Source organism: Leucopleurus acutus, assembly GCF_964270905.1.
Source record: "Leucopleurus acutus genome assembly, chromosome: 11".
NCBI lineage: Eukaryota > Metazoa > Chordata > Mammalia > Artiodactyla > Delphinidae > Leucopleurus > Leucopleurus acutus.
Genome location: NC_139152.1, coordinates 39513974 through 39583883, shown reverse-complemented (window position 1 = coordinate 39583883; position 69910 = coordinate 39513974). Strand labels below are relative to the sequence as shown.

The 69910-nt window shown below is 51.6% G+C and overlaps 2 protein-coding genes across 3 annotated transcripts; one reads left to right on the top strand and one right to left on the bottom strand.

Moving 5' to 3' along the window:
- Positions 1 to 11338: 11338 nt before the first annotated feature.
- On the top strand, positions 11339 to 41468 carry COL2A1 (collagen type II alpha 1 chain; the record flags this gene model as incomplete). 2 transcript variants are annotated; one of them, XM_082849747.1, is made up of 53 exons in its annotated part: positions 11339 to 11423; positions 15314 to 15523; positions 17188 to 17237; positions 17339 to 17371; positions 17470 to 17523; positions 17688 to 17789; positions 18777 to 18854; positions 19488 to 19532; positions 19639 to 19692; positions 20249 to 20302; positions 21083 to 21136; positions 21568 to 21621; positions 21750 to 21803; positions 22088 to 22132; positions 22682 to 22735; positions 25410 to 25454; positions 25924 to 25977; positions 27398 to 27496; positions 27811 to 27855; positions 27948 to 28046; positions 28211 to 28264; positions 28629 to 28736; positions 29133 to 29186; positions 29268 to 29366; positions 29518 to 29571; positions 30012 to 30110; positions 30495 to 30548; positions 30924 to 30977; positions 31318 to 31371; positions 31557 to 31610; positions 31835 to 31879; positions 32039 to 32137; positions 32339 to 32446; positions 32780 to 32833; positions 33136 to 33189; positions 33614 to 33667; positions 34014 to 34067; positions 34354 to 34461; positions 35083 to 35136; positions 35569 to 35622; positions 36272 to 36433; positions 36676 to 36783; positions 36990 to 37097; positions 37384 to 37437; positions 37582 to 37689; positions 37837 to 37890; positions 38030 to 38137; positions 38415 to 38468; positions 38923 to 39030; positions 39405 to 39693; positions 40127 to 40314; positions 40636 to 40878; positions 41322 to 41468. In XM_082849747.1, the coding sequence occupies 53 exons, from the start codon at positions 11339 to 11341 to the stop codon at positions 41466 to 41468; spliced, it is 4467 nt and encodes a 1488-aa protein (XP_082705873.1). The 2 variants fall into 2 exon arrangements, with proteins under 2 accessions (XP_082705873.1, XP_082705874.1); XM_082849748.1 differs by lacking the exon at positions 15314 to 15523 and having other exon boundaries at positions 11339 to 11458; positions 17205 to 17237.
- An 18125-nt stretch (positions 41469 to 59593) lies between these two features.
- Positions 59594 to 66190, bottom strand: TMEM106C (transmembrane protein 106C). The gene is made up of 8 exons (XM_082849801.1): positions 66088 to 66190; positions 65399 to 65613; positions 64403 to 64466; positions 63747 to 63906; positions 63517 to 63657; positions 63024 to 63073; positions 62263 to 62316; positions 59594 to 61382 (listed from the first exon to the last, which is right to left on the bottom strand). The coding sequence occupies exons 2-8, from the start codon at positions 65583 to 65585 to the stop codon at positions 61286 to 61288; spliced, it is 753 nt and encodes a 250-aa protein (XP_082705927.1). The 5' UTR covers positions 65586 to 65613; positions 66088 to 66190; the 3' UTR covers positions 59594 to 61285.
- Between the last annotated feature and the right edge of the window lie 3720 nt (positions 66191 to 69910).

Genomic DNA, 69910 nt, shown 5'->3' with positions numbered 1-69910 from the left:
CCAGCTCTGCTCCCTAGGTCTCATTGCTCCATCTCTAAGTCAAGAGGGTTGGACCATTTGACCTTCCAGTAGCCTGCTGGGCCCTAATGATTTATGGCTCAGTAATGAAGTACCATTGAAGAATTAGGGAGCATTTAGGAAAGTGCTAATTGTGCAGCCTAGATAACAGTACAGGTGGGTGACAGGGAGTCTTTGTCAAGTCAGTGGGACAGCAATAAAGTTAAGACGGTTGGAGGAGATAACATTTAGCCAGCTTTCTTTCTCTGTTCCCACTGGGCATCACCTACCTACGCAGCCACGGAGGGAAGGAAAATCCTCCCACTGCCTCTTTTCCTGATTCTCCCCCTAGAATTAGGTTCACATCCAGTCGGAGCAAAGAGACAGCTTCATTCAGATGTGGCTTGCGTCCAGGGGCCTGCTGGCTAACAAGACCTCCTAAGGATGTCTGGATGTCTGCAGGATGCTTGGTAACCTGCAGGTGGAGCTGGATTTGGAGGAGGCAGCAGCAGATGTCCTTGCTCTGGCTGTCCTAGGACACTCCCAGTGTTGGCCCTTACTCTTCCCTTGCCCCAAATGGGCAAAGCATCATAGCTTGTTCCCTTGTTTCTGAGGTCACCCTTGTCTTAACAGAGTCTTCTAAGGTCGACATGGAGAAGAGTTATGGATAGAAAGCTTAAGAAATTCTATGGACACGTCAAGACAAAGGGGCAAATAATCATATCGTTGTGGATCCCATTTCCACAGTGCGTCACTTGCATCTCCAAATTACCCAAGTCAAGGATGACATTCCTCAGTGAGACTGGAAATTGACGTTCCATACAGGGGCTGCAGCTCCATCCCTTGGGATAGCCATGCTGTTCATGGGACCCAGTTTCCTCAGAGCCTGATTTCAGATATGCTTTTCCCGAGTCTTTGCCAGCTGGAAGACGAAGACTCATCTCCTAAAATGTCATTCATCACTAGAAAGTGACTGGGGCCTTTAAGGTCCTGTTCGAATCAACAGGATGAGAGAGTCCAGCTCTTCAGGAAAATCCACCCTTTCTCTTTGGCTCCAGTGACCCTCGGACATTTGCTGAGCTACAGGGAAAGACAGCTGAAGAGAGTGGCATTGGAAAAACCAGCCGTCTCCACCCTGGATGGGAAGAATATCTCCCTTCATGGGGCTGCTCTGGGATGCCAGTGTGATCCAAGTCCCAGAGTAAGCAAGTGAACGAGCCCTTCCCAGCCCTCCAGTCATCAGGCCTGTTCAGTACCCTCTGGTGGTGTGGCATTTGGATGTGTTTTGTCAAAAACTTATGAACATCTCACTCAGGCGTTGGAAACAAATATAAGCCCCAGCCAGTTCTTTTACTTGCTGAGGATGAATAACTCCCTTTGGCTTCCCGGCCAGCCAGGCCCAACAAGTGAATCTCGAGGCTGAGAGATGAGGCACTGGCCCTCACACACACTCATCCATCAGAGTGTGACCCAGGCTGGCTGCGTGGCCCAGCAGCAGCCATTCTCAACCTTGGGAGCACACTGGAGTCACATGAGAAGGGGGCTTAAAGAGCACTGGTGCCTGAAATTTGGATTTAACTTGTCTGGGGTGCAACCAGAGCTTTGGGAGTATTAAAAGCTCCCCTTATTAGGAATTTGAATACACAGTCAAGTTTGGGAAGCACTGCCCCTGGACTAGTACTTCTCCAACTTCATGTGCAAGCACATGACCCTGGGCTATTGTTAAAATACAGATTCTGACTCAGTAGGTCTGGGGTGGAGCCTGACATTCTGCGTTTCTAACGGTCTCCCAAGCGATATGATGCTGCTGGTTTGTTTGCAGGCCACACTTTGAGTAGCAAGGTTGTGACATGTGGTCCAGGATGGTAGCTACTAGCCTCATGTAGATAATTAATTAAAATTAAACCCAATTAAAACTTAAAAAGTCAGTTTCTCAATTGCATTAGCCACTTTTCAAGTGCTCAGTCATCACATGTGGTTAGTGACTACCATCCTGGACGGCACAGAGGTAGCATGTTTCCATCATCACAGAACTGTTAGGCAGTTCTGTCTCAGAGCATCTCTTTGTCTCTGAAGCTGTATTGGAGCAGCTTGAAATGCGGGCCATCTCTTGAAATGTGGGTCGAAGCTTTCTTGGTGCGAGGACTACAAAACACTTCTTTTGCACTCCTCACATCGCACCTGTGCACTGGGCTGTGGAAGATGCTTGGTTAATGCTTGCTCAGGTTAGCGCACTCAGGCTTTTGTCCACAGGCAAGCATCACATAAACACTGGCTGACTGACTGATGTCTACTTGGGCATCAGTTAGCATTCTCATGGAGTTTTATCCAGGACAGCTCAATGGGCTTGTCAGAGGTTGATGACCAGGTTGCACTGGGAACGCCTCCCCTACCTCTGGCCAGCCGCTAATTCAGGCAAGAAAATGCAGGGCAATGGTGATAGCCTCTCAGAGGTGATGGCCTCTCAGAGCTTCTGCTGTTGTCAGTCCTTATAGCCTGGAAGATGGACCAGGATACACTGGTGCAGCTGATGGGCGCTTCATCTCGCAAGCCCAACTCAGAGGTGACAAATTTAGACATATTCTCTCTTCTCAAGGTATTTTTTTCTGGGTCTTGGGGAAAGGGAAGTACTAGAGGCAGCCTGCCTTCTGTGCCTGAGTAACCGCTCTGCTTCTCCTTGGGTGACTAGCATGGACCCAGGTGGAGCTGGGAGACGGGTGCTGAGCCCAAAGGCAGAGGAAGTTCCATCTGACTTAGTCACGCTGGATGGGAAAATTAAACCCTCCAGCCAGTTGATCCCTTACCTTCACAGTGGTTGATTTTCAGATTCAACTGATGGGTCATTGATAGTGAAACTAGAATTAGGGTGAAGTGATAGAGGAAAAGGAACCGGAGCTGGTGCCTCTCATGGTAAAACCGCACGCAGCTACCTCGTTTCCCAGATGAAGCCTCTGGGGTCACCGAGTAAAGCAATTGGATCAAGATCACGAGGCAAGTTAGACGCACGGGTAGGCGTAAAAATTAGGTTTCCTGACTCCAAGGCCAGCGTTCTTTCCATTGCTCCATGCCCAAGAGATTTGCAAGGATGCATAAGCCATTCAAGAGAAGAAATAAAATATTACATCCATTTTTATCTCTAGTACAATACATATGGAGGTAGGTGTTCGTTCAATGTTTGCTAGTAAGGATGATAATGAAATCGCTGTTTTCTCATCTTCTCACTCCCAGCCACCACATCCTACTGCGGGATTCACCTTGCACACACTGCTTCTGGGATAACTAAACCTCCCCCCCCCAACCCATTACTTTTTCAATAGTAAATATGACAGGACTACACAATGCGCAGTTGTTGAATCCTCAGAGGCAGAACTGTATGTGTGGAGGAACCGTAGATACAGAGGGTCTGGGTAAATTATAGGCCGATTTTCGACTGCCAGAGAGTCGGCGCCCCTAATGCCTCTCCCCGTCAACTGTAGAGCATGGGTGCTACTGTGACCTGAGAAGAACCAGCTCCACTCTCTCCCATCTTTGAGTTAGATCCTCTGGAGCTTCTCATCAAACTGGATCAAAAAGACTTACAGGGTAATTTCCCCCCAAATCTTGGCCTTTCCACAGTTATGTTTTTGTTTAAACTGATAGGTATCGAGAAGGTTAACCACTATCCTACCTTCTTAGGGAGAAGTTGTGCCCAAGTATTGGGTCCATGTATCCCTAGCGCCAAGTTTCCTTTTCAGGTAATACTCAATGTTTGTGAATCCCGAGTTTGTGTTCCTGACTTCAAAACAATGAAAACACTTTCAATCCTATACCTCAAATCCCAGGATCTTCCACAACCAACCTAGATACTATCAGTTGTCATCCAAACTCATGGAAACATAACTGGTAAGACAAAAATGTTAACAGGGCTAAATTAAAAACAGAGAAGTGAGATCGTTTCTTTATGGTATGGTAGGCAAGTGGGGCAAGGTTAAATACATAGGGTGGGGACCACGGAAAGCTGGGATGAAGATAATGAATGTGGCTCTGAACCTCCTCTGTGGAGTGCGCTGCCGGGGCTCCACATCTGTGTTTCATTTATCCTCACAATGAGCCCAGGAGAAAATGGCTATTATCCCTGTTTTATGGATGAAGTTCAGAGAAACCCAGTAACTCGCCCAAGGGGAAAGAGCTGGCAAGTGCAGTTGCCTTGTCTAGCCTGGGCAGTGAAAGGGCGACCGTTAGGGCATGTGCGTTTCTAAGAACTTTTAGGAGAAAACCAGACAGGCATCTTGACGGGCTGGCATAGGAGGGAACTAGGGTGTAAGTGGGATTCTTTACTCTTGTTTCCATGAGAACGGAGCTCCTGTACCACTGGCTGAGGATTCCCGGGCAGGGTCCCCAAGTGACAATGAACAAAGCCACCGTCGGGGCCTTGCTGGTGGTGTCTTAATTAAGCTGCCCGAGGAAGAAACTTACAGTTGGGGATGTGGAGGTGGGGTTGATGGCAGATCTCTGGAGATTCTAACGATTAGGAAGTAACACTTTGGCACAGATACGATGAAGCTGCCTTCGCTACCCAAAGCTATGCGAAGAAGAGCTATTCTCGGTTAAACGCCAGGCCAGAGTGCTTCCACGTACGGCATTGCACCGAGCTGCCTCACATCGCGATACACTATGTTGCAACCTGTTGACCTCGTAGGTTGCCTCTTTATGTGACTATCTCCCCTGAGGTGGTGGTCTCCCTAAGGACAGGATCCATGTCAAACAGCTCTTTCTGGGTTGGTGCTCAACACAATGCAGTGGAAGGAATGCCGGCTGAGGCATGGGAGAGGGAAATGGGCAGGAAGGGGGACAGAGTGAGGGGAGACAGTCAAAGAGAAGTCCCTGGCTTTGAGCCCAGGAGTCTGGGGGGCGGTGTCAGGGGTAGTGGGTGGGTGTCAGCAGAGGGCCTGGCCTGCAGGCTGGAGTGGGGTGCAGGCGTGCAGAGCAGGGGGGTGTCCTGTCGGGCCCTAGACAGGTGCCTCTCTCAGCAGGACAGACGAGGCGCCTTCACCGGGTTTGCGGCTGGGGAAGGGCGCACATATGTTCTCTGCTCCCTCCTGAGGTTGTTTTTGGTAGAGGAACCCACCAGAAGCTTACCACACATTCCCTTGAGCTTTTCAAGGACTTCCTGGAAGGCAGGTCCACCCCACCCACGGGGGTAGAATAAACTCGGTTTCCAGGTGCCTGGTTTTCTTGAGGGGTGAGAGGGGGAGAGGCAGGGGTATGTGCCCTGCTAGGCCCAGGGGCTCCAGTCTAGCTCCTAGCTTTCCATGATAAATTCCCACCCAGGAAGAGTTCACGGGTCACGACCCTGAGTGGCAGGGCTGATGGGAAAGAGGTAAGACATCAGCCTCCACTCCAGCTCGGCCCCGACACTCTCTCCATGGAGTTCCGGGCTCAAGTTCTAGAATGGGTCCATCTCTTCCTGGCACTGACCCCACTTCCTATCAGGGAAATGAAAGAAGAGTGACCTCCCACCTACCACAGAAGGAGATGTTCACATGCTCACACCCCCAGCAGCACACTTTCCAAAGTCCTGCATCTCTCTCCTCCTCGGCAAACCCTCTGTCCATCCCTCTCCCTCAACTCACTTCTCCTTTCTGCCACCCCTTAACTCAGGCCCCCTCCTTGCCATGCCGGCAGACGCAGTGCACGCACGATCGCAGCTGTCTGCAACTGAAGACAACACCCGCTCTACTCGTCAGGGCCGCAAATAACTGTCCTCCAACCAACATTTAGACCAGCGCTTCTCCAGCCTTAATGGGCGCAGGAGTTATCTGGATGCCAGATTTCCATTTGCAAGATGCCAAACCTGATTGAGTGGATTCTGTGGACCACTCTTCCGGTAGCAAGAACTTAGAACACTTACTACACGACAGCACCGTGCTAGATAGACTTTGTGGGAAAAACCGTAAATGTAAAAATTACGGCCCCCGCTCTCAAGATGTGTGAATAGACTCAAGTAGGATTTTTCTACATGGTTGAGGGATAGATGAATGAATGAACGAATGAATGAGGGCACAACGGTATGGTATGGGCTATATATTCATGCAAAGAGTTCAAGGGAAGGAGAGAGATAGGAGATAGAAGCCACCCACTTTCACATGTCTGGCAGGTTGTCGGTCCCTTGAAGGGTGTCCCCTGGAGCCACCATGCTGTGCCATCGCCTGACGAGTGCCCAGAGCAAATGCTCCCTGGCTCTTGCAGACAGATGTGGCTGGACGACCATGACTGCTTCACATGTAACCTCTGCTGAGAGTGCTCCAGCATCTCTGCATCGAGGCAATGATATTTTTCCCTTCACCCCATAACCAGCAAGAGCTGATGAGAGACACACGTGTTCCGTTAAGCCAGAAAGGCACATACTTCAAGAAAATGCAAGATATTGCGTGAAAGGGATTTGTTTTGTTTTTTAAAAAAAAAAAAAAAGTGAAATGGGAAGGTATTTCCGTGTAAAAGTACAGCTATTTCTTCAAAAAGTAAGCCTTTAGAAAACCCAGACATCTTTTTCTTTTGCCCCAGAGGCTCACCTAGTAGGAGATAAGTAGAAAAGGAAAAAATGAGAAGTAAAAAAGACAGGTCTGAGCCAGACCCAGTGACAACTAGTGGCACTCATGGAGTCCTCTGTGTCTGGCCTTTATCTCATCCCTGGTGCTACGTCTTATTCCCACTGGCCCCCATGGCTGACTCCACACTGCTCTGGGCCCCCTACCATGTCTTCTGGGTCATCTACCGTCCTTTGCTTTCTTATAGGTGCCTCCTGTCCTCTCACTATACCTCCACATTTCAAAACCCCACCCACCCTTGGAGACTCACTTCTCCTAGGAAACCTTCCCCAGATTGCTGTATGGCTTCCAGAATGCTGTTCTTTCTGTTTTTGTTTGGTTTGCTTTTTAGGAGGAAGGAGGGTACCTTGCTTGCGGCATTTTTCACAGTCTTTTTTTCTCATTTCCCCTGCAGATTCAAAGACAGCCTCTTAATCCTCACTGTATCTCCATTTCATACAGAAGTGGGTGTCCTGTATGAGTGCTAAACTGAACGCGTATGGCGCTGGGATAGGACCGAAGAGACAGAGTTGGATTCTTAATGCTGTTTGCGCTGAGCCTACATAGTAACACACTTATGCTCCCATGAAATGGAATGTACGCCATGAATCTAGAAACCCTACCCTGGACAGTCCTGATCCTGTTATTCTGCCCCAAAAATGCCAAAGGAAAACATAAACACATCTTGAAAAGGTGTCTGAACTGAGCCCAACCAACAGAAGCTGAATGTCGCTGAGCGAGTTGGCCCGGCTCTCCCTCCACCGTGGCTGGCTGTGTGAAGTGCGTGCATTCACCACCTGCCATATTTGGGGCTTACCTCTTTGGAATGTGAATCCTTCCTCACTTTATCACTATTTTAAAATGGGATTTGTGTAGAGGGAGAGAAAGCGATCTTTTCTTTACAGTTTACCTACAAATATCTTTCCCAATAAGCCTGTGTCCACTATAAGTCTAAATTTAATATCCCTGTAAAAAAGAGAGAAAAATAGTGAAATAGTTATTTTGTTTATGCAACACAAAATGGTTTAATCCACCTGTCTCACTGAGTTGGTCTGATTTGGGGTAGATACACTGATTGTGTCTGTTTAATTGCTAACTGTTCTACCAAGCCTGCCGTACTTAGAGATGTAAGTGAACAATGAAGGCCACGTGGGACCTTCATCCTTAGCCATTGATGCCTTTCTTCCACTAGGTGGGGGGAAATAGCAGCTCTTTGATTCCACTTCTACAGTTCTAGGCATTGCAGTGCTTCACATCTATTTAACACTGCTAGGATATAAGGCTTTCCACATTAAGTGAACAAACATTTACTTTCATTCTGTTTAATGGAAACCTTTCTAAAATGGAATACAAATTTCCCTGTCTCCCCGAAGAGACCATATTCAACTTGAGTTAACATTTTTTTGGACATTGAAGTTCATCATATGAACCACAGGGACAGCAGCAAATGCTATAAACCAGGATACTCCCTGGAACTACTGAGGGCTTTAGGACTATTGACCCCTACCCTACTGGCCCTAGGCAACCGTGTTTTTTTATTGGTTCCTTTTCTATCTCCTGTCTTATTGTCCCTTCTTGCTGTTCTTCCTGTGTTTCATCAACTGCTCTCCTGTCTTACCTCCATTTTTCTGCATCTAATTGGTGAGGTCAGATGACTATCTGTTAATGCAGTATCTAAACTATGAATTAATAGACACGGGATAAGAGGGACTCTGCTACGCATAAAATGCATAAGGTTTAGCACATAACACAAATTCTGGCTGCCCAGAATTCTGAGCACTACTTCTCCCCCCAGATCACAGGTTTCTCTCTCCTTTTTTACAGTTTGTTGGCTATGTTCTGGATAGCGAGATTGCTGGGTAGGTAATCTCCAAATCAGTGAAATTTTTGCCTCCCACATATAGGTTCAGTCCCAGACTGAGTCACAAATTAGGGGTTTTTAAATTGTAGATGTTTGGATTCATGGATGGGTAAAATATTAATACTGGTATTTAGTTGACTTTAGAATTTAAATAATTTCCATAGTTTATTGTGGCTTTGTCAATTTAAATTTTATTTTGCGTTTGTCAATTCTCATCTCTGATGAAAAAACTTCCCCCCCCACCATGGGGAGTAGAGAACTAAATTTTGTATTCACAAATGAACCATTATTACTGGGAAGACTCCAGAGCTCTTACATGTAGACACAGTTCACTGCAAAGATGAATCACAGAGTTAGAGGATGAATCAAGAGCAACTTACCAGCAGAAACAGGTATAATTTTTGTCCACTGATCCAGATCACTTTGAAATAGGCTTCAATTTTTTCATCTATTTTAGGGTTTTCACCCAAACTCTTTTTTTTTTGGTTGAACTTTTAGGGCCACTTGTATTTGAGGTCCGTTGTATAAATACCTAGATTTGCTTGTATTGTATTGCTTGTATCAGAAAATATGTATTGCTTGTATCAGAAAATAAATCATATTTTGCATCTAAATGCAGTAGTCCACACGGGTTTTCTTAAAGCCTCCTATGTCCTAAAATTGTGCCAGGCAACAGTGCTTGTCCCCAAGGAGCTTCTAGGCTCATTAGTAAGATAAGACCAATGAATACGGGGGGAGGAGGGAATGAAAACCACACAGAAAGGTATGTAGCTTAGAATATAGTCGTGGATACAGGCTATAAGTGCCAGAGGGATTCAGAAAGGCAGGGAGACATTGCATTCTAGAGATATCAGAGAAGGCTCTCAGAGGGGCGTAAACATAGGGGGTCTTGAATAATGTGTGAGATTTGGTCATTCTACCTTCCAGGTGGAGAAGATAGGACCCATGGCTCCAAGCAGTGCATGGGACAGACACCTCAGGGGGTGAGACTGGCCTTCTCCCAGCTGGGGCTGGGGAAAGGCTCAGAGCTTAAGGCAAGGTCTTGAACAGGAGGATGGGAAAATAGCCAAGGAAGGCCCATGGCAGGTAGAGGAGAAGTTGGAACCAGTGCTTTAATCCTTCACCCACCTCCATCCAGACTAGACAAAGCGTGGAGGTTATTTCTTTAAACAATGCAAGTTCCTTCACTCTCGAGCCAGCACACTTGCGCTGAAGTTAAACTCTGCACACTTGGAATTCAGCGCTCTACTCTGAGAAGCTTCAAAGCCCAAGGCGGGGTGGAGAGAGGGAGGAAAACCCCAGAGCCTCCTGTGAAGACGGAGGCCTGGGTGGAGAAGCAGCTTCTAAGCTCTTTCAGCTTCAAGGAGGAAAGCGCTGCAGAAACCCCACCACTGGGGAGGGGATTTCTGGTTAAGTCACACTCCAAATTCTGAGTTGCATTAAAGTTTGCCTTTTTGCCTAAAGTTCTTTGGTGGGGGGGGGGGGGGGCGGGCTTACAATCCTCAGGGATAGAAAGCCGTCCAGAGGAAGAAGGCCTGCTTGGGGGCTTTTCCTCCCTGGTATTAATGGAGACACCTGGAGCCAAGAGACGAGCACAGCTGAGCCCTTCTCCAAGGCGGCATTTGGACCAAGGTGCCAGAAGGGCGCTCACCGGGGAAGGTGAGATGAGGTGGGAAGTGAGGGCCAGGGGGCCACCTAGGGAATTCTGGCTTCTCCTCTGGCTCACAGAACTCGGTCCAGCTGGAGCAGCCTCCTCCCTCCCTGGCCAGAGCTGCTCAATCCCGGCCGGCAGGGCCCACTCCCCCCGCCCCGCCCCCCGGGACTCCCGGACCCCGGCCAGGAAGAGCAGACACCGAGTCTGAGCCTGGAACTACACAGTTCCCCACCTCGGCCGCGCGCACGGTTTAGTCTCGCCTCCCTCGGTGCTCTGTGTCTCCTCGAGCCCCCTCCCCAGGATCGGACGCCGCCCTCCACACCTTCACACAGGTCCCCCTCTGTGCTGTAACACACCGGCCCCTTTCCTGGCGCTCGGCTCGGGTCAACGCCTGCTGAGGTTCCAGACGAGGCTCATTCATCGCATAGTTGGATGGGGGAGGGGTTGGGGGGCTGTCCTTCTGAACCTCCAGGTGGGAGCCCAGGGGCCAGGTGCCCCGAGAAGCTGCTAGAAGATAGGTCGGGACGACGCCCCCAAACTTGGCCCTGCTTGCCAGTCTCCAAGATTTAGGGCTCCAGTTACTTCGTGGGCTCCCCCTGCGCCCTTCCCCTCGCCTCCCGCCCAAGGTCCCAACGCGATGCCCCCTCTCTCCCTCCCCCGCTGCTCCTTTCTACGCTTCCCCTCCTCCCTCCCAAGTCTTTTCCGTCCACGGTCTAGGGCTCGCAGCCTGCGCCTCTGCAAACACCCCCCGCCCCTCCAATCCGGGCAGAACTCCGAGGGGAGGGGCCGGAGGCCCCCCTTCCCGCCTGTGGTCGGAGAGGGCAGCGCCGCAGCCCCGGGTGGAGGGGAGTACAGGGGCCGTCTCTGCGCCCCGCCCGATCAGGCCACTCGGCACACTAGGGGTGGGAGGCGGGAAGCAGGGTTAGCGGAGAGGGGGGTCCGGCCCGGGCAGGTGCGGGCTCTGGCTGGGCCCGGGCGGGCTCCGGGGGCGGGGTCTCAGGTTACAACCCCGCGGGGGGCCGGGGGCGGCCCGCGGTTTGGGCGAGTTCTCCAGCCTCGAGTAGAGCCGGGCGCATATAACGGGCGCCGCGGCGCAGAGAAGACGCAGAGCGCTGCTGGGCTGCCGGGTCTCCTGCCTCCTCCTCCTGCTCCGAGGGGCCTCCTGCATGAGGGCGCGGTAGAGACCCGGACCTACGCCGTGCTCCTGCCGCCTCGCTGCGCTCCGCCCGGGCCCGGCTCCGCCAGGCCCCGCGGTGAGCCATGATCCGCCTCGGGGCTCCCCAGACGCTGGTGCTGCTGACGCTGCTCGTCGCCGCTGTCCTTCGGTGTCACGGCCAGGATGTCCGTAAGTTGCCCACAGCCCCTGCCTGCCACCCTTCTGTGCCGTCCCGCCGCATCCTCTTGCCTGGCCCTCTCGCGCTCTGGAGCCTGCGGATGCGCAGAAGCTCATCGAGTGGAGCTCTGCAAGTCAGGGGCTCTGTCCGAGCGTCCTCCGTGCCGGTCGTGGTTGGAGGCATTTGCAGGTCCCTGCGTTGCAAAGGAATACTAAACAAGCAAAGCGTCGGGTCCGAGGTTTGCGCACAGATTTTAAGCGCGCTCTTTCCCACCAGCTTTGATAATTAGGCGCACACGCACACAACCTGGCTTTCCGAAGCACTCAGAGTTCAGCAAAACAGGTTGCGGCCCATCGAGCTTAGGAGAAGTAGGAGAGAAAGAGCGCGAGCAAAGGAGCGAGCGAGCGCCAAGGGCTTGACGGCCCAGTAGTGTCCAGGGGTTGGTGCCGGGGGTTTCAAAGGGAAGTTAGACAAAGGAGATGCTCGGAAACTGGTGGGCTGAAATCCGAGGCCACAAAGAAGGGCTTCGGAGAGACACTCTGCGACCTCATCGCCTCTCGCGGGTTTCCTCCCTCTCACGGCTGGCCCAGGAGCAAAGTGCAGCCCTCTTTGCATCTCGGCTTTCCCCTTGCCTCTGAAGGATACAGAAACTTCCCGTAGGAGAGGCCATCTGAAAGGCGATAACATTCCAACCAGACCGTGCTTTTCAAACGCCCAGGAAAATAGCGCCCCCTCCCCGCCGTCTTCCCCCCTAACATCCCCACCCCCGCCCAGGTACTACAATGAGTTACTTTTCTAAAAGTTTCTGGAAATAACCGAGGCTCTGCCAGGTGTGTGTGTGCGCGTGCGTGTGCGAGTGCGTGTGCGTGTGCGTGTGCGTGTGTGTGTGTGTGTGTAGCAGAGGAAGGAGACACGGTTGGTCGATTGCTATAACAATTTCAACCGAATAGAGTTAGAGACGGCAGTTTTACAGTCTGGTCCAAAGGCGGTTCGAACCGCACCTTTCCATCGCCTCCTTTGGTGAAGTCTCACTGTCTGGGATTATATTTAGGACAAATGAAGCCTGGAAAGTGTATTAGGTAGAGAAGTTATTTTTTTTCCCACGTGTTTGGGCACGTTTCCGACGGCTGGGATTCCAGCCCTGTCTTTGTATGTTACAAATTGTAAATCAATCGCAGGGGAAATTTTTTGGCGGGGTGGGGGGGGGAGTAATGGAAGTCAAAGTCCATCTGCCGACGAGGCTGTCTGCAATCTCGTCTGCCACTAGGCTATCTGCAGACACAGTTTAGAAAGCTGCGGACCCAGAAGGACTTTCCATGCATTAGGGTGGTTGACCGGGACTGGGGCCCGCGGTGCAGCTGCAGGGAGCCCCGGGCAGGAGATTTTGGTCAGGCTGTCGGATGGTGCACTAAGCTGGAGGCCCGCTCCCGGGTACTTGTTGGAATACGGTGCGTCTATAAGTGGCCCCAGCTCGGACTGACTATATATTTGTCCTAAATTTGCATGTACACACTCACAAAACTGTCTTCTTGACTGACCTCTGCCTCAGTTCGCAGTGGAATTAGCTAGGTGACTCTAAAATAACTCCCCAATTCTCCATCTGGTATTAGAGGCTCTCACTTAAGTGGCAGAGCGTCTCAGCGCCGCAGCCTTCCTAGGAGGTAGTGAATTCCACAGTTTCTTGGGCCCAAATCTTCCAGTCGATCCTCCTCCTCCCCAGGGGGAGTGCTTTGGAGCCGCTCACTGTGCACCCTGGCGCATCCCGGCTCCGTACCCCCCTACCCTGGGCCAGCGGACCCAAAGACGTGACGTGGGGAAAGACGCAGTCCGCGTGGACATCAGGAATGTCAGAAACCTAGAACTCTGGCACGACCCTCCTCCCCATCTTTCCACAAGTTTGAGAAACTTATTGGCTGCGGCGTCTTTGACCCACATCTGCATTTCACAGCCCTTTCCTCTGAATGTGCCCCTCGGCTCAGGGGAGAGACCTCAATCCTCCATTGTGAGGCTTGTTTGCGTTGGGAGATTGGCAGCGATGGCTTCCAGATGGGGCTGAAACGCTGCCCGTATTTATTTAAAGTGGTTCCTTGCGGAGACCTGTGAATCGGGCTCTGTGTGCACTCGAGAAAAGCCGCATTCATGAGAGACGAGGTCCGGTGGGTTCCCCAGGACTCCCCGAGCCCCTCTCCCACAATGCTCCCCTGTGCCCGCCCGCGGACACCTCCCGGGCTCCAGCCCTGCGCAAAGCGGCCGCGAAGCAAAACAGTTCCCCGAAAGAGGTAACTTTTTAATTGGCCTGCTACAAAGAATCACTTATGTGGCGCTGCGGTAATGAGGGGAACCCGATCAGGCGCGCCGGGATGCTATCGGCAGCCGTTTCCAACGGCAATTATGGTGGCGCTGGGCTCCTCCGTCCACACCTAGGGGATCCGGTTACGGCGCTGGCTCCTTTCTGGGGCAGTCATTTTATCCCACTTTTCACCCTCCCGGTGTCTGTGGGCGAGCCGTGTCCAGAGCCGCAGCCACAGAGTCACCCGACGGCTCTCACGCCCAGCGCTGCGGCCCCGCCCCTGCGCCCGCTCATCCCCGGCCACTCTTCCGAGGGAAATCTGATACGCCTTCAGGGTGCACCCCGCTCTCCCAGCACTTTACTCTCTTCCCTCACGGCCCCTCTTGGGTTTGGGGGGGGGTTCTTCCAGTCGCTCTCCCGCAGCTCGCTTTCTACAGCTCCACCTATATATAGCGGTGCGTGCGCCCCGGCAACAACTGTATATACCCTAGGCTCCCTCTCCCCCCCTCCCCTCCCCGTGATTATCTCGCCTAAAGGCTGGGTGGAGCGTTTCTAGTGGAAAAAAAAAAAAAGACAGAAAGAAAGATTTATCTTTCCGTCTCCTTAAAGAGCACGGGGAGGGCCGTTTCTCTCTCCGCCCACCTGGTTTGTGGCCCTTTCCTATTATTCAACCCCCGCAGTCGCCAGGGCTTTGGGGATTTTGATGAGAAAAACAGCACTGGGCGCTCCCCGGCACGTGGCGCGGGCTCGGCCGCGCTTGGCGCTCTCCGGAGCGCTCTTGTCAGCGCAGGCTTCGTTTGCAGGGCGAATTCCGGAAGGCAGGCCGCTTGTGGAGAGGGACTAGTGCATGCCGTTCTTGGGCTGCGTTCCTGGAGGAGGCCAGGCCTGGATTGGCTAATCTTAGCCCGGACCAGGCATTCAAAGCCCCCTCCACACACCCCCTTCCTCCAAGCTGGGCTGTTGTCTTCAGATGGAAGCAAGGTCTCTCCAGAGAGGGCTGCAGCTGAGGTCAGCACCGGCGGCGGCAGCGGGCGGGGTTCTTTGGCCCTGCTTGCCCCCAGGGCATTTTGTTATACCCTTGGGTCCCAGGTGTATTGTTTAACTGGGCCTATGCCCCTCCCCAAATTGGTCCTAATCCTGATATGATTTAAAGAATGGAAGAAGATCCTAATTGTCACAGCTCCTCCTCTCACACACACCCCACCCCCATACATCACTTTGGGAGCCTGGCTTTTTGCAGAGTCTGATTTTTGTGGGTAGAATTTTCTGCACACCTTCTAAATTTTAGCTGTCAGTTGTATTTAGCTAGATGCACGAAGACAGTAGGCATAGTCAGTCCCCCTCGCCTTCCCTGCTGGCTCAGGATTTCCACTGGTGAATAGACAGCAGAGTGCAAGGCACGCAACAAATGTTTGTTGACTCCACGGAAGAATGAATGATGTCTTAGAAAAATCATTTTCAAGTTCTCTGTGTTCGAGTGGCCCGAGCCCACCTCCTTCAGCATTTGAATTATGTCGAGTTGACTTGCAACCTCTTTCTCTTTTTCCCTTCTGACTCCTCACCCCCTCCTTCCCTTGGCTGTCTGCTTCCCCTGCCCCACCCCCGGTGCAGAGAAGGCTGGCAGCTGTGTGCAGGACGGGCAGAGGTATAACGATAAGGATGTGTGGAAGCCCGAGCCCTGCCGGATCTGTGTCTGTGACACTGGGACTGTCCTCTGCGACGACATAATCTGTGAAGACATGAAAGACTGCCTCAGCCCCGAGACCCCCTTCGGAGAGTGCTGCCCCATCTGCTCAACTGACCTCACCACTGCCAGTGGTCGTAATTTATTTATTTCCTGTTCCACATAAATAAATTACTTGCGAGGGCAGCAAATGCCCTGCCATGGATGCCGGCCATCTCTGCGAAGCAGAGGGGCTGGTTATCCATGGGACCCCAGCAGCTGAGGCTGAAAGGAAAGGCCATTTCTCGCTTGCAGGTTGACACTGACACACTAGAGGGGTCCTTCCTCACCCAAACACTACGCTTCCGAGACATGGAGGACAGAGGTGATTCCATGCAGGTATCCTCACTGGAATCACCTCTGCAGATCCCTAGCGCCACCGTGGAGATGCAGTGCTCCTTCTGGCCAAACCGCAGACTAACTCCTCCTCCGGTACCCATACCTCGGCTTCTCTGTAGAAGGCCTCAGATGTAAGGTCTTCAGTGTGGGGCGAGCTCTGCTGGCCAGCGGGCAGACAGGGAGGGCAGGCCCCCTTCCTGAAATATGGGCCACGCGTGGCCGTTTCCTTTTGGTTTTCCCTCTGTTGGCGTTGACTGCCAGTTAAGAAGCAAGTTCCTAGGAGAAGGGCGGAGATGGGGCTGGGACAGAGCCCGGCGTGCCTGCGCCCTGGTGTGTTGTTAACGCCCAGCTGGAGCCAGGGCTGGCGGGTGTGCAGGTGACCCCTCCTCAGCTCTGGAACACACGCCCTATCTCCCTGTAGGGTGGCTGGGGACACACACCTAGGCCTCTTGGGTGGCCCTCACTTTTCCCTTCCTGCTCAAGTAGAGGAGACAATTGAGAGGGAAGCGAGCAGTTGCCTTTCCTTAACACTTCACCCACCCTGGAAAGCTGCTTGGGGAAGCTGCTTTGATGGTCCAGATTCCCAGATCCTTTCTGAGGGGACCTGTGTGAGTGAAGCGTTGATCACCTTTACGACTTCGCTGCTGCAGAGGGGGAAGGGGTTATTGACTCGGGGTGGCACTGGCTCCAAGGCCCTCTGTAACTCCTGTGCTCTGCTGTTTTCTGTGCTTGCTTCACGGAGATCCGGCTTGAATGTAAGACCTTTCCAACTACCTAACTCTTCTTCTGGGGTGGAGGAGGTTGGTGGGGGGTGGGGTGGCACTTGGGCTACGGAGGGGCTTCTTACCCTGTGAGGAAGAGAAGAGACTGAACCTCCCAGTTTCGGGTGCTTTCTTTCTAGACGGCTGATTAGATCTTGAATTCTTCCTTTTCTCTTTGTACCACCCCTGCTCCGTTCTTGTGCATGCTGACTGCCTTTTGAATAACAAAGTCTGCGTCATCTCCATTCCTCATGGGACCTCAGCAACTCCAGGACCCCAGTGACCCTAACACCCCAACAGAGGGGTTCAGTGGAGTAACAGGAAGCTGCCTCCTTCCCTGGTTGTGTCCCTTTCTTTGTCTGATCCGTTCAAGAGCGTCTAAGTGACAAGAAGTTGTACGTAACCATCTCATGAATCTTACATTTTCCTTCTCTATTTTTTCCATTTGCAGGGCAACCAGGACCAAAGGTGAGGATTTTGGTTGTGTTTTGCGCTTTCTTTTGCCTTTATGGTTCCTTCTCTAGGAGCAGTGCTATGCTCACTCAGCCTGTGGTCTTTAGACATCAACAGGGATCTGTTTCAGAGGGCATCTCGATGCAAGGGCTCCTGGGCAAGGTTGTGTGCTCGGGGCTTGGTGGGCTTGCTTGGCTCAATCCTGACAGTGTTTCTCGTGTTTCAGGGACAGAAAGGAGAACCTGGAGACATCAAGGATGTAAGTACGCATTATACTCCCACGTTGCATCTGCTGCTCTAACTGGGTCATGTCCTTGAGGTTCCCTCTAACTTGCCGTCCTGTGGGTCTCTCTATCACAGATTGTAGGACCCAAAGGACCTCCTGGGCCTCAGGTAAGAAAGGGAGAAACCCCTTCCTCCGTGTCTTCCTTGAGTTACTGAACTGCAGGCCCCTGGTCTGGCTGTCATCTCAATATTTTCTTCATTTTCAGGGACCTGCAGGTGAACAAGGACCCAGAGGTGATCGTGGTGACAAAGGTGAAAAAGTGAGTAGAGAAACAATGCTGTCTGACCCTTGTGGACTGTCAAGGTTCTCTAAGCTCCCCCTCCCCAAATGACTCACTACCTACCTCCTCAAGGGCAGCCTGTAGACAGATGGTTCTTGCATAAACACTGCTTCTCATTGGGGCCTTTTTCTCTTTCTGCCAAGGGTGCTCCTGGACCTCGTGGCAGAGATGGAGAGCCTGGGACCCCTGGAAACCCTGGCCCCCCTGGCCCTCCTGGCCCCCCTGGCCCCCCTGGTCTTGGTGGAGTAAGTATCCTTATGTCCCCTTCCTTCAGTCTGTCCCTCCAGAAGCGTGGCTTCTAAATTGCTAGTCACACTCACCTGGCTGGCTCCCAGGGCTGCCAGCAGTGTGTACACAGCCTGTCCATGGGCTTCTCCCCCAGGCCTATAATTTAGTGGAATCACATAGTAGGCATGAGACTGCGGCGCTAAGGGATGACTTTTTTCACTCACTGGGTTTCTGCAAAGCAAGTCTTCAGTTACCTGGCTTCCTGGCGTCTGTACTGTGTGGCTGATTCTTGGGAGTGGGTGTGGGGCTTGGGGGAGAGGATGACTGGGCACTTGTAGTTCCCTGGAAGAAGAGTGACCGCTGTCCTTGGAAGACATTGAATCTTCATCTTTGCCAAGTACATTCCAAGCAATTATTTATTCTCATGAAAGAGCCCCACTGAGCGAAGGTGTGTGGCTAAAGTCATTTTTGGAATCAAACCAATCAACAAATTATATTACTGCCCAGTGTTTGCAGGTTTGCCATTTGGTATTTGCTATGATTTAAATTTTTAAACTTGAATGGCTCATAGATGCCTACTACATCCCCTGTTAAAATATTTCAAGACTGTTCATTTTAGTCTTTTGCTGGGCATTAAAGTCTTGGAAAAGAAAAAAAGAAACTTTAAAAGTGATATTTTTAGTTATATTTCTCAATTTATGTTAAATAACGTATTTAATATTTTAGAATTTTTTTAAAAAACTTATAAAATGAAATGCAAGTAATGGATACTCTTCCAAATAACACTTCATCTCCCAGGGAAATGACTCTGCCACTGTCATCTAATAATCCATTTCCAAAACAATTTTTCAGGAATCATTAGTAATTCAGATCAAGGCTAGGTTAGTCTCCAACAATTAGAATTTCTCTAAATAGAGTATTTTCTATCCAGATATAGCTTACCTAGCCAAGTAGGAGAAGCACAGGGCCTCCCAAGCTTTTCATGTTGTTGGGTTTATTTGCAGAACTTTGCTGCTCAGATGGCTGGAGGATTTGATGAGAAGGCTGGTGGCGCCCAGTTGGGAGTAATGCAGGGACCAATGGTAAGAAAAAAACACCAGTTCTTTGCAGCCAAAATGGCAGGAGGTGGCCCTTATTAGAGCCAGGGACTCTGACAACCTCACTTTACAGGTAATTGCTTAGAGCAGCTCTTCCCCAACAGTTACGTAACCTCCCATTTAGCTAGCCCAAAGCATTTGGGTTTTAACGGCGATGGATGCCAGTTTTAATGATGCGCTGGAGTGACTAAGAAGAATGAGGATGGAGAGAGGCATATAGGCTGATCTGTCAGAAGGCCAGTTGCTATTGCTCTTGGAATGAGAACTGAAGAATGCAGACAGCAGCCACTGTTCTCCGGCATCCACAAGACTTCCAGCAGGAACTCTCAGCCCTGCAGCTCCCACTTGGCACAGGCTAAATGAAACTCAGACTTTAGTAAACATGGCTGCCGTCCAGGGGAAAGCAAGGCCAGCTTCTCTGTCCAAATGGTACCTATAAATAAAAATAGATTGTTGCGAGGGGAGTGGGAAATGAGAGGGGGCGGCCACTGCAGGCCCCCCCGCTCACAGAGTAACTCCTTGTCCTTTGTCTGGGCTGTTGGCTGGGAGGAGGTGGCACCCTGGAGGCTGTGGGTGAAGCATTTCCAGTAAAGCTCCTCATTTTCTGTTCCAATGCAGGGCCCCATGGGACCTCGGGGACCTCCAGGCCCTGCTGGTGCTCCCGTAAGTACTGGGCCTTTCCTTTTGGAAGGTGGAGACACAGATGCTTTCAAGCTCTCTGATGTCAGTTTGCGGGGGGCCAACCTGGTGTCCTCACCTTACTTTTTAGGGACCTCAAGGATTTCAAGGCAACCCTGGTGAACCTGGGGAACCCGGCGTTGCTGTGAGTACCTCCGTGGGCCCTGCCCTCCTTGGGGGGAGCTTCCAATGATGTACCACTCCGACCCCGATCCTGTCGCCTCCCGGGCTCTGCCCAGCACTTTCCGTGGTGGAGGGCTCAAAGGAAACCCTCTTAGCTCTGGGGGAACAGAGAGCCAGATGTGGGAAGAACCACCCAGGACTCTGTCATCTCAGTCCTTTATCTGGGTCACCCCTGGCCTGTGCTGTCCACTGCCTCCCACTATGATCTGCTCTCTCTCAGCACAAAGTGGGTTCTTCCGTCTTTTTTTTAATTGGAGTGTGGTTGAATATTTTGGCCAAGCCGTGGGGCCTGCCCACATGCAGGATCTTAGTTCCCTGACCAGGGAGCAAAGCTGCAACCCCTGCATTGGAAGCATGGAGTCTGAACCACTGGACTGCCAGGGAAGTCCCAGGGTTCTTCCATCAGTTTTTCCTTATAGAGGAACTAGCTTCCAAAAGCTACAATCCCCAAATTTTGTCCACTGATTGGGTGTCTTCCCCCTCCAACCATCTCTTAAACTCTCCTATTTCGTTCGTAGGGTCCCATGGGTCCCCGCGGCCCTTCTGGCCCCCCTGGAAAACCTGGTGACGATGTGAGTACACCTGGGGAGTCAAACAAGTGGCCGCCTCACTTGAAAGGGCCCAGAGAGGGGGTGCTGGGCAGTGATACGGAGGCACCCTCGGCTTGACCCAAGGGAGAGGCAACCTGAGGGGCAGAGCTGGTCTGTTGGAGACTCGGACTCCGCCTACTGTCCACATTTCCACTGGCAACTTAGCTTGCAATTGCCTTGGGGACTGCTTTGGACCCACTGGGAAGGGAACTAATTAAAACATCATTAACTCCTGGAAGGGAAATTGAGAAGTGAGAGAAGGGAGAGGGAAAACACAAGGGGAAAGATGTAGAGAAGGAAAAACAAAGAAAGAAACACTCAGCAGCCCGACATTATCTTAATTGTAAATGAGTTAGGAAAAGCTCAGCCTGAGCCAGGATGTCTGCAAGGGATGCAAACGAAGGGAAGAGACAAGAGTTGGCACTCGTGAATCCCATTAGACAGTGAAAGTCTCTGAGGTTAGGGGGCCCTAGGCCAGTCAGCAGTGCCTATGAGAGGAGACAGGGAGCCCACCACGGGAGGCTGGAGGCCGTGGGGTTGGGGACGGAGGAGCTTGCCCAGGGCACAGGCAGCTGTGTGAGAGAAGACACGGTGAGCCAGGGAAGGCATTCGGGGAAGTCTGGGACCTGAAGGAGCGGGGTGGAGATGAGGAAGCAGGTGGGCAAAGGCATGGCGGGCTGGGAGGAGAGACGGGGCTCCGGAGTGTGCCAGCTGTGCTAACGTGTCTTCTGAGGAAGCTGAGGTTCATCTCTCTCCCTTCAGGGTGAAGCTGGAAAGGCTGGAAAACCTGGTGAGAGAGGCCTTCCGGGTCCTCAGGTAAAGCCCCACCTTCCCCGGCCTCCAACATCATTCCCAGAGCCTCCCTCCTTGCAGCCGAGGCAGTGGCCTCCCGCCCAGCCCATCCGGTTCCGTTACCTGGGCCTCCCGCCCAGCTCACCCGGTTCCGTTAGCTGGGCCTCCCGCCCAGCTCACCCGGTTCTGTTAGCTCACTCCTAAAGTTCCAGCAGTCTCCACGTACATCACACCTTCATGCTGATGACCATGTCTCTGATCCTACATGGGAGTTGTTCAGACCCACTTTGCATAAGATGGGGTGAGGCACAGTGAAGGGGATTCTGGGATTGACTGAAAGATGGTCCCAGTACTGGGCTTCCACTGCTCCCTGGCTCTGAGGGCTCTGTAGCAGCCCAGGGCAGTCTTGACCCGGTTCTGCTCGGTGCCCTGAGAATCTCTTCTTTGGATTGCAGGGTGCTCGCGGCTTCCCAGGAACCCCAGGCCTTCCTGGTGTCAAAGGTCACAGAGTAAGTATCATGGGTTGAGGGTGTTGGAAGGAAGGGATTGACCAAGGGAGAAAAAGGCTTTTGAGGACATGAATCTTCCTATTTGGCTTCCCCAGAAGTGCGATTGAATGTCTTCTCTTGTCCCGTAGGGTTACCCAGGTCTAGATGGTGCTAAGGGAGAAGCTGGTGCTCCAGGTGTGAAGGTAAGGACCAAGAAGCACACGGGGATGGGGGACGGACAATGGGGAGATGGTACTGAGCTCAGTGGAGTTAGGACACCTGAACAGCTTGGGTTAGGACAGCCAGTCCTACGTCCTAATGTACGAACGGCAGTTCTGGAAAGCTCTGGGAATTGTCCCTCACAGAACTAAAGTTTGGGGGTGTCAGTGCTAGCTGAGATGACCAGAGCTTTCAGCTTCTTCCAGGGGAGTTGTCTGGGGGCTAGCACTGGGGTCCCAGTCACTGACCCTCTGCCTCTTTTTTCCAGGGTGAGAGTGGTTCCCCAGGAGAGAACGGTTCTCCAGGCCCAATGGTGAGTATATGAGCATTCCCCCCGGGAGGGCCTCTCTAGACACTCTTCAGATACCTTCTACCTTACAGGTGGCTTCACCGTAAATGCCATGGCTCCCTTTATGCAAAGTAGATACTCAGTTTTTTAGGTTGATCTGATTATGAGCAAAAGGCAAAATGTATCAAGTAGATGATTTGGTCAAGGTTTCACCAACATTTCCTTGAAATGGCCCTGTTAGCACACTTGAGGCGTGCTTCAATTTTTACAGATTTCGTTTATTTTCAACATTTTGGGGGAGCACATCTATTGCAAGAAGCAAGATGTGCCTCGAACAGGGCTCCCAGTAGGTAACCACAGGCGCACCTGTGTGCTCTGCCGTGGCAGAAGAACCTTTGGTGTGATAGGAGCGTCCTGAATCAGGAAGGTGAGGTCAGGGGCATCCACACCTTTGCCTCCTGGGCACTGCACGCTCCCTCCCCTCAGGTGTCCAGGAAGGGCCTGCAGGTTAAGTGATGGTGCAGAGTGTCCTTGAGTCAACTCATGCCTGTGCTGTCCTGGTGTGTGTTCCAGGGTCCCCGTGGCCTGCCTGGTGAGAGAGGACGGACTGGCCCTGCTGGCGCTGCGGTGAGCAATTGACAAGACCAAGAGCCACCATTTGTCCAGCACTTTCAAGTTTACGAGGCATTTGCATTTAGGGTTATTCTGCCTGACCCTCAAAACAAGCCTGCGACGTGTAGAGAGTATCATCCTCCCGTGAGGATTCACTCTAGTGTGCCCGTCACAAATTCCCAGGCTGGGTCTGCAGTCGGGGGACTGGGCGTGGGCCATGGGAGGGCTGGGTGGTAAGGGCAGGAGTATCCTTAACCCGCCTCGATTATTCAGGTAATCCCCTCAACAGCCCCACCTGCTCCCCATCAACCCCGTTCCAATTTATGGACAGACTTTAGTTGGCTAGAGTACTGTGCTCCTTTTTGTTCTTTCTGGTTGCTCAGATGCTGCCCTAGAAAAGTCTTAACAGTCCAGGGTCAGCTCACATCCTTGACATTGGTGCACTGCTGGTGCCACTATGACATACCAGCGGCCACCACTTCACGCACACTCCCTCTGTTTAATACCTGAGATGCTTAGTCTCATCCAATCTTCCCTCATATCCTGTGAGGTAGATTCTATTGTCCTCCCCATTTTAGAGGAGAAGAAACTGAGGCACCGAACGGTTAAATAGCTTAAGACAAACTATACTTTGCAGCCTCAGACTCTGGTGGCCTCTTGTGAATGGGGGAAGTTAAGAGCACAGGGATTTGCCATGGTGGAGGGTGCAGGTGTTTCGCTCTGATCCCTTAGCAATCGAGAGCCCTTGTGGGCGCCTGGTCAGGCGAGTGATGCGATGAAAGCTGTGTTTAAGAAAGATTATGCTCTCTTGTTGATTTCACACCCAGCCACCCAAGCCCTGAGGCCCCTCCTCACGGGGTCCTTGCAGGACCGGCCAAAGTAAATCAGCTTCACTGGGTTTTACTGCTTTCCAGATAAAGTATCTGTTTTGGCAGAAATTTCCCTCAAAAGCAAGTCAGTGAAATACCAAGCAGCCTCGACCCCCATTTGTCAGCCAGAGCTGTTGAAGTGGCTTGTCCCCGGGTCGCTTTGTGTGAGGGGATTAGAGAGCGCTGGACCTGCCGAGAAACACTGCGATTTCGGCAGGTTGTCAAGACGTGGCTTGTGGGGGCCGTGGTGGCCACACTCCGTGAGGGGCACAGATGAGCTGCACCCCTGTTTTCCCTCCTTCCCAGGCACCGTAGACCCTGCTTCTCGCTCCTTCTCACTGATTCCTGTCCCCACGGTAGTCAGGCTGGCAGGGTGTGCACAGGATTAGGCATAGAAGATTGGCAATGTCACGTAGTTCCAAGCGCAGGTCAGGGTTCAAGGCCTGGCCAGGGACTGGGCTGGGTTGGCCTCTGCCTGCTGTGGTCACATGCCCCCCACCTTGGGCCAGACGGTGCCCACTCCCCAGCCTTGCTGCAGGAGGAGCCCTGGATGCCCGCTCAGCTCTGGCCTCCCGGGCGGCACTGCAGCTCCCCCTCACTCACGGCCAGCCCAGGCCTCTCCTCTGGCTGACCCCTGGAGGGTGGGTGCTTCTCGAAGCGGCCAGGCTAGTCCAGAAGGGGCTCTGGCCAGTGCTGAGGCTTTATGTTCCCCGTGACACTTTCTTCGGTTAAGTCTTCTCTTCCCTGTTTAATGCCAACGCGGAGAGTCTCCGGAGAAATGGACCATAGCCAGGAGGAAGAGTTGAGTCTTCTTTAAAACAGGAGCTCCCCCTAAAGCATCCTTCTTCAGCTTCCAAGGAGAGGCAGAGGCAGGCAGACGGGGCTCAGCCGAGGTCCTCCAAGGACCAGGTGCCAGGCCCAGCTCCACCTAACCTGACGGTCCGCTGGGCCTTGAGGGGCCTTGAGAGAGGCACGAGGGGTTCTCACCACAAACCCAGGAGAACACCCTCAAAGGGCAAGGCCTGTGGAGGAAATGCCAGCCGCCTTGCCTTCCTGTGAAGGAAGTCCTGGGGCGGATGTGGTCCTCGGGCTCTGCCCGGTGTCCTGTCCCCATCACAGAGCTTCTTCCTGGGCTGCTGGCAGATGTCCTGCAGCTTCTCTGTTTTCCATAGAAGCAGGTGGTTTTATGGGTTGGAGGATGGTGGGGCGCAGATCCTGGGGTTAACCAAGCCGTAACCAGGGAGGTTACCCGAGTCCGGAGAGTGCTTCTTGCTGTGACAGGCAGGAGGCGCTCAGTCAGGGTCTATGCCTGGCTGTTTCGCTCTCCTTTGGCCCAGTTCACCGAACCTTTAAACGATAACTCAGCCTTGAAGTTAGGGATACTTGGGGTCTAAACTGAAGTTTAAGAAATGATGAAACAGGGCTTCCCTGGTGGCGCAGTGGTTGAGAGTCCGCCTGCCGATGCAGGGGACGCGGGTTCGTGCCCCGGTTCGGGAAGATCCCACATGCCGCGGAGCGGCTGGGCCCGTGAGCCATGGGCGCTGAGCCTGCGCGTCTGGAGCTTGTGCTCCGCAGCGGGAGAGGCCACAGCAGTGAGAGGCCCGCGTACCGCAAAAAAAAAAAAAAAGATGAAATAGCTGGAAAATCACCCAGGCTTTGTTAAGCTGAGAACAAGCCCGCTGCCCTCCCGGTTCTCCCAGCCGCCCTGGAGGACCTGCCAGCCTCGTGCTCAGCCCTGGGGTACCATGGGGGTTGGGCTGAGGCAGGGAGGGACTGGACGTGCGCGCCTCTGACGGTGGCTGCTTCCTTCTCGCTCGCAGGGTGCTCGGGGCAACGATGGCCAACCCGGCCCCGCAGGGCCTCCGGTAAGTTCGCTTCAGCCCAGGCAGGTCTGCCTGCGTCCCAGTCAGCAGCCCAGTGAAGTTGCAGTGTTTACTCGGTACGCAAGCCATGCTCTGGCTTCTGCTGGAAAGGAGGAGAAATAAGTTTTCATTACTGCAAGAGCACGTTGAACAAGTTTTGAAGCAGCGGGTCATTTTTCTCAGCCACCCTTTCGGTAGTTTCCTTGAGGAGGGATAGAGAGGGAGGTGAAAATCGCCTGCTTCTCACCATGTATTCAGTCAGAAACCTGCTTTGCCTTGTGAAGCCAGGCTTGGGGACACTGGCAGTGGGGACAGTTTTCACCCAGGGACTATCGGCCACAGGGACGTAGGGCAATATTGGTACAGAGGTGGGACGGCACGTGAGGCGTGGCGGGGGGGGGTCTCACTCTGGAGGCTGGAGAGAGTCTGCCCGGAATCAGCATTCACCTCTCCATCCACTTGCTTCCTCCAGGGTCCCGTGGGTCCTGCTGGCGGTCCTGGCTTCCCCGGTGCTCCTGGTGCCAAGGTGCGTGTCCTGCCCGTTGTGTCAGGAAGCCCGCTCTCCCCGTAGCCCTTGCTGACTGCCCCCTGGATGACCCCCTTCCCCGCCCCCTTCCCTGCGGAGGCGTGTCCCCCACCCCCTCCCCACCTCCACTCTCCACGGAAAACGAGGAAAAAGCCAGGCACTTGGCAGAGTCACCAGCTGGAAGGGAGAGTAAGATGGGATGATAAAATGCTGGAGATACAGTTACAGCTGCAGAGTGGGGCCAGGCCGCAAAAGGTGGGGAGACACCTGAGAGCTGGGAGGGAGCAGAAGACCAGGAACCAAAGGGAAGAAGGCAAAGCTCAGCCGACTTAGACCCGGAAGAGAGTCGGAGGGAAATGGGCTCAGAGACGGTTCCACGCTTCCCTCTCGCCGCTGCCTCATTTGGGGGCCTCGGCTCTCCCAAGCCGTGTTCATAGAGTTCTTCCAAGGATTAACAGAGGCCAGTGGGAGGCCAGCCAGTTCAGGGAAAGGCCCCTGTGGCCCAGGAGGGATTCCAATGCGCGTGTGTCCCTGGGAGTTCTCTCCTGGTGCCCGCCGGGAGATGAATAAGGAACCTCCATGCGGTCACTGGCATCGGGTTGCTTTTTCCCTCCTGGGGTTTCCATGGCAACCAGACAGTGTCTGAGGCCCCAGGAGCCGGGTGAAGGAGACCCATTGTGAAGAGGGACAGCGGAAGGTGAGGGGGCCTGACCTTCAGAAAATAATAATTACAGCAGTAAAGCAAGAATGTTCTGAGAAGAAACCTGAGGAGGCTCTGCCCTCCCTCCAGGTCATCCGTCCTCCCCAGGGGCTCCGCTGTCCAGAGAGCCTAGATCGCAGCCAGTTGTAACTTTCAGGAAAAAATGAAAGTAAAAGCAGAGGCCGTTTTGGGAAGAGTAGTGTTGGGGTGCTGGACCCCGCTCGCTTCTGGCTCCCTTCAAACGGGCTTGGCCCAGAGCCTGGGTCACACATCAGCCAGATACAAGCCCAGTGATGCCCCGAGCTGAGCTGCTTGAGAGCCTCGTAAAAGAGAAAATAGGAAGGGAAGGGGAGGTGGAGGTGCCTGCCCGCCGCAGCCACCTGTCCATCATCCCCACGACACTGGGCTGGCAGGGTCCCCCAGCTTGGGCTTTTCTGAACGGTGCTGACGGGACGAGCATGACGCCCAGGCTGTGGCACGACACTGTGAGCTTGCTATTGGTGGTCACCGTATAGGGGGCAGACGGAGAGTAGAGTGGGTGGGGTAGGAAGTCATCAGGGCAGCGAGCTCAGCCAGGCGGCCCGCGTGGGAACCCAGGTGCTCCGGAGCAGGGCTCAGCTTTTTGGTGCGTGTGTACAGCTTGCCCTGAGCTGTTGCTGGCCCACGAGGTCTCTGTCCCCCTGACTTGCCCTCACTCCACCCCTCCCTATCTCTTCCCAGGGTGAAGCTGGCCCCACCGGTGCTCGAGGTCCTGAAGGCGCCCAGGGTCCTCGCGGTGAAGCTGGTACTCCTGGGTCCCCCGGGCCGGCTGGTGCCTCCGTAAGTGTAGTTTCTCTTTCGCCTGAAGGGTCTGGGGTCTGAGGCCTTGGCACACTTGACTCTGTGCTTAGCTGTGAGGGAAGTGGCGTCTCAATCATGAAACCTTCATTCTGGCTGAATGCCTGCCACCCCCCGCCCATCTCGAGAGACATGTCTCCCTCCATCGCCCATCCTCCCCCTGAAATGTCCAGCAGGGCCATGCCTGGAATGGACAGCTGCTGCTGCAGCCCCTGGCCCTGGGGTCTGGAGGGCTGGGAGATGGCTGGGGTTTACTCTTCGCTGCTTATTTTATAATGACAGTCTCCTTTTTTCAGGGTAACCCTGGATCTGATGGAATTCCTGGAGCTAAAGGATCTGCTGTGAGTGCTGCCCTTGGACTTGGCTCCTCCCGGTGGGGTCAGTCCCTCCTTGCCCCCTCTCCTGATGCCTCTCTCTCTGCTCATGCTGATAGGGTGCCCCTGGCATTGCTGGTGCTCCCGGCTTCCCTGGGCCCCGTGGTCCACCCGGCCCTCAAGGTGCAACTGGTCCTCTGGGCCCGAAAGGTCAAACGGTAAGATCCAGGATGAGGCCAAGCGCCCCAGCGTCAAAACCGCCATCCCTCCTTCCTGCGCTCACACCATGTCCTTTGGTGGGGCGCCTTTAAGGGTTTCGGGAGGTAGGGACAGGGCCGTGGAGAGAACCGAGTGTGAGAACCTGCCTTTCTCCTTTGTTAAGGGTGAGCCTGGTATTGCTGGCTTCAAAGGCGAACAGGGCCCCAAGGGAGAACCGGTGAGTATCTGGCCACCACGCCTGGCCCACTGCCCACCTCTGCAGGAGCTCTGTCCCCTAATCCGGGTCGTCTCAGGCCGTGTCGGAGACGAGATGTGACAAGGTTGAGAAGCTATTGCAGCTTCAGCTCCCATCGTTGGCCTGACCAGCTTGACCAGTTTGAACTTTATACTCTCTATCTTCCCCCTGGGACACTTCTGCTCTCCGCCCCCCGCCCCGCCACGCTGATCCTTCGTGGCCTCACTTCCCCAGGTCCCCCAGCCCTGAAACAATGGTCACAGCCACTTCCTCCACACACCAGGCTGGTGCTCGCCCCAGGGCCTGGCGAAGACTCACCCTGTTTCTCTTTTGTGCTGGTTCTCAGGGCCCTACTGGTCCCCAAGGAGCCCCCGGTCCTGCTGGTGAAGAAGGCAAAAGAGGGGCCCGTGGAGAGCCTGGTGGTGCTGGGCCCGCTGGTCCCCCTGGAGAAAGAGTAAGTGGGCCAGGAGTCCCCACGCTCATTGGGGTGTGACCTGGAGATGCAAGTCCGGTCCCTGTGGCTCTGGGTCTTTGCCGAGTCTGTGGCCTCCTAGACGTCCTACTTCTCTTTTCTCCACCCACCACCATGGGGATAGGAAACCTTCTCCTTCTTTGTGTCTCTCCGCCCCCCTCCCCGGGATGGCATGAAATAGTTGCAGCTCCTTCCCAGAAAGGTGGGACAGGCCCAAGAAGTTAATCGCTCAGAATCTTGCAGGCCGTAGCTACTGCGCCACAGAAGTTATGGTTGGCGGGTTCGTAGGATGGACCCCCTGGGGTCTGGCGAGGCTCTGCAGCCGCGGCTGGGTCAGGGGCCACCCTGACTCAGTCTCTCCTCTCCACTTCTCCCTAGGGTGCTCCTGGCAACCGTGGGTTCCCAGGTCAGGATGGTCTGGCAGGTCCCAAGGTGAGTCGGGGCACAGGGGCTGGGGTCCCCACATCACTGGTCACATGGCTTTCTGCTGACCCCCTGCCTCCTCTTGTGTAGGGAGCCCCTGGAGAGCGAGGGCCCAGTGGTCTTGCTGGTCCCAAGGGAGCCAATGGTGACCCTGGCCGTCCTGGAGAGCCTGGCCTCCCTGGAGCCCGGGTAAGTAGCAGAGCTGCTTTTGTCCTCGGCTTCTGACTTTGAGCAGACCCCTCATGCCCTGCCCCACCTGGTCCCTCCGCCCCTGTGCTGCCAGGTTTGGGCGGTCCTGAGGCTGCCCTGACACCCATCCTCTTCTCTCTCCTACACAAAGGGTCTCACTGGTCGCCCTGGTGATGCTGGTCCTCAAGGCAAAGTTGGTCCTTCTGTAAGTCCATCATCTGGGGTCGTTGGGAAGGGTTGGGGAAATCCTTGGGGAGGCAGATGGGAAAAGAGACAGGAGTTGGGTAGGGGCAGCCCGTGAATTTTGAGAATTGGGGTGGGGGACAGATGGTAGGTACTAGGGCCAGGTGTGGCCTGTGCGGTGGCTGTGAGTTCTGAAAATGCCACCCCCTCGTGCATGTGGGCCTTCTGTTGGAGGAAGACAAAGCATGATGTGCACTTTCGGGGACAAAACTTACAAGCGAAGGAGCGCCTTGTTGCCGCTGGGCCTGTGTGGGCTGCTGTTTGCGAACTCGGTCAATCCCACGTGCTGTCTGTCTGGCCAGTGCCCAGCCCTGAGCCTGCTACGTAGTAGCACTTAGTAGATACTGGATGGACAAATGTGGTCGAGCGTCCGTGTTCTGAGAATGGTGTCCTCTCTTTCAGGGAGCCGCTGGTGAAGATGGTCGCCCTGGACCTCCAGGTCCTCAGGGGACTCGTGGGCAGCCTGGTGTCATGGGTTTCCCTGGCCCCAAAGGTGCCAATGTAAGTAATCACCTGCCCTTCCATATGGTGCTACTACCTCCCTGCCCCTGGGGAAAGGGCTGGCCCTGAATAGAGTTATCCCAAGGGCCGTGATAAGCGGAGTCCATGGTACCCTGGGCAGCTTGGACCTCCACGCCCCGTAGCAGTGAACGTGATTGGGGGAAACCCAGGGCTCTTTAGAGCCCTGGGGACATCTCAGCCATGACGCTGATCCACGGGGCAGCGCTATCAGTTCACACCTCTGAGCATAAGAGAGGTGCTGACACTTGGCTTTGGCCTTTGCTGTCCGTGAGGCAGTGACCTCAAGCCCCAATCTCCCAAGCTGGCCGTACCCCCGCTCCCACCAGAGCCCTCCACCTTATGGCCCTGCACTCTTTCTTCCAGGGTGAGCCTGGCAAAGCTGGTGAGAAAGGACTGCCTGGTGCTCCCGGTCTGAGAGTAAGTACCCTCCCCACTGCCCATGCTTAGCGTTTGCTGGACCCCTGCAAGGAGAGAGCAGCCCTATGGCACGCTTCTGGGGCCCCTAGTTGGCAGCGTGGATTCCCGCGGCTGAGCCCATGCTGCTCTGGGAGTCCGCACGGGGAGACTTCTGATCGCTGACAGCAGCCCAGAGAGATGGAGGAGGCTCCCACGCTGAGAAGGACCGAGGGAACGAAGGGGGCCGGGAAAGGACAGGAAGGGAAGGTGTGGAAATGGAGTTCAGGCAGGGGATCATCTAGAAACTCTGGGCCACATAGTACACCTGCCGGGTCCTGGGGTCTGTAGAACTGAAGAAGAGTGTATCATTACATCACCCCTTTCTCTCCCCTCTAGGGTCTCCCTGGCAAAGATGGTGAGACAGGAGCTGCAGGCCCCCCTGGACCTGCTGTAAGTACCTGCCCAGCCTCTCCAGGTGGCCCGTGGGCAGGAGCTCTGTGGGTAGAGGTGGGGAGTAAGGGAGCTGACAGGTGCGGATCTGGGCTGATCCGGGACACCTGACCCAGCCTGAGCTGAGGCAGGGCGTCCCAGGAGGCAGCCTGGACCCCATTGGGGTTGTCAGGGGCGCGGGTCACTGGTGGGAGGACAGCGAGGCATGCACACCTTGCTTGGGCAGTGAGGCAAGGTGTCGCCTGCCCTCCTGCGGGCTGGCCCCAGGCCCCTGTAGGCCTAGATGAGGCTCCCAGATTCTCTGGGGACTGGCTCAGCTCGCCTTTGTCTTCCTCTGCAGGGACCTGCCGGTGAACGAGGCGAGCAGGGTGCTCCTGGGCCATCTGGGTTCCAGGTAGGCAGCTGGATCCCGTCCACACGCAGGGCTCTGGGGCAGCAGCAGTGCCCCCTTGAGGGGGACCCAGGGATGAGTCTTCCCTGAACCCCCTCCCCTACACCTGCTCTCGCACTGTGCTGGCCTCCCTGCAGGGCGTGGCAGCAAACGCACTCCTTTCCTAACCAAGTCACTTTGGCTTCTAGGGACTTCCTGGCCCGCCTGGTCCCCCAGGTGAAGGTGGAAAACCAGGTGACCAGGTGAGTTTGGGGCTCTTTGAACCTGTAGCCTGTTTAGGTGGGAAGATCTATTCTCATGCCCAGGAGGCAAGGGCAGGAGTGGGCACAAGGAGCCCCAGGAGGCCAGGGAATGTCCAGGACCTGCTGCCCAGGTCTGAGCTCAGCCGCCAGCGGGAGGGCAGCTCCGCCGAGGATCTGGGACAGAAAAGCCTCTGCTCTCTCACACATCCTTCTTCGTTCTTCAGGGCGTTCCCGGTGAAGCTGGAGCTCCCGGCCTCGTGGGTCCCAGGGTGAGTGTCCCGTCCACTGTTTCCGCGCGGCCTCCTTGGGCCTGCTCCCTCCCGTGTGGTTCTGCCGTGCATCCCAGCACAGCCGTCCTGGGTCTCCTCTCTCTCTGGGCCTCCGCCCCATCTCTTTTGCCTGACTCCTCCTTGGTGTCTCTGTCACAGGGTGAACGAGGTTTCCCAGGGGAACGTGGCTCTCCAGGGTCCCAGGGCCTCCAGGGGCCCCGCGGCCTCCCTGGCACTCCTGGCACTGATGGTCCCAAAGTGAGTGAGGCGGGTCCTGCTGGCGGGGGTCCTCTGGGCTGGAAGGGGAGGGGGCTCAGGGGGGATGAAGATGGAAGGAGGGAGGGATGGAGGATGAGACAGAAAGGGGTCTGGTCAGAGGAGGAAGGGAAGGAAAGGGGGCTTGGGGCCTGGGGGGCCCAGGGGAAGTGCTGCCTTCCACAGACTCCTCTCCCACCGCAGGGTGCAGCTGGCCCAGGTGGCCCCCCTGGGGCTCAGGGCCCTCCAGGTCTGCAGGGGATGCCCGGTGAGAGAGGAGCAGCTGGCATCGCTGGGCCCAAGGGAGACAGGGTGAGTACCAGGCTGAGCGCGCTTCCGCCACAGCTGGGCTTCCCCGCACTCCCTCCCGCTCCCCACGGCACCAGGCGGTGAGGGTCCCCGTTACCCTCTTGAGGAACTTGGAGACCCCTCCCAGGCTCTCCGTTTGACCTTGAGTGACATCCTGCCCTGACACTTCCCTCTGTCTCACTTCTGTTACTCCCCGCCACCCACCCTGAGACTGCAGCAAATCCCTCTTGGCCAGGCTCTGAGCTCTGCCTGGAGCCCCATTCGGGGGGGCACTGAGCCGGCAAAGGGGATCTTGGAGTACCTCCCTAAGGTGGCCCGTTTTTCTCTATCCCACAGGGTGATGTTGGTGAGAAAGGCCCCGAGGGAGCCCCCGGGAAGGACGGTGGACGGGTAAGTGGATGCTGGTTGCGGGCTCCCTGGGGTTGGGATGGGGACAGATGCAGGGGACCTCATGCACTCAGGGGACAGAGGGGCAGCGTGTGAGCGTGGTCTCTGCTCCTAGCTCAGTTTTGTGGGCTGGGCAACTACAAGGACTTCCCTGTCAAAAGTGGGGGCCCCAGGGTGAGAGGGAGCTCTGGGGGCCACGCGAGGGTACACCAAGGTCCGTTGGGTGCGGCGTCTCCAGGCTCCCTGTTGGACTCCGCGTCCCTGGCTGCCTCTCCCTGCCCCTCACTCCGCCTTCTCTCCCCCAGGGTCTGACTGGCCCCATTGGCCCCCCTGGCCCGGCTGGTGCCAACGGTGAGAAGGTGAGTCGTGGATCCCTTTCCTCGCTCTGCCTCACCTCCCCCATCGAATCTCCTTCTCATCTCCTGCCAAAGACTGCTCTCTCTTCCCCTCGCTCGATACCTGTCGGCCTCCTGCCTTGCAGCGGCTGCAAGGAGTGGAGGGTGGGGGCTCGTTCTTAGAGGCAAAGTCATGGCTGTGTGCACCACCGAGGGAAGCAGTTGGATGGGGGCATGGGTGTCTTCAGCAAAGGCCCCGAGTAGGTGCAGGTATGGCCAAAGCAACAAGGGGAGAACATGCCACGGGTCGGAGGGGAGACCAGAGCCCCCGTCCCCCCGTCAGGGCTCTCTGGATGCACTTTGCTCTGGAAGGGCCCCCTCTCAAACTACAACCCTCATCCTTGGCTTTTGTCCACCCCCCCCCCCCCCACCTGCTGACCCACTTTAGGGAGAAGTTGGACCTCCTGGTCCTTCAGGAACTGCTGGTGCTCGCGGCGCCCCGGTGAGTATCTGCCCCTGAGCCTGGCCCTGCAGGCCCCCCGGGCACGGCTCCCACCCTGCCCTCTGGGCCTGGGGGTGGGAGGAGAGATGAGAAAGGAAGGGGGAAGGCACGTCCCCCCCCATGATGTGATCAGGGTGGAGGGCCTTCGGGTCCCCAGATCCTCTGACCGTGAGAGGCTTTCTGACCTGGGTCCCTTTATTTAGGACGGAGAGCCTCCCGACCCCCTTCTCTCTGAGGGTTACTGTGCAGTAGGCTAGGCTGGGCCAGAGCGGGCTCTGGGCTCACAGGAGGGAACAGAGCAGGCCGGCAGCTGAGCCTCACCCCTCCCGGCCCTCTTCTCTCACAGGGTGAACGTGGAGAGACTGGACCCCCCGGGCCCGCTGGATTTGCTGGTCCTCCTGTGAGTATCTCTGTCCACCCTCCCTCCCTCCCTCCCATGCCCTCCACTCTGGCCAGCTCGAGTCATTCCCAAAGGATACCTTCCTGCCTGCGGGGGAGGGAAGGACAGGATTTAAAGAAGAGGGAAGTGGCTTCTCTGCGTCCACATCTCCACAGCGATGTGACAGTCCTACCCGAGACTCGGTGTCCAGGCCCAGGGTGGACGCACACACTCACAGTCTCTGGTCCCTTTGGAGGAACCTCGAGTGTTTTGCCTGCACTCACTGGCCTCGTCCTTCCCGGAACAGGGTGCTGACGGCCAGCCCGGTGCCAAAGGCGAGCAAGGAGAGGCTGGCCAGAAAGGTGACGCCGGTGCCCCGGGTCCTCAGGGCCCCTCTGGAGCTCCCGGGCCTCAGGTAGGTAACGCTGAGCTCCCCCCCGAAACCGCTCCCACACGGTAGGCGGTGCTGGGTGCCGGGAGAGGGGCCTGGGCAGGCAGAGGTGGCTAGGAGGCCTGGGGATGCCCGCCTGTGTTTAGGGCCCTCCACCCAGCAGACTCTGGAGCCTGCTGCTGCAGCCGCAGGAGACGGGGACTGCAGGGAGGAGGAATTTGTGCTCAGGGGTAAAGGTTCAAGGAGCTAAGCTGGCCTTCAGAGCCGCGGGTGTGGGTGTGGGTGTGGGTGTGGGTGTGGGTGTGTGGCTGGGGGCCGACACAGGGTACCAGCCGCTGGGTCTCCCTGAGCAACAGAAGGCCTGGGGCAGAGCGGCCAGTCTCCTGGGAGACCTTGGACTGGCTCTGAGGACACCTGATGGGCCTGCCCTCCCCGAGATCTCCTAGAACACGAGTCTCCTGTGGGTCGGGGTGGCAGGCCCACCTGTGACAGCCTCTCCAGGCTGGGATTTTAGTGCTGACAAAGCTGCATCTCTGAGAACCGAGCTCCCAGGAGTCCACGGGGCTCAGAAGGGACCCGCGCCCAGAAGCCCACAGCCCTCCCCCGGGGCGACCGGGCCTCACCGTCTCCCTCCTTCCTCCCCAGGGTCCTACTGGTGTGACTGGTCCTAAAGGAGCCCGAGGCGCTCAAGGCCCCCCGGTGAGTGAGGCCCCCATTCCCACCGTCACTGGGCCGAGTGGAGGGCACTGCAGGGGCAGCGGCTTCTCTCCCACCCACCCCCCGGGCCTCAGGAAGGAGGTCTGGCCCCAGAGACCCCACCCCACCTCCTTCCCTCTCAGCCCGAGCCCCTCCCACACAGAGCCCATCCCACAGCCGGGTGGGAGAGAGGGCGCCCCTACAGCGCTGACTGCCCCACTGCATCCTCCCCCTGCAGGGGCTGGAGGCTGAGAAGCTGCAGCTGCCCGAGGCAGTGGCCAGACCTGGGGGCCCTTTCTCCCTCTCTAGCTCTCCCCTGGCTGCCGTGCGCCCCTTGCTCCTTTCCAAACCAGCCTATGAGACCCCCGCCCCCAAATTTGATTCTTGGGCCTCCTGAGGGTCTGAGGTCCTCAGGGTCCTCCTCTCGTCACATAGGGGGCCACCGGATTCCCCGGAGCTGCAGGCCGCGTCGGACCCCCAGGTTCCAATGTAAGTGCTGCCCCCGGCTGTTTCCTCCCTAACTCCAGGCATGGGAGGCACAGGCAGGGGTCGAAGAGTCTGGCCCAGTCCCCCACACGTCTTTGTGCCCATCCCCACTCCTGGGAACAGTAGTTAACTGGCCACAGGGACCTGCTCTCCTTGTAGACAGCTGGGAGCGGGGCGGGGGGCCCTCTTGCTGGCCACGGGCTTCTGGCTCCGTGGGCAGGACAGGGCTGGTACAGTTGCTTTCGTCTTGAGCACACTGTGCTTTGTAAGGATGTCTGCATCTTGCTCCTGGGGAAAGTCCCCCAGCTCACCAACACTGCCAAGCGCAGAGGGAGCGGGCGCAGAGGCTTAGCGGCCAGGGGTGAGGCTGGAACTGTTCCTTGAGGACCGGTGGTGGGACTGAGGCCACAGGGAAGGAGGCAGGAGGGAGTCCAGGTAGATCAGAAAAAGGAAAGTGTGCAGAGGCTGGAGAAGCCAGGCTGGCTTGAAGCCAGAGCTCACGGGGGAGAGAAGATGGAAGAGGTAGCCCGGGGTGGGGGTCAAGCTGCCCTTACGGTGGAGGAAGCCCCCAGAGGGTCACCGTGGCTTTGGCAGCCTGGAAGGATGGTGAAGGGTGAGATGAGTTCTCACGTCCCGCATTTGCTCCTTCTAGGGCAACCCTGGACCTCCCGGCCCCCCTGGTCCTTCTGGAAAAGATGGTCCCAAAGGTGCTCGAGGAGACAGCGGCCCCCCTGGCCGAGCTGGTGACCCTGGCCTCCAAGGTCCTTCCGGACCCCCTGGCGAGAAGGGAGAGCCTGGAGATGACGGTCCTTCTGTAAGTCCCACCCCAGGCTGGGGAGCCCAGGGCCAAGGTCCCTGGAGCAGAAGTGTGAAGGGCACGTGGGCTCACAGAGCCCAGAGTGGGGGGAGCACGACTGTGGGGCTGCCGGGGAGGGGCGGGCGCTGCAGAGAGAAGTGTCCTGACCCCTGCAGTGGGCAGCTGGCCACCTCACGGAGGGGCGGGGGGCGGCTCCGTGTCACTTCTCAAGTTCTCACCTCCCTCCTCTCCTCCCTCAGGGTCCCGACGGTCCTCCAGGTCCCCAGGGTCTGGCCGGTCAGAGGGGCATCGTCGGTCTGCCGGGGCAGCGTGGTGAGCGAGGATTCCCCGGCCTGCCCGGCCCATCGGTGAGTGGGGACGCCCCTTCCTCCGGGCGAGCTGGGCCCCGCCTGGCTCAGGTGGACGCTCTTCACCTGCTGCTCTCGGTGGCCTGGCCACCCCGAGGCTGCCACCGCTCCGTACCGTCTGAACTGACCCCCGGTCAGTGCTCTCCCCAGAAGGGCTCGGAGGGGCCTCGGAGCGCGCACTCATCCTCCTTGTCGCTGTCCCCCAGGGTGAGCCTGGCAAGCAGGGAGCTCCTGGAGCATCTGGAGACCGAGGTCCCCCTGGCCCCGTGGGTCCTCCTGGCCTGACTGGTCCTGCGGGTGAACCTGGACGCGAGGTGTGCAGTGGGATCCACTGTGGGGTATCCCGTTCTAGGGAGAGGGGAGCCCTGGAGAAGGGGGTGACAGATGGGCCGAGCCCAAGCGCCCAGATGTGATGGGAGGGTGGTGATGGGAGAGAGAGGGCACGGAGACTAAGAGCTGGGCCCACGGCGGGGAGGCAGGAGGAAGCTGGCTGAGGAAGCTTTGGCTGGAGGGAGGGCACAAACCTGGGCTCCTGAGGGAGGACGGGAAGCAGAGGCGGGGACGGTGGGCAGCTCTGATGGCGTGTTTCCCTTTGCGCAGGGAAGCCCTGGTGCTGACGGCCCCCCTGGCAGAGACGGTGCAGCTGGAGTCAAGGTGGGTATCGGGGTCTCCCTCAAGGTGAGTACGGTGGGGCGGGGAGGACATTCCATTGGCCTGGCAGGGCTGGGGTCAGAATCACGTCTCTCCTTGCCTCTTCTGGAACGTTCCTCTCTGAGCCGGAGACCTCTCTCCTGACAGGGTGATCGTGGTGAGACCGGTCCCTTGGGTGCCCCCGGAGCCCCAGGGCCCCCTGGCTCTCCTGGCCCCGCCGGCCCAGTCGGCAAGCAGGGAGACCGAGGAGAAGCTGTGAGTATCTTCGAGTCAGTAGAAGCCACGGTGGAGGAGGGCGGCTGCGTGGGCAGGGAGCGCTCCACCACCGCCCTCCCCCACCCCAGGCCCTGGGCGCGCCCCTGTCCTGACTGTGCTCTGACGCTGCCCCCACTCTCCCCACAGGGTGCACAAGGCCCCATGGGACCCTCAGGACCAGCTGGAGCCCGGGGAATGCCAGTGAGTATCTGAGCGTCCTGTGCTGGGTCCCCGACAGGCAGGTTCGGGGGCAGCAGGGACCTGGGGCCCCTTGGCTGGGTGAGGCTGGCAGAGGCTGGCCTGAGCTGACCAAACCTGTGTCTTTGTGTCTTGTTCCCAGGGCCCTCAAGGCCCCCGAGGTGACAAAGGAGAAACGGGAGAGGCTGGCGAGAGGGGACTGAAAGGACACCGTGGCTTCACTGGTCTGCAGGGTCTGCCCGGCCCCCCTGTGAGTGCCGCAGGCTGTGCTCGGTTCCCCAAGGCGTCCCCCTTCACGGAGCCCCCTGGAGTTTCCCACGCTGCTAAGGCGACTGGGGATCATCCTGAGAAATGTGCAGGGCCTCCTCAGGGCTGGAGGGAGAAGCACATGGAAGGGGCGCAGGGGCGGGACGTGTATGCGCTCCCCCAACTCCCAGTATATATACGTATTCAAGAAGGCCTCCTGACGTGGAAGATGGGGCCCTGTCCGTGCTGACCTCTGACCTTTGCCTCTTCCTGCTGCACAGGGTCCCGCTGGAGACCAAGGGACTTCTGGTCCCGCCGGCCCTTCTGGCCCCAGAGTAAGTGAGACGGAGTGAACCCTTCCTCCGGGGTGGGACCAGGGTGCTGGTCAGGTGTCTGGTGAGGAGGGAGATGTGGCTGCTTCTGGGGAAGCCTCGGGCTCAGGCGCCTCACTCAGCAGCAGAGGTGGGACTGGCTTGGTGACACTGTGGCCAGAGAAATACCTGAGGTCATAGGACGACCACGAGCGCAGCTCTCGGCTGTCAGACAGACTCCCTGGGAATAGGATTTTACAAAGAGGATTGCAGGGAGTGAGAGAGCCGTGAAGCCGTCCTGCCGGTTCTTGGCCACACGGAGAGCAGCGTGGGTTCCATGACTGAGAAATGGGAAGACTTGGGAAGAGAGCAGCTAGAAGTGCCGCCAGGACGGCCGCCTCACCAGCCCCGGCTCCCCCCGGACCTTCCCTTTGTCGATGGCTCTCTTCTCACTGTCTTTCTCCCTCCCGGCCTGCAGGGTCCTCCTGGCCCCGTCGGTCCCTCTGGCAAAGATGGCGCTAATGGAATCCCCGGCCCCATTGGACCTCCTGGACCCCGTGGCCGTTCAGGCGAAACTGGCCCTGCTGTGAGTGCCCTTCCTGCCATCTGGGGTGTTCCCGGCACCGGGAGGCTTGAGCTCTCGGATGCGAAGGGCTTCTTTCGGGGCATCAGCCCGCAGCTAATGTGACAGCATCCTTTATCCTGGGAGCTCCCTGGAAGTTCAGAGTCCATGAGACATAGAAGAGAGGGGCCAATGAAATACAGGGAGCATTCTATGGTTTTCTTGGTCTTGGCCTGCTGCGCGCGCGCGCACACACACACACACACACGCACACACGCACACACCCAACCTCATGGGACTGGGAAGAAGACATCCTAGTACATTCTAGCAGGCGAGGATGGACACAGGAGGGGCGTCTCCCTGTAATTCCTGGCTGATTTCTCTGTTTCCTGCTGCAGGGTCCTCCTGGAAATCCTGGACCCCCTGGCCCTCCAGGTCCCCCTGGCCCTGGCATTGACATGTCCGCCTTTGCTGGCCTAGGCCAGAGAGAGAAGGGCCCCGACCCCCTGCAGTACATGCGGGCCGATGAGGCAGCCGGCAACCTGAGACAGCACGACGCCGAGGTGGATGCCACACTCAAGTCCCTCAACAACCAGATCGAGAGCATCCGCAGCCCCGAGGGCTCCCGCAAGAACCCCGCCCGCACCTGCCGGGACCTGAAACTCTGCCACCCCGAGTGGAAGAGCGGTGAGCCCGGAGGGCAGGATCCCCGCCCCCGCTGGGCACGGCCCCCTTCAGAAGGAGGGGCAGAGCCGGGCCTGGAAGGTTCTGGCACTGGTGGTGGCTCCCCCATTTCACAGCAGAGAAACTGCAGCCCTGGTCCCGTCCGGCCATGGCCACATGGTGGAAGTGACTTCAGGGTAGAGTTCCATCCACCGGGCAGGCCCTGCCCCTGTCCCTTTGCCTGCCCCCCTGTTTAGCCCTGGACCTTCCCATCCGGGTCTCCTCGCCCGGATCCCTCCCTCTCCCCTCCCTTTGGCCGCACGTGGCCCTCACACCCTGCTCCTCTGCCCCTGGTGTCCCCGTAGGCCTTTCTGTCACCCCAGGCAGGCCTGGCCCTCTCGGGAGCGTGTGTCTGTGCCTGTCTGAGCCCCGATGGGGTGTTGCCTCTCCGCTGCAGGAGATTACTGGATCGACCCGAACCAGGGCTGCACCCTGGACGCCATGAAGGTTTTCTGCAACATGGACACTGGCGAGACCTGCGTCTACCCCAGCCCGGCCAGCGTTCCCAAGAAGAACTGGTGGAACAGCAAGAGCAAGGACAAGAAACACATCTGGTTTGGAGAAACCATCAACGGTGGCTTCCACGTGAGTCCCCGCGTGCTCTAGGCCAGGGACGGCGCCTCAGAATCCCCCTCTGCTTCCCCCCCCCCCGGCAGTCTTCAGCGCCTTGCTCACATTCTCACTGGATGGGGGCGGGGGGAGAGTTCAGGGGAAGAAGGAAAGAGGAGGAGGGGGATGTTTTCCCACTTCGAGGTGGAGGAAGAGTCCTCGGAGGCCTGCTCCACTCCCCGGAAGCAAACGTGTCTTCCCAGTGACCCCTCCCCAGCCCCCTTCAGCTCCTGCGAACCCCGCTCGGAGGGCCCTGTCCCGCCCGGGCCTCACGCCACTGCTCTCTGCCCCTCCCAGTTCAGCTATGGAGATGACAACCTGGCTGCCAACACCGCCAACGTCCAGATGACCTTCCTGCGCCTGCTGTCCACCGAGGGCTCCCAGAACATCACCTACCACTGCAAGAACAGCATTGCCTACCTGGACGAAGCCGCTGGCAACCTCAAGAAGGCCCTGCTCATCCAGGGCTCCAACGACGTGGAGATCCGGGCCGAGGGCAACAGCAGATTCACGTATACGGTTCTGAAGGATGGCTGCACGGTGAGTCAGGCCGGCTGGGCCGCCAGAGAGATGAGCCGCCCGGGGCCCCGGGCGACGGCAGGCAGAGGGCTGGTCCACAGCAGGCATCGTGGCCCTAAAGGGGCACGAGCGCCGACGGGCTACGTGGGGACGACACGCAGAGCGACAGGGGAGGGAGAGGGGTGTGTCGTTCTGTCCCCTCCCCTCCCTTGGCTCAGCGTGTCCGGTGACTTGGAGGAACACTCATGCGACGTGTGTGGGCCTCTGCCCTTGCAGGCTGGGTCACTGTGGACAGTGGGGAGGAGAAGGGCAGGGGGAGGAGGCCCTGCTGCTGAGGACTGGAGTCGAGGCGGAGGCCAGTCCAAGAGAGGTCTAGGCTCCCCGCGTGTGTTCAGTTTTGGGGTCCAGGGCAGCTGGCACCGGATCGTAAGGCATCCGCCGACTCTCCTCTCTTTCTCCCCTAGAAACACACCGGTAAGTGGGGCAAGACTATGATTGAGTACCGGTCGCAGAAGACCTCACGTCTCCCCATCATTGACATTGCACCCATGGACATAGGAGGGCCCGAGCAGGAATTTGGTGTGGACATAGGGCCTGTCTGCTTCTTGTAAAAACCCGAACCCAGAAACAACACAATCCATTGCAAACCCAAAGGACCCAAGTACTTTCCAATCCCAGTCACTCTAGGACTCTGCACTGAATGGCTGACCTGACCTGACGTCCATTCATCCCACCCTCTCACAGTTTGGACTTTTCTCCCTTCTCTAAGAGACCTGAACTGGGCAGACTGCAAAATAAAATCTCGGTGTTCTATTTATTTATTGTCTTCCTGTAAGACCTTTGGGTCAAGGCAGAGGCAGGAAACTAACTGGTGTGAGTCAAACGCCCCCTGAGTGACTGCCCCCCAGCCCAGGCAAGAGAACCCCCCCTTCGGGTGCCGGGCGCAGGAACTGTGTGTGTCCCACACAATGGTGCTATTCTGTGTCAAACACCTCTGTATTTTTTAAAATGTCAATTGATATTAAAAACAAAAAAATTATTGGAAAGTACATATTGGCTTGTGCTTTGTGCTTTATTTTTCATTAGTCCTGGAGTCTGTGGGCAGGACAGAATCCTCTTTCGTAAACTTTGGCACCAAGTGGAACCCAGGGGTGAACTAGGAACAGAGACCGAGGTTTGGGAAGGGAGGCACACGAGAGGGAGTGGGAGCATAAGCCCAGACACACCTCCAGGCGGATTAGTGCAAGAGAAAAGATGCTCGCTGAACTCCGACGGGGAGGTGGGGCCTGCGTCGTGCCACTCGGGAGAGACCAGAGACGCCCCGAGGCGGGGGGGGGGTGCACGGTGCCGGGGGGAGGGCAGGGGAGGGAATCCACAGAGGCCCAGTGCACCAGTCAATCTATTTATCTGTATCTTTCCCTCAGACTTCAGTTCAAGCAGAAGTGTTAGTGCTGAACACTCGCCCCACCCCTTATTCCTTTTTCCCGGCCCCCGTTCCTCACTTGCTGGGCTGGCACCTAAAGCTTCCATGGGTGTCTTCTCAACACACGGAGGGACAGCCGGTCCCTTCTTGCCTTCCAAAGACTTGTGTTATGTGGGGCAAAAATGAGGAAGTGGTCACCTTTTCCACTAGAGGGGGCTAGTTCCCGACAAACTAAAAGTGAATCGCAAACATAAGAACACACAATTAGAAGAGCTATCTCATAATTTAAAATAAACAACCCTTCCATATACCAAGAGAGCTAGTGGGGGCAAGGGGGAGAGGTCTGCGGACGCTTATGGAAGCCTCTCAGACCACATACGGAGCTGAATAGTGGAGTCTGGTTCCAACCTGTCAGCCACGCTCAGCGCCTATCCTGCTCCCTAGCTCACTTCACTGCCCACAGTGGTGTCAGAGCGACTTATTCCAAAGCAGCTCAACAGATCGTGAGCATCAGCTCAGTCCCTGGTAAGAGGAGTCCCATCTGCATCAGGATATAAAGCTGATCCCTCGTAGCCCACCCATTTCCCGGGTACCCAGTCAAACCTAGAAATAATAGCAACTGCTGCATTGGTAACTGATGAATGAAGCAGAAGGGAAGAGAAGCAGCGGGACAGAAAGCCCTGCATCTGTGGTCAGATCAAAACGCACCACCCTGGGTGGCAGTACTGCACTACAGTATCACTGCCCCCTTGTCCCGACCTGGGCCAGAGGCTCACCACTAATTCCCATGATCCCTGATGCCCCAGGAAAGGCAGAAGGTCTCTCGAGGCACAATAACCTCTCAGATAACATTCTGACCCCGGCGGGACTGAGGGGACAGACCTGGCTTACTAGCTGTAGGCCTCAGTCAGGCTACTGTTCCTTTCTTGAGCTTCCTCGTCTCTACGAAAGTGTCCTGCCTCCAAGGGCTTTTGCTTTTTGCACTGAGTGGAACCCAGGAGTCTGACTCCAGTGAAGACTTGCTCAGGACCCTGGATTCTGGGTAAATCACAGACCAACTTCCGAAATAGTTTCCCCTTCTAAACAAGAGAAGAAACACAGAATGCACAGAATGAATCTCGAGGTGATGAAGAAGCTTACTTATAAAGGCAAAGAATAAGGATTATTTTGCCCAGAGAAATACTTAGGACCCCTTAGATTCATGTAGAGCTTTTACAAACAGGCTGATTCTTTTTTTTTTTTTAAATGTGGACCATTTTTAAAGTCTTTATTGAATTTGTTACAAAATTGCTTCTGTTTCGTTTTGGTTTTTTGGCCCTGAGGCATGTGGGATCTTAGCTCCCTGACCAGGGATCGAACCCGTACCCCTTGCACTGGAAGGCGAAGTCTCAACCACTGGACCACCAGGGAAGTCCCCAGGCTGATTCTTTTAATAGTTTCACATCTGGGGCTAGAATCCCTAGAAAGGACAGGTGACCCAGCGGTCTCAGGGATCCTGCTTTGGGGTAACTAGTGTTGCAGAACAGACGGTGGAAGTAAATTGTGGCCTATATGGGACCCAGTGAGTATCAGAGGCTTATCATGGCATATGAAACATCTACCTATGACTCTGGACAAAAACGCATAGAAAATGCAATCCTTAGCATATAGCAGGTGCTCAATAAATACTTTTTTGGAACGAGTAAATGAATAAATGGAGATTTCAACCAGGGGACATGGTGTAAGTACTTTGAGAGTTAAGAAAGAGGTCACGGCAGAGGCCAACCCAGAAGCTACAGAGAAAGATCTCTGGTGAAGCTTCATCTCCAAGAAACACATTCCTGCACTCCAGTCAAGATGGTGGAGTAGAAGGATGTGGAACCTCCTCCCACAAATACATCAAAAAATACAAAGGGAAAAATTCTCACAGAATACCTACCCATCACTGGCAGGAGACCTCAAACACCTGAAAGGACAAGAAGGATCTCCACGTAACCGGGCAGGATGAAAGAAAAAAAAAAAAAAAAAAAAGAAGAGCAAGTGGGACGGGACCTGCTCCCCTGGGAAGGAACTGAAGGAGTGGCGAGGTTCCTGCACCCTGGGAAGCCGCCTCACTGGTGGGGAGATCAGCCAGGACAGAAAGGGAGCTCCAGAGGCTCGGAGGAGAGCACACCTGGTTTGTGGCGGGCAGAACAGAGAGAGACGTACACAGGCGGTCTATGCGCAGCTGCTGGTATGGGTGGGGGCTGGGTGCTGGAACGCAGGGTTTAGAGAACAGACCTGGGGAGAGGACTGCTGTTGGCTGCACGGAGACAGCCGGAAGGGGCTGGAGTGCGGTACAGCCGCAACTGGGGGTGTTTGCAGAAGCCCGAGCCCGCCATAGAAGTGAAGCACCATTAAGGGGTGTACAAAGGGAGGGGTGGAGCCGCCGTAGCAGCCTCTACAGGCTCTGGGAGCACGCACCCAAGCCACCACCTCAGTGGGCCGCTGCCTGGGTGGGCTCCCACGCCCCAGCCACCAGCGGGTTGCCCACGTGCAGAGGAGGGGCTGAGATCACAGCCGAGCCCAGGGGCCACGCAACTTAGGAAGCAGGGCTGAAATCTCTCCCTGCACGGCTGCCTCGCTCAACATCTAGTGCAGGCTCTGATCACCACAACGCCAGTCACACCTCCTATCAAGGGGATAACGGCCAGCATACACTAAGGACAGATGTGACAGGCATCCATGCTAAAAACAGCCCTCGCACCAAAAATATTAAACCCAAGCAGGCTACACAGGGATGCTCCCCCATATAAATAGCCCTCCAAGGCCACAGTAGATAATTGTTTCTCCTAAACCCATAAAGCAACAGAAATATAAGTAAAATGAAGAAGCAGAGGAACCGCTCCCAGTTAAAAAATCAGAGGAGAATTCCCCTGAAAGAACAAGTGAAACAGATCTCATCAGTCTAACAGACACAGAGTTCAAAAAGGAGATAATGAAAATACTGACGGAATTAAGAAGGGCTATTGACAGAAATGCAGATTACTGTAAAAAGGAACTAGAAACTATAAAAAAGGAACCAAGAAAAATTAGAGAACTCATTCGCCAAGAGGAAAGCTGAGCTAAAGGCAATGAATAGCAGAATGAATAAGGCAGAGGAGCAAATAAGTGACCTGGAAGACAGAATAATGGAAAGCACCCAATCAGAGCGGCAGACAGAAAGCCAAATTTTAAAAAATGAAAGCAATATAAGAGACTTATGGGATAATATAAAGCATGCCAATCTATGCATAATAGGGATCCCAGAAGGAGAAGAAAGAGAAAAGGGAATTGAAAACGTATTTGAAGAAACTGTGGCTGAAAACTTCCCAAACCTAGAGAAGGAAACAGATATCCAGTTACGGGAAGCACAGAGGATCCCAAACAAGATGAACCCAAACAGACCTACACCAAGACATACTATAATTAAAATGGCAAAAGTTAAAGAGAGGATTCTAAAGGCAGCAAGAGAAAAACAAAGAGTTAACTACAAGGTAACCCCCCTAAGCCTATCGGCTGATTTCTCCACTGAAACGTTGCAGGCCAGAAAGGAGTGGCAAGATATATTCAAAGTCCTGAAAGGGAAAAGTCTGCAACCTAGGATACTCTACCCAGCAAGATTATCATTTAGAATAGAAGAAGAGATAAAGAACTTCTCACACAGGCAAAAACTAAAAGAATACAGCAATACTAAACCTATCCTAAAGGAAATATTGAAAGGCCTTCTCTAAATAGAAAAGAAGAATCTACAGGGAAGAGAAAATCACAATTGGAAAGTAAATCACGTAAATAAGCCAGTACACAGATTTAAAGAAAGACAAAACAAAAAATTTCTGTGAAAGTGATGGTAACGACAATGAACAGCAAAAGGATGAACGTGAAGATGTAAAAGAGGACATCAAAATCGTAAAATGTGGGGGAGGACAGTAAGAAAATGTAGATTTTTTTCCCTAGAGTGTGTTTAAGCCTGTATGACTACCAGTCTAAAGCAAGTAGATATAGGAAGGGGTTAACATACTTCCAAAACAGGGTATCCAAAAATCAAAAACATACAATAGATTCACAAAAACCAAAAAGAAGAGAACACAAGCATACTACAAAAAAAAAAAAAAATCATCAAACCACAAAAGGAAAAACAAAAAAAGAAAGGGACAAAGAAGAAATATAAAGTCAATGGGAAAACAAGGTTTAAAATGGCAATAAATAACATATCTATCAGTAATTACCTTAAATGTCAATGGACTAAATGCTCCAATCAAAAGACACAGAGTGGCAGACTGGATAAAAAGGACAAGAGCCTACAATACGCTGCCTACAAGAGACCCACTTTAGGGCAAAGGACACACATAGATTGAAAGTGAGGGGATGGGGCTTCCCTGGTTGCACAGTGGTTAAGAATCCACCTGCCAATGCAGGGGACACAGGTTCGAGCCCTGGTCCGGGAAGATCCCATATGCCGTGGAGCAACTAAGCCCATGCACCACAACTACTGAGCCTGTGCTCTAGAACCCACGAGCCACAGCTACTAAGCCTGTGTGCCACAACTACTGAAGCCTGTGTGCCTAGAGCCCGTGTTCCACAACAAGAGAAGCCACTGCAATGAGAAGCCCGTGCACCGCAAAGAAGAGTAGGCCCTGCTCGCCACAACCAGAGAAAAGCCTGCGTGCAGCAACGAAGACCCAACACAGCCAGAAATAAAATAAATAAAAATTTTAAAAAACCCACTTTATTTTAAAAAAAAAGAAAGTGAGAGGATGGGAAAAGACATTTCATGCAAACGGAAATGACAAGAAAGCGGGGGTGGCAATACTCACATCAGACAAAATAGACTTTAAAACAAAGGCTATAAAGAAAGATAAAGAAGGATACTATATAATGATAAAAGGATCAACACAAGAAAAGGATATTACACTTGTCCATATATATGCACCCAATATAGGAGCACCCAAATACATAAAACAAATACTAACAGACATAAAGGGAGAAATTGATGGAATACAATAATAGTAGGAGATTTTAACACCCCACTCACATCAATGGACAGATCTTCGAGACAGAAGATCAATAAGGCAACAGAGATCCTAAATGATACAATAGAACTGTTATACTTAATTGATATTTTCAAGATATTACAGCCAAAAAAGCAGAATACACCTTCTTTCTTCTTTTCAAATGCACATGGAACACTCTCTAGGATTGGCCACGTACTAGGGCACAAGTCTCAACAAGCCTCAACAAATTTAAGAGGATAGAAATTATTTCAAGCATCTTTTCTGACAATGATGGCATGAAACTAGAAATCAACCAAAGAAAAAGAAACGAGAAAAAAAAACAATACATGGACTAAACAACATGCTACTAAAAAACCAATAGGTCAATGATGAAATCAAAGAAGAAATTTAAAAGTACCTTGAGGGGGCTTCCCTGGTGGCGCAGTGGTTGAAAGTCCACCTGCCGATGCAGGGGACACGGGTTCGTGCCCCGGTCTGGGAAGATCCCACATGCCGCGGAGCGGCTGCGCCCGTGAGCCATGGCCGCTGAGCCTCCGCGTCCGGAGCCTGTGCCCCGCAAGGGGAGAGGCCACAACAGTGAGAGGCCTGCGTACCACAAAAAAAAAAAAAACAAAAAAAAAAACCTTGAGGTAAATGACAATGAAAGCACAACCATATGAAATCTATGAAATGCAGCAAAAGCAGTTCTTAGAGAGAAGTTCATAGTGATACAGGTCTTCTTTAAGAAATAAGAAAAATCTCAAATAAACAACCGAACACACCACCTAAAAGAATTAGAAAAAGAAGAACAAAAAACCCTAAAATTAGCAGGAGGAAGGAGATAATAAATATCAGAGAGGAAATAAATAAAATAGAGATTTAAAAAAAACAATTAAAAAAAATCAATAAAACCAAGAGCCAGTTCTTTGAAAGTGTAAACAAAATTGACAAACCTGTGGCCAGGCTCACCAAGAAGAAAAGAGAGAAGACCCAAATAAAAAAATAAGAAATGAAAGAGGAGAAATCACAGCTGATACCAGAGAAATGCCACAAACCACGAGAATACTATGCACAATTATATGCCAACAAATTTGATAACCTGGAAGAAATGGACAAGTTTCTACAAACATACAGCCCACCAAAACTGGAGCAAGAAGAAATAGAGGGACTTCCCTCGTGGCTTAGTGGTTAAGAATCCGCCTGCCAAAGCAGGGGACACGGGTTCAATCCCTGGTCTGGGAAGACCCCACATACCGCAGAGCAACTAAGCCCGTGAGCCACAACCATTGAGCCCATGTGCCACAGCTACTGAAGCCCGCATGCCTAGAGCCTGTGCTTTGCAACAAGAGAATCCACCACAATGAGAAGCCCGTGCACCACAATGAAGAGTAGCCCCTGCTCACCGAAACTAGAGAAAGCTTGTGCGCAGCAACGAAGACCCAACGCAGTCAAAAATAAATACATTAATAAATTTAAAAAAAGAAGAAACAGATAACTTGAACAGAATGATCACTAGAAGTGAAATAGAATGTGTAATTTTTTTTTTTTTTTTCAGTACGCGGGCCTCTCACTGTTGTGGCCTCTCCCGTTGCAGAGCACCGGCTCCGGATGCGCAGGCTCAGTGGCCATGGCTCACGGGCCCAGCCGCTCCGTGGCATGTGGGATCTTCCCGGACCGGGACACGAACCCGTGTCCCCTGCATCGGCAGGCGGACTCCCAATCACTGCGCACCAGGGAAGCCCCCTAGAATGTGTAATTTAAAAAACTCCCTACAAACTAAAGTCCAGGACCATATGGCTTCACAGGTGAATTCTACCAAATATACAAAGAAGAGTTTATACTGATCCTTCTCAAACTCTTCCAAAAGACTGAAGAAAAAGGAACACTCCCAAAGACATTCTATGAAGCCACCATCACCCTGATACCAAAGACAGACAAAGACACTACCAAAAACGAAAATTACAGGCCAATATCTTTGATGAATATAGATGCAAAAATTCTCAGCAAAATATTAGCAAACCAAATCCAACAACACATAAAAACGGTCATACACCATGACCAAGTTAGATTCATCCCAGGGTCACAAGGATCATCACAGGGTCAAAATATACAAATGAATATGATACACCACATCAACAAAAGAAAAGACAAAAACCATATGATGATCTCAAAAGATGCAGAAAAAGCATCCAATAAAATTCAACATCCATTCATGATAAAAACCCTTACGAAAGTGGGTATAGATGGAACATATCTCAACATAATAAAAGTTATTTATGACAAACCCACAGCCAATATAATACTCAATGGTGAAAAGCTGAAAGCCTTCCTGCTAATATCTGGCACAAGACAAGAATGCCTACTCTCACCACTTTCATTCAACATAGTATTGGAAGTCCTAGCCACAGCAATCAGACAAGAAATAAAAGGTACTCAGATTGGCAGGGAAGAGGTAAAACTGCCATTATATGCAGATGGCATGATACTATATATAGAAAACCCTAAAGACTCCACACCAAAACTACTAGAACTGATAAATGAATTCAGCAAGGTATCAGCCTACAAGATTAAGATACAGAAATTGTTTGCATTTCTTTACACTAACAGTGAAATATCAGAAAGGGAATGTAAACAATCTCTCTTAAAATCACATCAAAAAAATTAAAATACTTAGGAATAAACCTCACCAAGGAGGTGGAAGACTTATATGCTGAAAACTATAAAACATTAATAAAGGAAACTGAAGATGATTCAAAGAAATGGAAAGATATCCCATGCTCTTGGACTGGAAAAACTAATATTGTTAAAATGGCCACACTACCCAAAGCAATCTATAGATTTAATGTGATCCCTTATCAAATGACCCATGACATTTTTCACAAAACAAGAACAAATAATCCTAAATTTTATAGGGAACCATAAAAGGTCCAGAATCGCCAAAGCAATCCTGAGGAAAAAGAACAAAGCAGGAGGCTTAACCCTCCCAGATTTAAGACAATACTGCAAAGCTGCAGTAATCAAAACAGTGTGGTATTGGCACAAAAACAGACATATGGATCAATGGAACAGAATAGAGAGCCCAGAGATAAACCACATACCTATGGTCAGTAAATCTTCAACAAAGAATATACAAGGCAAGAATATACAATGGTGAAAAGATAGTCTCTTCAGCAAGTGGTGTTGGGAAAGTTGGACAGCCATATGCAAATCAATGAAGTTAGAACACACCCTCACACCACATACAAAAATAAACTCAAAATGACTTAAAGACTTAAACATAAGACATGACACCATAAAACTTCCGGAAGAGAACACAGGCAAAACATTCTCTGACATAAACTGTACCAATGTTTTTAGATCAGTCTCCCAAGGCACTAGAAATAAAAGCAAAAATAAACAAATGGGACCTAATTAAACCTATAAGCTTTTGCACAGCAAAGGAAACCAGAAACAAAATGAAAAGACAGCCTATGGACTGTGAGAAAATATTTGCAAATGATGTACCTGACAAGGGCTTAATTTCCAAAATATACAAACAGCTCATACAATTAAATAACAACAAAAAAACAAACAACCCAATCGAAAATTAGGCAGAAGACCTAAATATACATTTCTCCAAAAAAGACATACAGATGGCCAGTAGACACATGAAAATATGCTCATCATCACCACTAATTATTAGAGAAATGCAAATCAGAACTACAATGAAGTACCACCTCACACTGGTCAGAATGGCCATCTTTAAAAAGTCTACAAATAATAAACCCGGAGAGGGTGTGGAGAATAAGGAACCCTCTTACACTGTTGGTGGGAATGTAAATTGGTGCAGCCACTATGGAGAACAGTATGGAGGTTTCTCAAAAAACTAGAAATAGAGTTGCCATATGATCCAGCAATCCCACTCCTGGGCATACACCCAGACAAAACCATAATTCCAAAAGATACACGCACCCCTATGTTCAAAGCAGCACTATTTACAATAGCCAAGGTGTGGAAACAACCTAAATGTCCATCAACAGATGAATGGATAAAGAAGATGTGATATGTGTGTGTGTGTGTGTGTGTGTATATCTCACATGGAATACATGGGAATATTACTCACCCATAAAAAAGAAAAAATAATGCTATTTGCAGCAACATGGATGGACCTAGAGTTGAAGTAAGTCAGACAAAGAAAAATACCATATGATATCATTTATATGTGGAGTCTAAAATATGATGCAAATGAACATATCTACAAAACAGAAAAAAAGACTCACAGAAATAGAGAACGGACTTGTGGTTGCCACGGGGGAGGGGAGGTGGGGGAGGGAAGGATCAGGAGTTTGGGGTTAGCAGATGCAAACTGTTATATACAGGATGGATAAACAACAAGGTCCTACTGTATAGCACAGGGAACTATATTCAACATCCTGTAATAAACCATAATGGAAAAGAATATGAAAAAGAATATATATTGGGTGGGCTAAAAAGTGCCTTTGGTGTTTTAAGTAAAAATAAAAGACACATTTTTCATTTCCACCAAGAACTTTATTGAACAACGTATTCACCCTTTTGTTCTACTATCTTCTGCCATTTTTCAGGTAATTCCATCTTCCCAAAACTTTTTATCTTTTTAAGCAAAGAACTGTTCCAGGTGCCTTTTACAGTCTTCCAGGGAATTGAAATTTTTTCCATTAAGAGAATTTTATAAAGACTGAAATAAATGGAAATCTGAAGGTGCAATGTCTAGTAAATATGGCGGATGAATCAGAACTTCCCAGCCAAGCTGTAACAGTTTTTGCCTGGTCATCAAAGAAACATGCAGTCTTGAATTATCCTGATGGAAGATTATGCATTTTCTGTTGACTAATTCTGGATGCTTTTAGTCGAATGCCATTTTCAGTTGGTCCGGTTGGGAGCAGTACTTGCTGGAATTAATTGTTTGGTTTTCTGGAAGGAGCTCATAATAGAGGACTCCCTTCCAATCCCACCATATACACAACATCACCTTCTTTGGATGAAGACCGGCCTTTGGTGTGGTTGGTGGTGGTTCATTTCGCTTGCCCCATGATCTCTTCTGTTCCACACTGCTGTACCGTATCCACTCTTCATCGCCTACCACAATTTGTTTTAAAAATGGAACATTTTCATTAGGTTTCAATAGAGAATCACATGCAGAAGTATGGTCAACAAGGTTTTTTTTCTTTTGCTTAACTTATGTGGAACCCAAACATCAAAGCGATTGGCATAACCAAGCTGGTGCAAATGATTTTCAACGCTTGATTTGGATATTTTGAGTATGTCAGCTATCTCCCGTATGGTATAAAGTTGATTGTTCTCAATTATTGTTTCGATTTGATCCGTATCAACTTCAACTGATCTACCCAACCGTGGAGCACCATCCAGCGAGAAGAAACTTCACAAACCACTTCAGACGTGTTCAATCAGTCACAGCACCTTCTCCATACACTGCACAAATCTTTTTTTGGGGTTTTAGTTGCGTTTTTACCTTTCTTGAAATAATAAAGCATAATATGCCTAAAATGTTGGGGTTTCCCCCCCATCTTCAGTGTTAAGATGGCTACACAAAAATTCACCAATTTTGATGTCTTTTTTTAAATGCATGCTGACATGACAGCTGTCACATACAATCTAACAAAATTGTTTCAGATGAAGTTAAAGACAACTAAGTGCCACTAGAGCCATCTTACAGAAAAAACCAAATGAACCTTTTGGCCCACGCAATATATGTATAACTGAATCACTCTGCTGCACAGCAGGAATTAATACAAATTGTAAATCAACTATACTTTAATAAAATTTAAAAAAGAAACACACTCCTTCCAAATCTCAATCCAGTACAAATACAATGGTGATAGCAATAACACCAGAGCCAACCACTTCCCCTTTCTATTTTGGTGTTGCCGAGAGCAAATTCTATGTATTTGTCCAAGAATTAACAGAGAGCATGATACAGCTACGCAGAGCATCCCGAAGTGCAGTATGGGATGCTGAGAATATAAACAGGTATGAGAGTTCGTAGCATTATTAGATAAGACTTCCTGCTGTATGTTTACAAAAGTTAACTGCTCTCATTTGAATACCATAGCTGCATTTAAAGATAACATTGACTGCCTCTTGTGAGAACACCAGAATCCCAACTAACTGCTGAACAATCATCAACAGGAAGACACTGGAACTCACCAAAAAACATACCCCATATCCAAAGACAAAGGAGAAGTCTCAGTGAAATGGCAGGAGGGATGCAATCATGATAAAACCAAATCCCATAACTGCTGGGTGGGCGACTCACAAACTGGAGAACAATTATACCACAGAAGTCCACCCAATGGAGTGAAGGTTCTGAGCCCCATGTCAGCCTTCCCAACCTGGGGGTCCGGCAACAGGAGGAGGAATCCCCAGAGACTCAGACCTTGAAGGCCAGCAGGATTTGACTGCAGGACTTCGACAGGACTGGGGGAGAGACTCCACTCCTGGAGGGCACACACAAAGTAGTGTGCACACCAGGACCCAGGGGGGAAGGAGCAGTGACCCCAGAGGAGACTGAACTAGACCTACCTGCTAGTGTTGGAGGGTCTCCTGCCGAGGCGGGGGATGGCTGTAGCTCACCACGGAGACAAGGACACTGGCAGAAGTTCTGGGAAGTACTCACTGGTGTGAGCCCTCCTGGAGTCCACCATTAGCTCCACCGAAGAGCCTGTAGGCTCCAGTGCTGGGTCGCCTCAGGCCAAACAACCAACAGGGAGGGAACTCAGCCCCACACATCAGCAGACAAGTGGATTAAAGTTTTACTGAGCTCTGCCCACCAGAGCGACACCCAGCTCTACACACCACCAGTCGCTCCCATCAGGAACCTTGCACAAACCTCTTAGATAGCATCATCCAGCAGACGGCAGACAGCAGAAGCAAGAAGAACTACAAACCTGCAGCCTGCAGAACAAAAACCACAATCACAGAAAGATAGCAAAACGAAAAGGCAGAGGACTATATCCCAGATGAAGGAACAAGATAAAACCCCAGAAAAACGACTAAATGAAGTGGAGATAGGTAACCTTCCAGAAAAAGAATTCAGAATAATGATAGTGAAGATGATCCAGGACCTCGGAAAAAGAATGGAGGCAAAGATAGAGAAGATGCAAGAAATGTTTAACAAAGACCTAGAAGAATTAAAGAACAAACAAACAGAGATGAACAATACAATAACTGAAATGAAAACTACACTAGAAGAAATCAATAGCAGAATCATTGAGGCAGAAGAACGGATAAGGGACCTGGAAGACAGAATGGTGGAAATCACTGTCACAGAACAGAATAAAGAAAAAAGAATGAAAAGAAATGAAGACAGCCTAAGAGATCTCGGGGACAACATTAAACACACTAACATTCACATTATAGGGGTCCCAGAAGGAGAGAGAGAAAGGACGGACCTGAGAAAATATTTGAAGAGATTATAGTTGAAAATTTCCCTAACATGGGAAAGGAAATAGCCACCCAAGTCCAGGAAGCACAGAGTCCCATACAGGATAAACCCAAGGAGAAACTTGCCAAGACACATAGTAATCAAATGGACAAAAATTAAAGACAAAGAAAAATTATTAAAAGCAACAAGGGAAAAACGACAAATAACATACAAGGGAACTCCCATAAGGTTAAAAGCTGATTTCTCAGCAGAAACTCTGCAAGGCAGAAGGGAGTGGCACAATATATTTAAAGTGATGAAAGGGAAGAACCTACAACCAAGAATACTCTACCCAGCAAGGATCACATTCAGATTCGATGGAGAAATCAAAAGCTTTACAGACAAGCAAAAGCTAAGAGACAACATCACCAAACCAGCTCTACGACAAATGCTAAAGGAAATTCTCTAAGTGGGAAACACAAGAGAAGCAAAACACCTATAAAAACAAACCCAAAACAATTAAGAAAATGGTAATAGGAACATACATATCAATAAGTACTTTAAATGTGAATGGATTAAACACTCTAACCAAAAGACACAGACTCACTGAATGGATACAAAAACAAGACCCATATATATGCTGTCTACAGGAGACCCACTTCAGACCTAGGGACACATTCAGACTGAAAGTGAGGGGATGGAAAGAAATATTCCATGCAAATGGAAATCAAAAGAAAGCTGGAATAGCTATACTCATATCAGATAAAGTAGACTTTAAAATAAAGAATGTTACAAGAGATAAGGAAGGACACTATATAATGATCAAGGGATCAATCCAAGAAGATATAACAATTATAAATATATATGCACCCAACATAGAAGCACCTCAATATGTAAGGCAAATGCTAACAGCTATAAAAGAGGAAATCAACAGTAACACGATAATAGTGGGGGACTTTAACACCTCACTTATACCAATGGACAGATCATCTGGACAGAAAATTAATAAGGAAACATAAGCTTTAAACAACACAATAGACCAGATAGATTTAATTGATATTTATAGGACATTCCATCCAAAAAAGCAGATTACACTTTCTTCTCAAGTGCGCACGGAACGTTCTCCAGGATAGATCACACCTTGGGTCACAAATCAAGTCTTGGTAAATTTAAGAAAATTGAAATCATATCAAGCGTCTTTTCCGACCACAATGCTTTAAGATTAGAAATCAATTACAATCAATTTGTAAAAAACACAAACACACGAAGGCTACACAATACGTTACTAAATAACCAAGAGATCACTGAAGAAATCAAAGAGGAAATCAAAAGATACCTAGAGACAAATGACAATGAAAACACAATGATCCAAAACCTATGGGATGCAGCAAAAGCAGTTCTAAGAGGGAAATTTATAGCAACACAATCCTACCTCAAGAAACAAGAAAAATCTCAAATAAACAATCTAACCTTACACCTAAACGAATTAGAGAAAGAACAAAAAACAAAACCCAAAGTTAGCAGAAGGAAAGAAATCATAAAGATCAGAGGAGAAATAAATGAAACAGAAACATAGAAAACATTAGCAAAGATCAATAAAACTAAAAGCTGGTTCTTTGAGTAGACTGGGATCGACATATCTACACTAATATGTATAAAATAGATAACTAATAAGAACCTGATGTATAGGACTTCCCTGATGGCGCAGTGGTTAAGAATCCACCTGCCAATGCAGGGGACACAGGTTCGAGCCCTGGTCCGGGAAGATCCCACATGCCACGGAGCAACTAAGCCCGTGCACCACAACTACTGAGCCTGTGTGCCACAACTACTGAAGCCCACGTGCCTAGAGCCCATGTTCCGCAACAAGAGAAGCCACCGCAGTGAGAAGCCCGCACACCGCAATGAAGAGCAGCCCCCATTCACTGCAACTAGAGAAAGCCCATGTGCAACAACAAAGACCCAACGCAGACAAAAATACATAAATAAATTTATTAAAAAAGAACCTGCTGTATAAAAAATAAAATTCAAAAAAATAAGTAAGTAAAATTAAATTTAAAAATTGAGAAACCATTAGCTAGACTCATCAAGAAAAAGAGGGAGAGGACTCAAATCAGTAAAATTAGAAATGAAAAAGGGGAAGTTACAACGGACACTGCAGAAACACAAAGAATCATAAGGGAACTACTACAAGCAACTCTATGCCAATAAAATGGACAACCTAGAAGAAATGGACAAATCCTTCGAAAGGTATAACCTTCCAAGACTGAACCAGGAAGAAATAGAAAATATGAACATACCAATCACAAGTAATGAAATTGAAAGTGTGATAAAAAATCTCCCAACAAACAAAAGTCCAGGACCAGATGGCTTCATAGGTGAATTCTATCAAACATTTAGAGAAGAGCTAATACCCATCCTTCTCAAACTCTTCCAAAAAATTGCAGAGGAAGGAACACTCCCAAACTCCTTCTATGGCGGCACCATCACCCTGACCAAAACCAGACAAAGATACTACAAAAAAAAAGAAAATTACAGACCACTATCACTGATGAATATGGATGCAAAAATCCTCAACAAAATACTAGCAAACAGAATCCAACAACACTTTAACAGTATCATACACCACGATCAAGTGGGATTTATCCCAGGGATGCAACGATTCTTCAATATACACAAATCAATGTGATACACCACATTAACAAATCGAAGAATAAAAACCATATGATCATCTCAATAGATGCAGAAAAAGCTTTTGACTAAATTCAACACCATTTATGATAAGAACTCTCCAGAAAGTGGGCATAGAGGGAACCTACCTCAACATAATAAAGGCCATATATGACAAACCACAGCAAACATCATTCTCAATGGTGAAAAACTGAAAGCATTTCTTCTAAGATCAGGAACAAGACAAGGATGTCCACTCTTGCCACTATTATTCAACGTAGTTTTCAAAGTCCTAGCCCTAGCCACAGCAATCAGAGAAGAAAAAGAAATAAAAGGAATACAAATTGGAAAAGAAGTAAAACTGCCACTGTTTGCAGATGACATGATAGTATACATAGAGAATCCTAAAGATGCCACCAGAAAACTACTAGAGCTAATCAATGAATTGGTTAAAGTTGCAGGATACAAAATGCACAGAAATCTCTTGCATTCCTACATACTAATGATGAAAAATCTGAGAGAGAAATTAAGGAAACACTCCCATTTACCACTGCAACAAAAAGAATAAAATATCTAGGAATAAACCTACCTAGGGAGACAAAAGACCTGTATACAGAAAACTATAAGACACTGATGAAAGAAGTGAAAGATGATACAAATAGATGGAGAGATATACCATGTTCTTGGATTGGAAGAATCAATACTGTGAAAATGACTATACTACCCAACGCAATCTACAGATTCAATGCAATCCCTATCAAATTACCAATGGCATTTTTTTTTACAGAACTAGAACAAAAAAATCTTAAAATATGTCTGGAGACACAAAAGACCCCGAATAGCCAAAGCAATCTTGAGGAAAAAAAACGGAGCTGGAGGAATCAGACTCCCTGACCTCAGACTATACTACAAAGCTACAGTAATCAAGACAGTATGGTATGGGCACAAAAACTGAAATATAGATCAATGGAACAGAATAGAAAGCCCAGAGATAAACCCACACACCTATGGTCAACTAAGGTATGACAAAGGAGGCAAGGATATACAATGGAGAAAAGACAGCCTCTTCAATAAGTGGTACTGGAAAAACTGGACAGCTACATGTAAAAGAATGAAATTAGAATACCCCCTAACAGCATACACAAAAATAAACTCAAAATGGATTAAAGACCTAAATGTAAGACCAGACACTATAAAACTCTTAGAGGAAAACATAGGAAGAACACTCTTTGACATAAATCACAGCAAGATCTTTTTTGACGCACCTCCTAGAGTAATGGAAATAAAAACAAAAATAAACAAATGGGACCTAATGAAACTTAAAAGCTTTTGCACAGCAAAGGAAACTATAAACAAAAAGACAACCCTCAGAATGGGAGAAAATATTTTCAAACAAATCAACAGACAAAGGATTAATCTCCAAAATATATAAACAGCTCATGCAGCTCAATATCAAAAAAACAACCCAATCAAATAATGGGCAGAAGACCTAAATAGACGTTTCTCCAAAGAAAAGGCACATGAAAAGCTGCTCAACATCACTAATTATTAGAGAAACGCACATCAAAACTACAACGAGGTGTCACCTCACACCGGTTAGAATGGGCATCATCAGAAAATCTACAAACAATAAATGCTGGAGAGGATGTGGAGAAAAGGGAACCCTCTTGCACTGTTGGTGGGAAGGTAAATTGATACAGCCACTATGGAGAACAGTATGGAGGTTCCTTAGAAAACTAAAAATATAACTACCATACAACTCAGCAATCCCACTACTGGGCATATACCCAGAGAAAACCATAATTCAAAAGGACACATGCCACATGCACCCTAAGTTCACTGCAGCACTATTTAGAATAGTCAAGTCATGGAAGCAACCTAAATTACCATCGGCAGATGAATGGATAAAGATGTGGTACATATATACAATGGAATATTGATCAGCCATAAAAAGGAGCGAAATTGGGTCATTTGAAGAGATGTGGATGGACCTAGAGACTGTCATAGAGACTGAAGTAAGTCAGAAAGAGAAAAACAAAATACCATATACTAACGCATACATGTGGAATCTAGAAAAATGGTACAGATGAACCAGTTTGCAAGGCAGAAACAGAAACACAGATGTAGAGAACAAATGTATGGATACCAGGGGGGAAAAGCAGGGGGGTGGGGTGGGGGGACGAACTGGGAGATTGGGATTGACATATATACTAATATGTATAAAACAGATAATAAGAACCTGCTGTATAGCACAGGGAACTCCACTTCGCTGTACAGCAGAAACTAATACAACACTGTAAAACAACTATACTCCAATTAAAAAAAAAATGAGTAAACAACTTGAAAGTTCTAAAATAAAAAAATAAAGAGAACATTGAGAAGCAAGAAATGCTACTGAGGCACATGGTCACAAAAAATTATTCAAAACTGAAGTACCAATAGGAGTAACCTCGTCAAAATCACATGAAAAATACGCTAGAGGATGTTTGGAAAATCGGAAAATAAAAAAATGTAGCAATGTGCACATCTTCATGTGTTCAGGGCATGTCCTCAAAAATAGTGCACATCTGCTTCCATACAAGTCGTGTTCCATCATTTACACACAGAACAGTCATCACCATCGTGTACTACAGGCCGTTAAAGGATCCAGGTTAACAGGGAAACTCGGCTTTCAACCCTCAGCTCTTGGGTTACTCAAGCATGGTCACCATGAAATTTAGCCTTAGCCTGAAGATTCAGAGTGCAAAGATCATTGATATTGAAAATCAAGCTATGTGAATGAGGACAAAAAAGAAAATAGACCCTGTGCCACCACCTGTTGCTATTAGGGTTTCCCAAGGCACGAGTGCTGGAGAAGGAGCCCACCTCAGCGGAGTTCTGAAACTGACTACTCAAGCTTCCCCTAGATGCCCTGCCATCGTGGGGCTGGAGCCTGCGCTTTGGGTGGTGGAGAGGGTGGAGACAGTTCAAGAAACTTTCAACTTCAAACCAGGTCCTCTTAATTCGCAAGTTATTCCTCCTCAGGGAAGCAGCTTCTCAATCCTCAGGCATCACTGCTCTACCTCGTCCAACCTCCAGGGGGCATTAAGTGCTCTGTTCTACAACAGCGACAGGCCAACCTGTCACCATCAGAGGTAGACGGACTGTGATAGGAGCTCATGGGGACAGTACAAGCAGGGCTTCTTCTGTTCCCTTCCCATCGTGTGCTGATTAACACTTCACAAGCAACTATTCTACGGTCCCCCAGAGGTGCCTACTGAGACACCCAGACAATCAGAGGAGACACAGATGAATCAAAAGCAGGGTTTACTTTTCTACCAAATTCTCCAATCCATGTTCCAGCCAATGGATGAAGGGTAAATCAGACCCCACAGACTCTTGGTAAAAACAGTTTTAACTTTCTACAGGAAAAAAAAAGTTATTTTTTTTTCTTTAATAAAGTTCCTAGGCATTTGGAAGCAGATGAATAAATTTCACATATTGAATGGTCTGTGCTTTCTTCTTTAATGTATCCAAATGCTCCCTCCCTGCTGCCTCTTCTGTGGTGAGGCCCCGAAAATAGTTCTGCAACCGCACCGACCGTCTTATTTCCGGATCACTCTATCGTCTGATACCCTAGAACCATGGCATGATTTTAACTGATAATGGCCCAAGAACAGTTGAAAAGATCTCAGTTAAACTCTTCAAACCTTCTTTGAGTGCCTACTATTTGCTGTGCATAGGCTAGGCACTAGGCAGTGATCCTGCTGGTTCTGAGAAAAGTAAATGGCGCTACAGAGAGGAGTTTTCCTCCCTAGTGGCAGGAGGAACGTCTGCTGGGGACTGAGAGAACCAATTTCTCCTCTGGTTCTACCCCCTGGGGTAGGTACAGGGCTCAGGCCCCGGAAACAGATGCTGTGTCTCTTCTGACAGGTGCTGCCATGGAAGGACCACGAGCAGTTTCTAAACAGCTGTGGAATTTGCTCCACAATCCACATAGTGATGTGTCTCCAGGGAGCTCTGGGTCATGTGGCCAATGTAGGAAATCTTCACTGAAGTTCTAGGGAAAGGAAAACCAACGAGAATTAATTGTTTCTGAGACGAAATAAGTAAGAAACATCGCCCGAGTAATTTCTTGCAAGCTCAGGCAGTAACATCCACAGGTCCTAGATACGTATCTTCATGGTTACACAACCAGGAGGTCAGAGGATCTTTCCACATCCCCAGAGACACTGTGCCCTGAGCTGACCCTCTAAATATGTGGTTCTGAACCGGGGACGATTTTAACCCACAGGGGACTTCTGGCAACGTCTGAACATTTGGGGTTGTTACAACTGAGTGGGGGAGGAGGTGGTGTTACTGGCATCTAGTGGGTAGAGGCCAGGCTGTAAAACGTCCTACAAGGCACAGAACAGCCCCTCGCAACAAACAACTGTCTGGCCCAAAATGTCAATAGTGCCAAGGCTAAGAAACCCTGCTCTAACCCTGCTATTTCAAATGTCTGCAGCAGAACCTTGTCACTTGCAAATTTAACAGTCACGGTTCGAGAGATTACGCTACCGGTCCATGACAGTGTGGTAATTTGTGTGGCTACAGAGTAAGTCTGGCCAGATGCCCAGGGCTTACGCCTTGAGAAAGCTTTTCTTTTCTTTACTAGTTCCATCAGGATTCTAAAGGGATCACACAACTCGACCCCATTTCATGGAGAAAATTCTACAACTAACCGTTCACTGTGACCCTGGTGATTTGTGACAGGGATTTGGACACTGTATCTAAACGACAGCAAGGCTCTGCCGTGTCTGTGCCTGTAAGGTACTGGGCATCCCCCCTTTGGTCTGTGGGTCCCACGGGCTCTCCTGAGCAAAGGTGGCCAGCTCACGTGGCCTGACGGTCCAGGCTCAAACACAAAGGCCCTGGACACAGGGAAATGAGCAACGTACCGCATGAAGACCACTGTGCTGTGCACCAGGATATCGGGTAACCTGCAGAAGAAGCTGCAAAACAGCAAACAGAGAAATGGTTGTTTTTGGTTTTGTTTTTTTAAAAAAAGGCGAATCAGCAGGAGTGCTGAGTTACACTGTCAAACTAAGGAGCAGTCAGCCCCGTTTGGGCACCTCCCCTGCCCCACACCCGCCCTTCTGGTTTAAGTGCTGTCCTGGCTCACTAGTTCCGAGTCCCCACAAGTGTCCTTCCATCCTCCCACAACACCATCTTTTTGTTTGTTCATACCCATCACAAAATGCTGCAGCTTGGAAATGTTTCTAGTGGCCTAATGTTCTCTTTAAGAAATTTGAGCACTTCAGTCACATATCAAATACCACATCCTGGGCTTCACCGGTGGCACAGTGGTTGAGAGTCTGCCTGCCGATGCAGGGGACACGGGTTCGTGCCCCGGTCCGGGAAGATTCCACATGCCGCGGAGCGGCTCGGCCCGTGAGCCATGGCCGCTGAGCCTGCGCGTCCGGAGCTTGTGCTCCGCAACGGGAGAGGCCACAACAGTGAGAGGCCCGCGTACCGCAAAAAAAAAAAAAAAAAAAAAAAAAATACCACATCCTCCAAATAAACTTCAAGATGCCCAAAACTAGGGAACCCACAGGCCCAAGGCTGGAACTTAAGGCAGGACCGGCCCCCAACAATTGAGCTCAACTCTGAATCCCTTTCATCCAGTAAAAAGCACACATGTAGAGAACACTGTCCTTACTACACATAGGAAAATGGTCCTCCCATCTCAGCCTTCACGGTAAAATTCACCTGAAAATAAGACACCAGAGTCAGTCTGTGGCTAAGGAGGCTTGACAAAGAACAGTACTACAATCTGCAACACAAGGACCTGAGAGCATTCTTCTATCACATACAAAGTATTTCCCCAAGACTGTCCCTGATCCAGACGATGAGCCTCTAACAGATCTTCCAACCTCTTCCCTGTTGAGAGGCCAAAGGACCACACGGCCTCTCCTCGATTGCTGGCAAATTGCTTTCTCCGACAAATTCTTTTGTTCCTGTAACACTTAAATGCTCGCTGATTTTCTTCCCTAATTTTTCATAATTACAGAGCTCATCAATGTCTTCCTCATCAACCAGTTGCTACAAGTGGAAATGAGGAGAGGAAGAGGAAAGTAATGAGGTGATAGCATTCCACAGTGCCTACTCTTTTCTCAGGCCCACGGGGCCAGGATCCTAAAAGGATGGCATACCAGATGCTCGCTCCGAGGTGGAATGAGGGAGATGTTAGTTGTCACATATGACCCAACCACGGTGTTCATGTACTGAACCTGGCTGGACAGGCTGGTCACCGCCACAGAGTAGAAGTTGGAGTTCCTGATTTTCAGGGTGGCCTGCATCAGAGCAAGAGAGGAAACACGTGTAAGTGTCCTGGCTACAAGACTCACAGGTGCACACCCAGGAAGGGAGGCCCTAATCTTACCGTGATGGCGAGGATTACAAGGGAGTCCTGCTCATTAAACGTGACTTTCACCACTTTGATGCCGTCATCATCCACGAGGACCGAATGTGGAAACAGGAAGAAAACCACCAAACCAGATGCCAGGAGACAGAGCAGAACAGACAGGAGGACATACTGCTTACTGCAAACGACAAAGCACATGACAACCCAGGCAGTCAGATATCCAGGTCCAATCAGTCAAGATTAAATGCAAAAGCAGGAATGAGGCGGGGAGGGACAAGAAAGTGAAAAGAGCAAGGAATCACAAACCAGGAAAGAGTACGTGGAGCGGGTTCACAAACCCATCTGAATGCTGTCTGCCGTCTGGGAAGAGAAGCTGAAGAGAGGAACTGTGTGGACAGAAACATCTCTTCACCTGCCAGGACGCCCTCTTCTCCAATTCCTACTGATTCCAGTTCCTTCATTTGGCCCTCTGTTCTCAAAACGTTTCTAGCTTCAAGTTCCCTTCCCCAGACTGTGATGGGGGCAGAGACATCTTACTTGAGCAAACAGTATCAAAGCAAGTGGGGAATTTACAGGAACAGATAACGTTTTCAAGAAGTTAACTGGCATTCATACACAGAAAAAGGGACTAGGGACCACCGTAGGCATTAAGAGGAGAGACGCAGGTGACTCACGTTCTCTGAGGACGCAATCTCTGATCACTGTGTGGGATCAAAGCCACCAACTCATTTACTTGCTCTAGAAAAGAAACAAACAACAATTTCGGTACAATAAACCCCACGTGTTGTAGTACTTTCTATCACACACACAGTAGCCTGTCACAAATATATTGTCTGGAATTAGACGTTTCTAAGATACCAGTTTTATATTTGGGGTCTAATGAACAAGAAACAATATGTAGACAGTGCTACAAATTACAAAATATCTATCAGTGCTCCCACGGCAGTGACGTGGAAGTTGAGAAATCTAGGATCTCGTTCTGGCTTTACTGCATGGCCTTGAGCTGCTGCATGGCTTTCAGCTATGGCATAGCCTTGGGGAAGTCATTAGCTCTCTAGGCCACTGTGTCCTCATCTGTAATATGAAGGCTTTGGAGTAAATGGTTTCTAAGGTTCTTACCAGCTCTAAACCTCTGTGACCCTCCATCTACACTGCTAAGACTTCTTGAGAGCCAACTTAGTGATAGATGATTCTGTACCCAATCCAGGCTCCACGCCTGTGCACGTTTTTCTCCCTCCACTTGACTTATTTTTCAGATCTTAGGTCGTTAATGATTCACTACCTGCTTCCTTGAACAGAAGCTTCCAAGATGGTGTCTGCTCCTCCCCCACAAAGCCACGCCAGGCCTTATGAGCGACAGCAATAAAGAAATGTGCCCGTCAACAAATCCCACAGTCTAGAGCAAGCCAAACGTTCCAAACCAAGGAAACAACGAACAAAAGAGTGGAAGTGAAGAAAAGCAAGGCTTTCGAATACTGGGAAACCTAGAGAAGCTGTGGAACCTGCGCAAGTTTATCAAGTCAGCTCAGCTGGCTCCACAGGACATGGCCTATGACCGTGGTACTGCCGCCCAGGAGAAAAGTTCTGGCTGGGAGACCGGAGAAGCCCTCTGGGTATCCTGGAATTCTCCTTGGGGAATCATCCTTCCCATGATCACCAAAGACTCTCACCTGTTGGAATGTAGCCTGTCCCCTGGCACGTGAGACAGGTGATGCTATCTCGCCCTGTGAACTCCACATATGGGAACTGAGCAATGGCTTCTTCCTGCTCCCGTTCAGCCAGCAAATCCTCCCTGTCATCTGCCTTCTTCCGCTTGCAAGAAGGGGGGTGAGCATAAGCGGACTGCTGGGACCCCATGGCCAGGATGTGCCACTTGTGTCATGTCCTAGGATGCAAAGAGGCAAGTGAGTGCGTGTTGGTGGCCGTGCGTCTTTCTGTGAGAAAAGTGAGAACACAGAAATGACCGAATTGCCGTCCTGAATGTGATCCCAAACACCTGCACAATTTCTAGCAGGCTCCTCGTTTTGTAGCAGTGCTCCCTAACCTCCCTCCGACTCCTGACACACACAGCCGGAGAAACGGGGCGCCAGCTCCTCACAGCCCCACGGCTCGGGTCACCCCAGCTCCCACGTGGTCCAGCTTCACCCCTTCCTGTCCGCTATTTGCAAACTCTGTGCCCTCCTCGAGAAAACCTCCCCAGCAATCAACAGGCACCAAATTAATAACAGGCCTCAAAGATTCCCCACCCCCCTCCACTCCCAAACCCAGGAGGCGGGCTCAGGTCACGCCCCTTGGCAAAAAGCGCGCTCCGAGCCCACCGGAGTCGCCCAGGAGGGAGCAAATGCCGAAGGCTCCAGACCTGCAGGGCACGAGCTCCCGGCAGCTCCTTCACGGGCCGGACCGCCAGCCACCTGCCCGCTTCAGCAGGTTTACCTTCCTCTTGGGTCTTCGGAACTGCCCGCACTCGATGCGCACGCGCAGAATGGCAAGCTGGCCCGGGGACGCCGGCGTGAGCGCGCGCGTGCGCTCTTCGCGGCCCTGCTGACGGCGCCGGGAGAGGGCGGCAGAGAGCTGGGGGGTGGGGTTCGGGTTGGAGCAGCGCTGCTCGGGGCTTGAGGCTGGTGCAGTGGAGATGATTGAGTCCCCCAGAAATGCTGGGAAAGGCTCAAGTTTCCAGAGGAAGAGGAAGGCGGAAAGAGCCGGCAGCCAAAGCCATTCTCAGCTATTCTCTGAGCATAGGGGTTGTGTGGAGACGCCGAGGGTAAAAAGTGCATCAGACACAGAACCTGCCCTCATCCTGCTTTAGGGCGTCCCCTTCCCCAGCCCTAGACACACACACACACACACACACACAAGGCATGCACATAAGGGGTTAGAGGACACTTTTTAAAGGGCGGGTTTCTTTGTAGGGACTGCCTGGTTGCGCTTCGCCTGCAGCAGAAGGAAGCAAGCGAGGGCAGACTTTAAGCAGGTGAAGTTATAAAGACGATGCTGGGGAGAGGAGAGATTCTGAACTGGATGAATGGGGGGCATGCCCTGCAACGTGGAGGGAGGCTGGCGACCTTCGAGGTCTCTGCCATCTCCACTTCTCTCTCCTCCTCCTCCTGTGAAGAAGGCTGATGCCACTGCTGCTGTCTAGGCACCTGTGCAACTGCTGGTCCCAGTCAGCCCACTGAGTCTTTAGACTAAGAAATGGTAAAGAAAAAATTATTGAATGACACTGGTTGGAGACGGTAAGGCAGACTTTGTTCAAGGTGGGCAATGGTGATAGGTGTGGAGGGACAGCTGCACCAATGGGGTCTTCTAGTGGGGGAGAGAGATTGGATTCAAGTCTGAATCAGCAGGGTAACTGGGAATTTAGAGTCAAGGAACAGGGTGCCGGTCAGTGGATGGAAAATTACTAAGAGAAAACATCAGCGGTGAGGGGAATTCTGGCTAAACTGACCTAACGGGATTATTGCTGAAGACACACCATGGTGGTCAGACATTACCTGGGGGATGATGGAGGATGAGGAATCCAATCAGATATGGAAGGTGATCAGATTTTGAGAGGGGTTCTTGCTAAGCTGACTTAGCAGGGTTTGTGCAAAAACTGGATTATACAATAAGTGCACAGATGGGCCTAGGAGAAGGTTCAGGAACCTGACTAAAGTTTGGTCAAGAAAAGAATATTTGGCAGAAGCAACAAGAAACCACTGCTCCTCTTTTTCCATCTACGGCCCGTACCTTCCCCTTCCTGAAATCGACCTTCACCTCTCTCCTTGCAAGCTTTATACCAGTTTATATTCCTAGTTTACACAAATCTGATTTTGTTGGAGGCAACGATTTGCTCAATGAAAAATACATTTCCCTGCCTACTTACCATATGACACAGTTTGAGCCAATGAGGTGTGTGGGACTTCCAGGAAAGCTCCTTAAACATGATGGAGACTCAACCTGTGATTTGATCTTCCTCTTCCTGTTTGGAATTTAGACTTGATGTTGGAGATGGGGCAGCTATCTTGTGCCCATGAGGCAAGAAGTGCATGTTAAGGAAGGCTGGGTAGAGGGATTAAAAGAGCCTGGGTGCCTGATGACCTTTGGAGCCACACTCAGGCTCTGGACTACCTTTCTTCTGACTTCTCATCACATGAGAAAAATAACCAACCCCACCCCGACAAATTGTGTTTTGTGTGTGTGTTTGTGTGTGTGTGTGTGTGTGTGTGTGTGTGTGTGTGCCTTTCTCATAGTGGGATGCAATCCTAAAAGATACAGACGCAGAGCTAATTAAGGGGGAAGCCTGGATTTTAACACAGGCAGTCTGACTGCTTTACCCAAACACCATGTAGGCCACACTTAGGTTTCTATCCTCTTCTAACATCCGCCTTTAGGGCACATGCCTTTAGAGAGAGGGAGGCCTCTTGCCTGTCTGAGGCCTGTCTTCCAAGTTCAGCTTTCTTGTCTGAAGACCCACTTCTCACAGGGAATTCACCTGGGGAATCTGGGGAATGAGCCCATCCTTTAGTCACATGGGGATTGCCTCACTTTGTGGCCTCTGCTGGAACCCTGCCAAGGGCAAGAGGCAGTGAGCCTAATGTCCACACTGTGGATGGACACTGCAGAGGGTGGTCCAGGCTGTCCCAGGCACAGGGAAGGTGAGGAGGCAGCAGCCTGATTCATACCAGCTTAAGAGGAAGAGAAGGCCAGGGGAAGATTGAGGGCTGTGGATGTTTCATAAAGGAAGAGAAACAGGCTAAGGGCTTGGGCCTGTGGTGAGGAAAAGCGGGGCTTATGTTGCTGGGGACTGTAAAGGGGGTCTGGGGGCATAACCAGCAGAACACTTGAGGCTTTCTGTCCACTGTCTGGGACAAATAGACTGTACCCTCCAGTGTGGCTCTTCCTTGTTCCCCCAGCACCCAGCTTGAAGCCTGAGGCATAGCAGGCCCTCAATAAACACTTGCAGGTCGACTCCACCTGGAAGCTGGCCCGCACTGCCTGGGGGAGTAGTCCCAGCATCCTCCACGGCCATCCAGGAGGCCGTCTTAATTGGGCAGCACATTCCAAGGAGACACACATCCCTTCTCTCCTGTGCCTGGCTTCCAAGGTTGTCTCAGCATCCCAGCTATGAGCAGTGAGGTTACTGCAGACGTGAGCTCACGGGGGGCTCTCTCTGTGGCGGGGGGGGGGCAGGGCGGAGTGGGACAAACTGGGGATCCCTGCCCTCCCAGCCTCCTCGATCTCTCCAGGCGCGTTATGTACTCCCGGCCCCACAGGCTGAGGGGAGTCAAGGTATTGAGGGGCCGTGGTCCTGAAAGGCCCTGCACGTGGGGAAACCGAGGGCTTAGAGTTGGAGGTGTTCTCCATGGTCTTCATTCTGCCCCCTTTACTAAGTCCACAGTGGAGAAAACTCGCTTGAGGTTAAATGACACCCAGTTAGTGAAAAAATCCAGACCAGAACCAAATCCTCTATTTCCTTGTTCAGTATACTTTCCAAAGAGATCAGGGGACCAGTTAGAGTGTGGGCAGTGAGGGGCAGAGCCAGGTCGTAGCCCATTGCTGCAGCCACCGTGGCCACGGGCAGATTTCAGGGGCACACGACCCTTTTTAGTTAAGGGATTCTGTGTTTATCCGAACTCACATCAGAGACCTCAGCGTTCAAAGCTCTGGTGCATGTGTTGCTCAGATAAAGAGAGAAATCGATCCCACCCTCCGAAGTTCCAGGTCCAGTTCTCTAAAGGAAGGTCTAGAGGGAGAAGGGGAAGAAGATGGTCCCTTGCGTTTAAGAACCTCTTCCAGCAATGGAGCAATTTGCCACTGTGCTTCCATCTATGTGAAGCAGCTGTTATTTCCATTTTACACTGAGACACAATCGGGGAAGCTGATTGCCCCAGCTATAGTGGTAAGGTCAGAACTGGATCATGGATTTTCTGCTCCCAAGTGCTGTCTCTTTTTACTTTACTGTGCCATTTCCTAGGAAGATTGGCTACAGAAAGAAAGTTTACAGGCCTGTTCTAGGAAGAGAAGTGGCACAGAGGGTGCTTATACACGGTAGCGGTCTAGGTTGGGGGTTTGCACTGTGTCCTGGGCCCATAGCAGCTGAAGGCAGGAGCTCTGCCCAGAGAGGTCACCTTGTTGGAGAGACCCCTTGGGATGCAGGCGCTTGTGTCTGCAAGGAACTGACAATCCATTGCAAGCCACTGAAG

Excerpts from the sequence above, each read along its gene's own strand:
- TMEM106C (XM_082849801.1), bottom strand. The coding sequence starts at position 65,585 with ATGGGGTCCCAGCAGTCCGCTTATGCTCACCCCCCTTCTTGCAAGCGG. Across the intron at positions 63,907-64,402 it reads AGATTGCGTCCTCAGAGAAC|TAAGCAGTATGTCCTCCTGT; the intron begins GTGAGTCACCTG and ends TGTCGTTTGCAG. Across the intron at positions 61,383-62,262 it reads AGCACAGTGGTCTTCATGCG|AACTTCAGTGAAGATTTCCT; the intron begins GTACGTTGCTCA and ends TCCTTTCCCTAG.